At 40.9% G+C, this 60,948-nt stretch overlaps 1 protein-coding gene across 1 annotated transcript; it reads right to left on the bottom strand.

The window, feature by feature from the left end:
• Window positions 1–1,494: 1,494 nt before the first annotated feature.
• STMN2 (stathmin 2) lies at window positions 1,495–41,428 on the bottom strand. Its single transcript, XM_074577321.1, has 5 exons — window positions 41,091–41,428; window positions 14,679–14,774; window positions 13,874–14,046; window positions 5,748–5,939; window positions 1,495–2,840 (listed from the first exon to the last, which is right to left on the bottom strand). The coding sequence occupies exons 1-5, from the start codon at window positions 41,107–41,109 to the stop codon at window positions 2,781–2,783; spliced, it is 540 nt and encodes a 179-aa protein (XP_074433422.1). The 5' UTR covers window positions 41,110–41,428; the 3' UTR covers window positions 1,495–2,780.
• Between the last annotated feature and the right edge of the window lie 19,520 nt (window positions 41,429–60,948).

The following is a 60,948-nucleotide window of genomic DNA, read 5'->3' as shown; positions in this document are numbered from 1 at the left end:
TTTGCTATTACAGACTAAATATGCAGTGTATTTGCAAACAGGCTTACAGACCTTAATAAAATGAACTCTAGACCCACAACTGTTAAAAGATCCAAGTGGACAGTAGCAGAGCATGGGCTCTCACACAGGTCTACAGGGCCCACACTGTCTTGTTCTTCACTCATTTCCCTCATGCAGTCTTGGTACCTGTGGAGAAGCATTTCCCAGGCAATGCGCAGGTCTGTGCTGGGGTGAACACGTGCCAGGAACCATCCCAACTAGTACTTTGGATGTGGACACCCTCGTTTGTGGGGGAAGGAGTTTAGCTCCATGGAGGCAAGGCTGGCTGCCCAGCTTGGCCTCAGCATCAGAGCTTTGCCTTTGGCCTGTTCTCTGAGCAAGTGTAGCCAGCAGGACAAACAGGAAAAGGGCTTGAAGCACGACCAGAGCTTGTTAAGTCAACGGACAGGGAAAACTGTGAATGACTTGCCATTGGGGAATGAAACCAAAATCCACGAGCCCTCAAACCAAGATCCTGGACCTTAAATTGAAATATAAACTTGACTGAATGACATTTTTTACTGGGGCTAAAACCAATATACAAACTTTGAAGGCTTGGCAATATTGAAGCTCATGACATCCAGATTCAAAGTTTGCTATTTGGCTCCTCTGCCAGGTGATTTTGCCAGAAAGACAAGTAATTTAGACAAGGAAACACAGCTGCCATAACAAGCTGAAGTGCTCCTCTCATTCTGTGGTACAGAGCTCATTGCACACAGAGCTGAGCTTGCAGCCTTGTGTCTGGATCAGCTTCTGCTGCTTTTTGACTGCGGGCCAAGTCTTCCAGGGACATAAATTGGCTCTGAAATAAAATAGGCTGTGTGGGTCAGAAACTGATTGCTGTAGATCTCGAGCTTTTGGCCCATCTCTCCAGAAGAGCAAGTAAATGATGCCACTTTCAAGACTTTAAAGGAGAAAACTAATCCTAGAGGTAATTTTTGATCACCTGTCCACTTCTAAATGAAGTCCGATCCAATTTTATCTCTCAGCTCTACAGCTCATCAGCTTCCCTAGCGATTTTGTGTTTTTCAATAAACCCTGTAAATGAATCGCTTTTACACTGAAAATCAGCGTGTTAACAGCCAGAATCTTGCTGCAGCTATTCATTTATGTACCCGGAGTTATATTATTCACTTTTCTTTCCCCACATTCCTTTTTTTGAGTCAGTATTAAGGGATACATGTGCTTATGTGTGTAGCTAGTTCTCCTTTTTAATAAACTCAGTGCCAAAGGTCACATTTATAGGCTCTGTTTAGATGGTAATCTTTAAAAGAAACCAGTCTTAACGCTGGGAAACACATAGCAGGGGTTAGTCCTGTATTAGCAGAGAAATAGGCTTGAGTTATTAATAGGTCTTATTTAAGTCTTATTTCCATGCTTTTAGGCCTACATTAGGTTTTCACCTCACATGGGCTCATGTCACAGAAGTAATGGAGCGAGAGAAGAGACAAGCCCTTTTTCAGTTCACAGAACCCCAATTCTTTATTAATCACAGCTTGCTCACAATGACATACAGGAAAATAGCACTAATGAAGAGTAGAATATGCAGGCAGCAACCTCCAGGGGGTAGGGACAACTTCAAAACTGCAGCTATTTTGGGGACGATGTGTTAGGTTTGGTGATACTGTACTTGGCACAAGCACCCTGTCTAGTCATTCCTCCTGCTTCAGGCCTCTTAGTCCTAGATGTCTGTCACTAGGTAGGGTTGGCTAACACTGAAGAGTAAATGACGAATGGAAGTCAGCAGTGTCAACAAAAAAAGGTAACAACTGGCTCATGGGTTCCAGGTGAAATACTTGGTAGCCTCTTGTACTATTACACATGTAATGTGGTCGCATCAGATTAGTATCATAGATCATGGCATCTACAGATAAAGCCACTTGATGCTTTTAGTTGCTCCATCAATAAATTTTGAAGTGGAGAATTAAGCTCACTTTACAATTAGCGTTTGTATGGCTGTTTGGCATCATCCATAATAATTTGTCATAGCTTGATGGTTACGATGAGCCTCTTAAATTTGCCTCAAACTGATCCCACTTGCTTTCATTCTGTTGCACTGCTGTATTTGTTGCCTCACCTCAAAAAAACAGAAGCAACAAGTACTGCGTGTGGCAATTTAACCACAATTACATAGCACACTACAGATTCCTGTAGTGTGAGTTGCATTCGGAGAAACTACATTTTAAGAGCCTTTAGTCTTGGACAGCTGAACGAGAAGTCACGGTACCTGTGATTGAGTCACTGTTTCAACAAAGCTTATTGATGGCAAAGCGGTCTAAGTTATTAGGCAATGACTGGTCTCTAGCACCATAGAACTACTACTGACCTCGTGGTGGGTTGGAATGAAAGTCGCAGGGGATGGAGTTAGACGTGAGGTGCTTCAAATGAACAGACCCAGCAAATTCAACCGAGTGGAAATAGACAACATCGGAAGCCTGTTACAGGACATGTAAGATTATGAAATAACTTGCATAATGCAATACTTGTATTTTTTAACAAAAATGTAAGTATTTACAAAATAAGATCCAAGTTTTTTAAACATCAAGCAAATCATTCTGCAAAGAGACCGCATTGTTTTTGTTTTTAGTTTTGTTTCTTTTTTAAAGTTTTTTATTGAGTTCTTGATTTTTTTTTTTAAACCATGTCATACATTTCCCATACTGATATCGCATGATCCATAATAATATAGGCAGGGGGAGTTTACTAATGGTGGGGATGGGTCACATCCACCATTGCTGTTTTCAGCCAGACAGTTCCACCTGGAGCTCCTTGTTTCTACGGACCTCTGCAGCATGCCTCTCCTGGAAAACATCAAGAAGGACAAAATCAAACCTCTCTCATTCCGCCTGCCCAGGGAGCCTCCCAATGACAACCCATTTAGGTTGTGCATTTGATGCTTGTGCAAAATTTGTTTCACAGCACAACCGTCTTTAAAGGATGCAACTCAGGAGAGGTGCACCACCACCAGACCAGCCTGAGGCACGTTCAATGCTTACATTCTACTTATGCTCAGTAAGTAGACCGGAGCTCAGTCTTTTATCTGATATGGCCTTGCAATTCTCAGCACCGCACAGAGTTTCAATTTAAAGACCCACACAGAGAGGCGTTACTTGCAGCATAAAATGTGCCACTTGCTCACATTTGCTCTTTGAATTCCTAGATGTTAAACTAAATATAGGGAAGGATGAGTTGGCTTGAATTAATTGCTTGCACACTGTATGCAGAAGAAGTGTTAGTTACTGTGTTATCTGTAGCATTTAGGAACCATAAATAAAGGTCCAAAAATTTAGTTCCACCAAGGTGGGTCAATCTGAACATCTCAAACATCCCCTTAGATGGAATGATGAAGCTAGCTGTCCTCTCCATTCTTTCTCTGGGATGCAGTTACCAAAAGTCAATGCTAGACCCTTCTGTCTGCATTCAGCCATGCTCTCTTCCCTTTTACAAAAGCATTCATAATTGATTTAGGCTTATTTGAGCTATTGTATATTCAGATACTTCTGTGGAAATGGGCCTGTGGTCAGGAACAACAGCTGTCAAATGAATTTAGGAATGTTCTACTTGGGGTGTTTATAAAACTACTATTCTTGGCAACTTCTGGGTTTTAGTTTTTTTGGTGCATGCCTTTCTCCTTTCAACTGTAAAACTATCAGAGTTTTACCTCTTGTGTTTAGTCATTAAAAACAACCCCAGACAACCAAATGGCAAGCACAAGGTGACTACCAAAGCAAACAACCATCCCTAGCTGACTTCAGTTTAAAGCACTCCCTAAGTATTTCCATGCATTAGAAGGTCTTTAATGGTCAAAAATTCACTGAAGTCAACAGTTATCCTTTTATTGTCTGAGTTGGACTAGGGATCCAACTCAGGAACCATATGGCCAACTCTATGGATCTAAGGCCAAGACAGCTTATTGCATTTACTAACTCTGTAAATCACAGTTTCTTCTAAGATCCATAATTCTGAATGCTAGATTTTATATGGGACTTGTTCCTCACCCCTGTTAACTGCAGTATACAGTATTTATCTTTGACTGTAGGAACTTCTAGACACCAAAACCTTGGAGTGTTCATGGTTCTGTGTAACTTTTGAAGATTTGGACACAGATATCTCACTTCTTCTTTTCCTGCATATTCAGGGTTCACTTTTGTGTTGGAAAAACTGTATAGTCATACAATTTTTATTTACTGGTCTGTACAAATATTCCCAAATGAGTTATTGTCATCTTTGTTCAGAAGCCTTCTTTGGATTCCATGTACATATGCCATCATATTGCTGTGGGAACAGGGCTTAACAGTCTGTTAACATTAACACAGGACAGAGAGATGCTTCAGCTGTCCTTCCCATTTCCTTGTGGACCTGAAGGATGGCTAATTGGCTTTTCCCTTTGTTTTCATAAGCTTTGCAATATATGTCTGTGAACTAATCTAATGCAAAAATGTCAAGTTATCCGGGTATAGCTCTTAAGCTCAAGAATTATCCCATTTGCATAGTGACTTGTAACATCATCCTTTGGTTTCTGTTGTTTCTTTCATGCTCTCCCAGGCTTTTGTCTCCATCAAAGAAGCAGAGGTTCTTATGGGGAAGACCTCACTGAAAACCTCTGAGAGCTATTTTATTTCTGTTAGTCAATTTACTAATATATTAGAAAGTTCATCATTGGGAGAAACAAGTGATCACTCATGGAGAACTAATTAATTTTTTCTTAACACTTCTAAATCTTTATTTGCATGCTTCCCTCTCTTGTGTGGAAGGGTTGTTTTGGAGAAGGGCACACTTGATCCCGCATGGTGGGGTTTGTGATTTACCTGTTTCTTCTGGCTGTACAAAAGATCTCCAGAAGAAAATTTACTCTCTTTTAGTTGCAATTCTTGTGGAAGAACAGGGCCCTTTTGATGTACAGGAAATATTTTATTTCCATATTTTTTCACCTTTCTCCTCTGAGAAACCAAGAACTACAAACACAGGACAACTGATTTGACCAATGACTTCTCTTAAAAGCTAAAATTCAAACACAAGCGACCTTTCATTTGTTCACAGCATTTCTTAAAAGCTAGAAAATCAGCCTTTCTCTGGAGACAGTCCAGCAAAGGGCCATATGAGGATTAAGGAACTGGAGCATCTCTCAGTCTCTCCAATGAGGCAAAGCTGAGAGAGCTGGGACTGCTCTGCCTGGAGAAGAGAAGGCTCAGGGGGATCTCATCAAAGTCTATAAATTCCTGAATAGAGGGTGCAAAAAACCAAGCTCTTTTCAGTGGTGCCCAGTGACAGGACCAGAGGCAATGGACAAAAACTGAAACATGGCACATTCCCTCTGAACATCAGGAAACACTTTTTTCACTGTGAGGGTGACCGAGCACTGGCACAGGTTGCCCAGGGAGGTTGTGGATTCTCCTTCCTTGGAGATATTCAAAAGCCACCTGGTCATGGTCCTGGGGATCCTACTCTGGGTGACCCTGCTTAAGCAGGCGGTTGTACCAGATGACCTACAGACGCCTCTTCCAACCTTAGCTATGCTGTGATTGTGTGATTATAGAGGTTCAGTCTTTTTTGAAAGTGAGTGGTGGTTTAGATAGGCATCAGGGGCTCTGACTTAAAAATTGCTCAAGTGTAGCACCTGAGATAAGAGCTACCCAAAACATCTCTTCAAAATACTGGTTAGATTTTCCTCTCTAGTCTAAGGTGAGAGGAGTGATGGTGTGGTTTACCTTTTCTTGGAGACGTTCAATAAGAGCAGCTAAATTAGCTTCACGGTTTTCTTTGATCTGTTCCATTTTCAGTATCAGCTTTTCCTCTGCCATTTTGCTGAAGTTGTTGTTCTCCTCCAAAGCCTTTTGAAGCACTTCTCGCTCATGTTCTCTCTTCTCTGCCAGATGTTTCAGCACCTGGGCCTCCTGGGACTGGAAACAGAGAGACGTGGTTGAAATGAAGTACTCATATGGAGAAAAAAAACCCCATAGGGCAACAGTTTACTGAGTTCAGAAACTGTGTAAAGTTTGTTGCTTTGTTATTACATGCACAGTTTGGAAAGATCACGTCTGTATAAACCAGATTAGCTTCAATATCAGGGATTTAGAGGCACTGGCTGAATATGGAGCACAAGCCTCAGGCAGCAGCAAAGAAGTGTCTGAAGCACTTCTGTTAGCAAGAAATGCTGTCATGTGTTACTCTCCTGGGTTGTCTGGGTTACTGCAGTGGTTGCTCAACCTCTGACAGCTGCAGTCTTTTAACTATGAGCATGTTATTTGTAGAGATATGGGATTGGAGCTGAAGGCATATATAGTGTTAAAAAGGAGGTTGCTGACACAGGAGATGTGCATTTTTCACCTATGTTGGACTAGCCATTAATGTGCTTGGATAGTTAACAGCAGGCTTTGAAGTTTGCTGTTATGAAAGACAGACAGAATCAATTCAGACAATGTTATTTCCCCATGATACTTTTGTGTGGCTCATCTCACTGATTAGGAAGATAAAAAAGGGTTTTATTCTATAGAAAATAGCAAAAAAGTTATTTAAGTTCAAAATTCAAATTTTGCAAGGCAGATGAAAATTGCAGATAGGAATTAAGTGGATGCAGCCTATGCACAATACTGTGTTATTCTGCTTTGTAAACTCACTGCGCATAAGCATAAGCTTTGTTATTTATTTTAAATCAAACTACTAACACAAAACCACTAATCCTAGGAGGGAAGCCAAAGAACTTGCAGCATTGGGCCCATCCTCCAGACAAGTCTAGTTGAAAAGACAATATGTTTCAGAGGGGTTATTTGGAAAAGATAAACAACATTGTATGCTTTTGGATAAACTAAATTAGAGGGAGCACAAGAAGCAAACAGAAAACAGGGAATGAAATATGGCTCTGGGAAGCTAAATGTGTATTTCAGTGCAGACCGCAATGCACTGTTGCCATTATTATCTGCAAAAATGAATTAGTTTAAGGCCTAAATTAAGGGCTTTAACCAATAATTACAACTAGTGGTAATGAATCCTATTAAATTCTATCGTGTGGCTTTAAATGGAGTGAAAAAGGCTGCAGTTCTTTCACATGAGTGAGATCCAACTAGGAGGAGAAAACAAATATTTTAACAGAGGTAAGATACACATAAAGCCAAATGCGCTGACGAGGTAAATTAAGCAGATTCTAGAAAAGGCTGCAAAAACGAGGCGGAACATCTTGCAGCAAGACACTGGACTAAAACATACCTGTCTTTGCGAGGCTGCAATGGCTTGCTTGAGATCAGAGGAAAAAGCTACTTTCATCCATCTTGGCCACTTAATGTATTTGCTTTGACCTGTGGCCCGGTTGCTGTTAAGGGCTCATTTCTCAAACTCTGATCCCTGGAGCACTTGCTGATGGGAAGGGTCTAATTAAACGGTTGTTACCTTACAAAGTCTCCTCCTGGCTCTTACCTCCATTATAGCATATGCCTAACAGATAGTAATAGAGCAAGTGTTTTTCAGGTCTTTCACTCAGAGAAAATAACTGTTGTGCAGGCCAAAAGATGGTGCAAATGGGAAGAAAAAGTCCACAGACAGGTGCAACCAAAAGCAGAAGGGGTTCCACTGGTGGAGAATGGAAGGAGAATGAGCCAATGGGAAAAAGAGCTGGGCAACGAAGGAGTTCTGTAGACTAATTGAAAAATCATAAAAGCCCCGTAAGTTTAACAAAAACATCAATAATTTTAATAATCATATAATAAAAATAGGTTATTTTGAAACAAAGTATATGATTTCAGATACTTAGCATTTAACCTTTCTTTAAGTGTAGACTATTTAAAAATGTAAAAAATTTACTTTGAAAGATTTGGTACAATGTAAAACTGAAATAATTGAACATCTTCATCTTGCTTTACCATTTTTGGACCAACTTGAGTGGCTCAGTTTGACCAGTGCTTGTAAAGTTATTCTGCATTTTCAGTTTAATTTACTATTCAATGGCAACCTGTCATCTACTTTTGGAAAAGTTATCATCATTAAATTTTGGGTGGTGATATTAATTTTGTGAACCCTGTTGTTAAGTCATCTAAAAGTAACTTTGATAATCTAAACCTATATTTCCATTCCTGTTGTAAGTTTCAATAGAAAAGATACTATGATACTAATTGTAATGTCCTTTCCCTAACATTTCATGGTGTTTCAATATGTGTATATAATGTGTTATAAAATCAAGAATTTTCAGATTTGGAAAACAGACATTTCCAAGGGCAAATCCAGGCTCCATGGAGATGCTATAATAAAAAGTAACATTTGGACTAAGCGGCATTTTTTAAAAGAATATTGGCTTTCAATGGGGGGCAGCAAAATGCCTTTGAGACTTTGGGGCTCTTGCCCATTTTTCAGGTTTTGTTTTCTTCCATTCAAACCCTTTGCCTTCTGGAACTACTTCTTATTATCATAAATCCAGGAGAACAGTGAAATATTAGAGTTCCACATCAAAGTACACACAGTTCTGGAGGCTATGCTGGCAGACAACACATTCAAAAGTAATTTGTCCACCAATGGATGATAATGAAGAAGATCCTTACACTCTAATTCAGTATTTACTGGATGCAAATTGCGTTGACACCAGTAAGAGTCTAAATGAAAGCTAATCCAGGCTTCAGGAACTGACTGCACACTCCTACTGCCATTTTCCTTTAAGATATGCCTCAAACGGCATTCTTTTTCCTCCCTCAAAATGTTCAAGGTACCCAGGACTGGTTCAAAATAAAGGGACCTCCCTCCCTGCCACAGAACATCCACGGGGTACAGTCTCCTGTAGACTGACATCCCTCTTCTAATGCTGTGTTAACCCAGCTGGGAGTCTGCCTGTTTCCCTGGTGTTCAGAACATTTTTGAAATTGCCTTACAACAATTTTGGAAGGCAGTTGGTATGTTTTTGTACTGGATTGTCAAACGGTTTTCTGTTTCCAACACATTTGGCAAAAGAACTTGGCTACCCTGTCTGTTCAAAGTCTACTACACATCCAGAAATGACTAAATGAATGACCCCAGATACCTAGTGGGGCTGGAATTAATAGACTCCCTTTGTTGTTTGTGCTGGCTTTTAACTGCTGTGTTTGGACTCCTGTGGTCTTGATACAGGATTCCAATATACGTAGGAAGTTTTTATTCCAAGTTTATTTTCAATATTGTATTGTTTGAAGTGATAGAAAGGATATTCTCAAATCCTCGATATTCTAATCTAATCTAAATGATCCTCGATGTTCTAAAACACTTGTAAGTGGCTTACAATAAATGCTTCTTCTACAGCTGTTGTGAGAAAATGAGTAAAAGAGTCTGGAAACGGAATGAAAGACAAAGAAGGTCAACGAGGAAATTAAAGTATGGAACGGTGGAGAAAGGTAAAAACAATACGCAAGGGGGAATATCCAGAAGACTTCTTAAATATAACAAGGCATAATCAATGCAGCTATAGCTGCAGTCTTTAGGGCTAGGTGTGGAGGAACAAAATTGTTGCAAAACATGCTAGAAATGTACTTCTGTGCCAAAAAGATGGGTAATGCAGGCAAGCTCCTATGATATTCATGTCATATTTCTCATCATGTACACCTCCAGTTTTCAGAGATGAGTGCTTCGAAAGGAAATCCACATCTCATAGCTAGCTGACCAGAGACAGATGCAGACAAGTAAGCACTCACTTTAAGAGCAAAATTATTTGTGGCAACAGGCTTTGGAGATGCATATTTTTAATTATTACTCACCAGAAGAAACTCCTACTCATCTGAGTAAGAGGTGCTTCATTTTCTCACTATCTCACTAAAATTGATCTATCTTTCTTTGACATGTACATCCAAATATTGAAGCTATTTGTGCAGAGATAAAATTAAGGAATTACTTTTAAGGAAGAAATTGGTGCACACAACTACTTTTAAACTGGGAATTTCAGCTTGAATCCGTTCATCCAATGTTCTTAGAGCACAGTGAGCCTTGCCCAGACTAGGCTGCACGGGGGGCTTACCTTGTGACATTTCATAGTAATGGTATTAAAAACTCATGTAGCTATAAGTCTATATCCAAGACCATGAAAGTTAAAAAATATGACTTTGTGGCACTAAGCACTAGGGAGGAGCCTGATTCAATTTCATCCCAATACAAAGCCATTAAGAGGATTTAATTACATACAATTTCTCTCCCATAATCCGAAGTCTAGTAGAAATGTGTGTCCCTTTAGTGCTTCATTTTTATGCCAGTAAGTTGAACATGGGCAGTAAAGATATATAATTCGACATATGGCTCTTAAAGTCTGTATATCAAGTGTAATAATAGCTGGACGTTCAAGGCCAATGGGTAAAAATTGATAAATGTTAAAGATGATGTAAGAAATAAACTTATGCTCCATACAATGTCACTGTGCTCTAATTTCTTCAGTGGGAAGGATGAAAAGATCTTTCTGATTATCCACCAAGGTGGGAAAATATAGCACACATAAGCCAAAAAAATAATGGGATAATAATGACATGCTGTAAAGAGGATTCTATAAATGGAAAGGACAAATCTGTAACTAGCCCAAATGGGTCTCGCTGCATGGTGCAAAAGGAAAAAATGCCTCAGGTGAAATTCTCATTTTGATTTGAGAGTATGAGGTCACAGTGACTGTGAAGTGAGGTAGAGAAAAAGGGGGAGAAAAGGAAAGGGTCCTGTGAAAGCTTGCAAGGGAATAAGCAAGAACGCTAAACAGGAAACAGAGTAAGTAGGAGCCTGCTGAACTGCACGTATTGCTGTAGATGTTCTCATGAGTTTGAAAATGAACACTGCCTAATTAACAGAGCAGAACCTAATTCCTAAGCAGTGTGAAATCAATTAGTATTTTTTTCCAAAAAGGCAATTCTCATCCATTAGTTATACTTGATTTTAATTAGAACTGTGCTGGAAGGACACGATCTAGAATGGTAATGCCTGATAGCTGTTGTACATAGATTGAAAAGTACGACAACAACTGCCATGCTGGGTGTCAGAAAAAGTCTGCCTGGGTTGTCTAGCAGCAGAAAGTGGAAGATGCTTAGGGAAAGTGCAGATGACTATATATACATACATATATATATATATAAAAATATATAAATACACACACATATAGCTTCCTAGCTTTAAGCAGTCACCAGGTTACACATTTTCAGAGCCAGAGGTTACACCCATATAATCATTTTCTACAAGGTAGTGCTCTGTCAATTTTTCTATTATCTTTTGGAAATAAATAATATTTTAATAATCTCTAAATAGTCTGTGATAACAAATACAACTTGATTAAACAATGCACGAAAAGGTGATTCCCTCTCTCTGTTTTGAAATTGCTGTCTGATGATTTCATTGAGTGTTTCTTCCCCTTTGGATTGCGTGAAACAGAATATAATTGCTCCTATTCATCTTCTCATTACCATTCATGACTTTGTAGACTTCTATCTTATCTTCCATCTGTTGCCTCTTTCCAAGCTTAAACGTGGACTATTTAATTTATCTTCTTATGGAAGACGTTCTGTTCCTCTGATTACTTTTTTATCCTCCTCTGCAATATACTCTTTTTCAGGCCAAAAATGAAGGCAATAGTTGAGATACGGGAGCACCAGGGATTTTAACAGTGAGGTAACGAAGTTTTCTGCCCTGTTCTTTGTTCCTTTCCCAGCAATTTCTGCTGCAATGCTAATGTGGAGGATCTTGTCTATTAAAATAACTCAGTCGTATGTTCATTCAAAATTAATATAGTACCAAAGGGAAGAAATGGCAGGTGTCTGTATTGCTATCACTGATTACCAGTTTATTGCGTAATGAGTTTTTCTGTAGAAATAAATTAACAGTTATGAAATCAATGAAATGAAATCGCTGGGACGTTCAATTTCTATTTCCCACTAAGTATATGCATAATATCAGGCTTCTTAATTGCTGCCATTGCATTCTGTGTCCATATCTTTACTTGAGTACTTGTACTCGGTACAGAGGCACTTCACAGATGAGTCTTTGGGGCGTATCATCATTTGGGTGGGTGAAAGCTCATACTTCTGGGCAGGTGCTAGTGCAAATGCATACTCCTTTCACATACAGTCATGTTTTTTACTGAAATGAATACTCTGGCAGAAGTATTTCTTTGAAAGAAACAGTAGTGTGAATGCATGTGCATTAGAAGCAGTCTTGTGTTAGCAAGGCAGAAGAAACGGCAAATGTGGCAACACTAAATAATTCCCTAAAATTACCGTTCCCTAAAATAATTGTTCAAATTAGTGAGGTCCAGAATAGTGAGGTTTTACTGCAAATCAAAACTGAGGGCCAGGTTTTAAGGATCTATCAGTAATACAGATCTACTGAATTCAATGGCCTTGCATCTCAGCATACACCGATGTAATCACTCCATTGGGTTTCTTGGAAGCGACCCTGACCTGGTCTGACAGGAGTGAAAGGAGAATAGAGCTGCTTTTGTTGGAGCTGCTCCATGTGCTGTCTCTGTCATATTTGCTGTCCCTGGACTTCTGTATACATTATTGTCCATATCTAGAAACACTTTTAGTAACAAATATATTGTTTAAGAGATAAATAAAAGGCTTAGAGACATCTAAGTTTGTTTCACTTTCAGATATGCTCTACCAGGGACTCCATGAGCAGGCGGAAGGGGTTTCTAACTCCAATTTAGCTTGTGCAGGCAGATTGGCCTCATAAGAACATTGTTTGCCTGGCTGACAGACACAGAAAGTCCTTCTAAGGCTCCTGAGGCTTCCCTGGCTTCTCTTTCTCTCCTTTTATTCCATAGCAAAAGGAAACACGGATTAACAGAACAATGTGTTACCACATCTTGAGTTTTCTGTGGCCATTGCAGCCAGCCATGACTTTTCTGCAATGGTGCAACACAGCATCAACACTGGGCCCATCCAGAACACTGCTAATTTTCAGACTGGCAACTCAGTCTGGAATTGGCTTTGCCTGTCATCCTCTGACTTATCTGATCTGGAATTTGGCTTTTTATCTTCTGAAAAAAAAAAAAAAGGCAATCTGAGCTAGCTCTGACTTAGAGCAAAGAAAGACCTCTTCAACGCATCAGCCATGATGAAAGCCAAATAAAGGGTTAATGTGGACTTCCTGCTGCATGCGCCCTGCATTTGTGCTCACCTTTATGAAGAAGGTGTAACAACCCTTCCAAACCCTATGTGACAAACTTTTGATTATGAAACAGGGTTTTACCATTATGGATAAGGTCATAAAGAAGGGAAGGCTTAGTCTGTAGATAACCCTACAAGGCCAGCTTCCAGCACTATTGAGAGTATCTGCTAGAAATGCCTCTCCTTACTATCTGTGCTATGCTAGTATCTTCATCGAAGTGTGTGGTGAATGATCCAGAAGTCTGTTTATTCAGGGCTGACATGGCTCCATACTGCATAAATATGACATTTTAGCTGCCTGAGACAGACCTTGTGAGTAATCTCCATTGGCACTACAAGGAGTCAAGATCTGGGAATCCAGACAACAGCTGTTTGAATTGCACATCCACCTCTTAAACTTAGACACCAGAAGAATTGCACTAATTTTCAGCAACTATTACAGATGCTCTGAATGAACCAGTTACACTCGCACAGTAAGCATACGTATTTGAACGCACTTGGACCTCCTGTCCAAAGCTATCTGCATTTTGTGCCGCGTGCTTCCCAAGCATCAAAACCAGTGAGGTTTGTTTGCAAGCTGCAGACAGAAAATAAACTCATTTGTTTCTTTAAACATGTTAATAATTTTTGTCCATGCAGTACACTGTTAGTCAGTGATGGCAATGGAAAACATACCAATGGACAGGAAACTTGGCTGTTATTCTGTAACCTACGTTAGGTCTAATTACTAGCATTTTTTTAAAGAAAGATACCTTTCTCCTCTCCTCTGCAGCCTCCAGCTTTTTCTGGATCTCCTCAAGAGAGAGTTCTTTCTTCTTTGGAGAAGCTAAAGTTCGTGGTGCTTCCGAGATGGGAGATGGCGGCTTTAGGATCAGTTCAAAGGCCTGGCCCGAGGCACGTTTGTTGATTTGTTTCACTTCCATGTCTGCACAATAAAGTGAGAAATGGTAAGCCCTTCAATACCTCAGCGGTATTGAGGAGAGGAGCAGCACAGCCCTTAGTAGGACCAGAAGTACAGACAAAAGATTTAGCATCTGTGCCTTGGGCATTTTAATTGCAATGGCAGATTATGGGCTGAAAACTGTTCTCAGAAGCACATTCCATTTTGTCTGTAATAGCTTAATTATGCCTTAATCTCACAGAGATAAAAATGTACATCAGTTTTGGAAGCTTATTGGGGTTCTGTGTCTTTTCACACCCCCTGCGAGCAGTGCCCAGGCTGATAAATTTTTTAAGCATGCTTTCATCTTTTCTTAGTTTCCTTGGGAATTATGTCTGCTGTGAAGAGCTGTAGTTTTCAAATGGGTAGTAGGAAAAATACAGCTCAGTATGAGAGGGCTAGCTTTAAGAGTTTAGTTAGCTGCTATTAGGAACAATATCCAGCATCATGGGTAATACACAATCAATAGAAGGTAATAGCCAAAATCAGCAAATTCATTGTTAAATCAGCAAAATATCCACTGAATGACATTATGGACCGGGACGGTAAACTGAGTCATTTCCCAGCATTAGCACATTATCTGACCTGCGGGATGATTTCCAGTGAAAGTCACTTACCATCATATTTATAGATGTTCATGTTGCGAGGTTCAGGGTAAAAACAGGAGCAGATCAGAGAGAGCATGGAAAGCTCCTTCATCTTTTCCTTGTAAGCTGAAACGAGAGACATTGTTAGCATGCTTCACTTCCCCAGCTCCTCCTTAGTGAATCTCTGACTGAGGTCACTGGCTGGGGACTAGCAAATCTGCTCTGTCACCCACCTGGCAGATTTCTCTAGAATATTTACTTTCAACTATTTCTTCTGAACATTGAGCCTTTATCAAATCGCACAAGAGATGCTCAGTACTGCAGAGACTGCGTCTGGCCTCATACATGACCTCAGCCTTGGGTGTAATGCAGACAGCCCTTTCTGGTTTATAGAAAGTCAATCTAGCTACCAGGAAATGTATTTAGCATTGGAAGAGTGCCATGACTCCACTCTCTCCTGGCAGGTGGAGAGAAATGAAGCTCTTACAAATTCTCTGACGTATCCAAATGCAATTGAGAACAGCTCTGAAATGCTGCCCGTGTGTTGCCATAGGCAGATGCTAAAGACATTATCTGTTACAAATGAAAATGTCATCCAGATAATTAAAAATAAAACCAGAAATGAGGATACATTTATCAAGTCCTTTGCATAATGTCCTTAATATGCGTAACTACTTCAAACAAAGCTTTTCCTTCCTCACTTACTCTCCAAAATACATTGCTTCCATACTCAGGTCTAGTGTATATCAGCTGATGCAATAAATACCCTTGTAATTTACCTTTATGGTGTTCCCTTTACTGACTTTGTAATGCCTATAGGCTCCAGTCATGGACTGAAGAGAAGTTAGTCTAGAAATGGTGATACCAGTACCTAACCATTATACAATGTTCTGCATTCACCCTTTCTAATTGCTGTCATCCGTAAGTGTGAAAATAGACTTGTCGTTTGGCAGGTCAATGACAGAGCTCAGGCTAGACCCAGTTCCTGAGTCCCTGGGCAGTACCTTAGCCACTGCCCACACTGCAGAAAGTATACATGTTGAGGGGGAAGGTTGCTTCAGAATTTGTCTTGGCACACACAAATCCCTGCTACTATCAAAATCACATCTACAGAGGCAGACACACTTTTGCTGCTAGCACGTGAAAACATGGCTTAAAATATAACTGTGGCTGAAAGTGTTGTACTTAACAGATTAGAACAAATTAATCCTTGATGATACTAAAGGAAAATCAGACAGCCCTTTGATCCTCAAATTGTGGATACATATGAAATTGTGATTCAACCTTTCTCGTGGATGCTCTTGTGCTTTTTTAATTTGTTTTTCCTACTCAGAAAGGCCCTTGAGATTGATGAGGGCTTGTGAGCCTTTGGGCGCTGCTCAAAATGGTGGTATTCGAATGATCCATCAACTCAGGAATGGATTTCTAATTGTCAGTGGATGAGCAATCTAATTAAGTTTTGCATGGGAGCCTCTAATAATGAACACTAAATAACCCACCCAAAGGACATACAGCTTTTCGGAAACCATTGCTGAAAGCCAGTATTTCAGGTCAAGAGCGTACTGAAGTTTTTTTCTTTGAACTGAGGTTGTCAAGGGAGCTTGTACTTGACAAGTTTTTTGGCTTGAAATATAAGTACCAATTTGCAAGGAGTAACTAAAAAATCCTCTGAAGAGACAAATCATGTCCAACTGTCTGTTAGGTTGATGGTTGGACTAGATGATCTAAAACGTCCCTTCCAACCTAGGCAATTCTATGATTCTATGGTTCTATAATGATATTTTCATTTAAGCCTCCATCCAACAAAGCATCTAACTTGCATGCGTAATTCTAAGAGCACAGGTGTGGTTGACCAGACTGTCCTTTGAGGAGGGCTTGCCCAGCCAGCTGCCTGCACCACCAAAATTCCATCCTTTTCAGCAGGGAGGTTGTGGAGTGGGTGCACAGCAGACCCCGCAGGCTGCCTGGGAGGCTGCTAAACATGTAGAAAATGGATGCTGGATTGAGTGTTACAAGATATGAAGCTGAAAGCTCAACATTCTTGTACAAAGTCTGCTAAATCACTGCTACAATGTATACCTTGAAATAGCTTTTTAGAAAGAGACATGCAAACCAGCGTCCTAGGAATCCTGCCTTTTGGGGCCTTTATTATTGTTTTTTATCTTTGACTGACATTAAATATGTCTTGTTTTCTATCAGCATTTAAAACAATTAGAAAAAGGTGTTTGTTCTCCCAGCTTGTCATCTGCAAAACATGGCTGGAGAAAGATAAGAACGTGCTCAGCTCTCCTTCCTTTCAGCACAATAACTGCACTGAAAGAACGCTGGTGAAATGATTGTCTTATTTCATTCTGGCCACTGACAGAATTAGGATGACTTTCCATGCTTTACAAGCATTGCATTTTCTTTTTTCATGGTACTGATTTAGTCTCCATTTGTCCTAGAAAGTCCTTCAACCACAGTTGGAACTTGGCTTGAATACTCACAGCAAGTTCTGGAGGTTGCTGCAACCTTGGGAAACAAACAACACGTGGATGATGCAGGAGAGCATGGGAAGGAGTCCTGCTCTGCCTCGGGTGGCCATTGGGGGAGTGTGCAATGCATCCCATTCCTGACGTGTTGACAAGTACCTCTTTTTCTCTTGGAGACCAAAGGGCTGAGGGCCTCAAAGGAACTGAAGGACCTCCTCAGCACTACGACTTGTTCCCCTTGACCAGGCAAAGAACAGCTTATTTGGCAGCACTGAGTAGCAGGAGACCTGCTTTGGTCAGCTGTCCTTTCCTTAACTGCCATACATTTAAAAAAAAAAAAAAAGTAGTAACGTTAGTCCAGTTAGTGGCCTGATTATAGTGGCTGGCCCATGTCACGCATGTTGAACAGGGAGATAACTGTGCTTTCCTAAATCCCGAGGAGTTAGTGTTTTAGCCATGGAAGCCTGTTCTCTCCAAAAGAAACATTTTTCTATTTAAAGACAGCACAAACAGGCCAGAGAGCCAACAGCACAACACTTACGCAACCTACACAGGACCTCTTGTGTTAACTGAAATAGGCACAAAAATTATCTGTCTTATAGTGGAGCTTTTAAAAAACCTTGAAGACAAGCAGTGATTGCAACAAAGTTTATTTTCCAAATGTGTTTCAACTGACTTGCTAATTATATAGCTCCTTGTGCAGTCATGTAGGGTACATACCATTCCATTAACTGGGCAAGTTAAACGAAGGAAAGTAAATGATGGTAATCGTAATACTACAAAAGCTTTGATAGGGAAATTGCTACGAAAGAACAGTGTTGACAAAAGACGGCAACAGAATCTTCTTAGTTAAATGCAGCAAGATTTAAATGTTTAGATGCATTAAAACCTTCAGAGTTAGGCAAGAGCAGAACACTGATTTTTGCTAAAACTAGAAGTGAATATCCTAATATTTACAGGTCATCTTAATTTCTGAAGCTGTGTGATTATTTCAGAACCTCTTTTTTTTTTTTTAAATAAATCCTCATACTCAGAGTTGCAGAGAAAGCCTTAGAAATATTATCTAATGCCCCCAAAACCTTTGACTGCTTCAGAGAAGAAGAAACTCAGCTTTGAAACTCAAGAACGCATGATTTCTTTTTTCTGAATGAGTCACAAATGCACCTAAACACCATTGTTTTAAGCCAGTCTCACCATTTTCTCAAACTTCAGGCATTACTTTTAGCGGCTATGTTTAGGAACTGTGAAACCACTCCCTGTGTTGGGTGAATATTTCCATGCTCTTTCTTTGTGAGCTCTTTCCTTTCTGGTCCAGATAGGATCTCCTGGAGGCTTTCATGGGCACCAGTGGGCTTCATGGGCAAGCAGGGAAGCACAGCAGGACTGGATTTCTGGAGGGAAACAATTCCAAGGACTCTATGCCCATGCTGTATATATTTTGTGAGTCTTTTCTTTATGCTAGCTTGGTCCCATGATCTGACCAACCATCAGTGCCTGGAGCATATTAGATGTACTACTAACACACATCTTCCATTTTCATAACCTACCAAGTAAACCAGTTTGTGCACTCTGAGATTGCTCTGCAATGTGAACCAAAGCATGGTCAGCTGGGGCGTTTTGGCGATTCTCTTTGAAAGTGCTTTCCTGATCTCAAATAGTATGCTTTTTCAGATACATCCCACATTCCTCCACTAACTTAAGAAAATGAGTCCACCGCCAGTCCTGCAGCTCACTTGTTCATTGAGTGAAGCTAATAAGGAAGAGTGCTATGGCTGCCTTTAGAAGTCACCATTTATTTGTTGCTGGGAAAAATAGGAAGATTACAGAAAACACTGGTAAACCCACCCTGTCTGTTCTCATCTGTTATTCAACAGCTATAAGGAATTTTTGACAGTTTACACTGTAAAATGAAAATCTGTCCTGACTGATGGGCCATGGGCAATTTGGGTCACATTTTGTTCCTTGGCAAAGTACAGCTAGGACAGATTGCTGTGTCACAGCAGAGACCGTTATTCATAAGCAAGACTATTTTTATCACATGAAAGCAGAGAGATAAGTGTAAATGTTACTTATAATTAACATCTGATGAAGGCAAATCTGTTGATGCCTTTTGCCTTGCTGAATCCAGTCTGCATATAATAAAGCATTACTGATTTTTGACACTTCAAGTCCCACTAGCCAAATAGTTCTTGAAGTTCTGCACACCTGGAGGGAAACAGAACCTGGCACGTTGCCCATGATCAAAATGTGCAACGTATAACATGGCTCAGCCCGTGTTCCCTTGCCAGGTGTCTGCGAGACAGACAGTTTTCTGAGACTGAACAGAAATCCTGCTTTGTTTTCTGCTTTGGAAGAGACTGCAGGAGTGAGAAGTAAGATTAGGTGAAGCATGAAACCCAAGGTACAGAAGACCTACCACAGCCATCCTTTACATCGATTTCTCATGGATGTTATTGACAAAGCAGTTTGTTACAAATTTCACTTTGTTAATGTTCCCTCTCAGGTGCTACAGTTTTTGGTTCGTCAAGACAATGCTTTAAATCATGAAACACCATGTCATTTTGTGAACACCCACAGGCACATTCTGTTGGCCAGTAATTTTTTTTTATAATCCATTTTAGTAGTGTGCTGCATGCTTTCCTGTCAAATGAAATGGTGTTATATGATCATAAATGTAATTGTTTCCCCATAGCTGGTGGGGTATTTGAAAAAAGCTGCATGGTAAGTGCTTGTAAAGTAGAGAAATAGAATTGGGACTAGTACATGGGATTCAGGGAAGTAAAACTCAAGGTGGGGCACGGGTCACAGATATTCTACATGTCATTTAGTTTTTGGCTCTCCTCTGAGATGTAAGTCCAGGATTCACTTTAATTAATGCTGGTTATCTAATATTTAAGACATCTAGTTTGCAGCAGTCATGAAAGCTTTCTTTTTGGTCAATGGAGAGATAAGCACCATCGGAGAGTGATTGGTCCCATTCCAAGGGAGATGTCTAAGATAAATTCAATAGGTTGTCTTAAGACCAATGAATGTCCCTCCGTTGTCAGAAAACATGGGGATGTTTATAGGCTTATGGATTTACCAGTGATGGAGGGAATGAAAACAAAAGCCTGTGCAGTGAATGTATCTTAACCACCCCTTATGCCCGGTCAGGAGTGACATCTCATTTTGGTGGTTCACACAGGTGGGGCTTATTTTGTGACTGTCTCTCTGGATGCAAAACACTGCTCAACAGAATATTTGGAGCAAGTCCATCTTGCAACCTTATATACACGTGCGCTTTACCACTTTCCACAACAAAAATAAGGTTGCTTTAAATTGTACTAACAGCTCATGGGCTCAAAGCAAGGGCACTTCAGATGAGCTGGACAGAACTGCTTCTTTAATGCCCTATAGTGCTCACCTATTTCACTGCTGGGAAAGGTGGCACAGGACCCCCACTCACCTGGGGCCATCCTTTGGTGACCAAGTCTTTAAAATTGCTCTCTTCACATGCTGCAATGCAGTTTAATATAAAGATGAGTATGGAGTTTTGGTCATGTCTCCTACCCCTGAATTTTGTGATATTTCTGTATCTAGGCCATAGAGGGAGCAGGTACTATGAAAAGGAAACAAGAAACAGACAACGAGGAAAAATTGTGAATTATTGAGTTTCCTCTGTCAACAGTGACTCTAGCATTGCTTACCATATGTCCAGAAAATGAGAAAGAACAAACTTGAACAGATCTAATCTGCTTTTGTGGCAACTGCGAATTTTAAAAAGTAGCTTTAGGCCTTAATTTCTGTAACCTTCATGACCATTCCAAAGTCACTAAAGCTACCTAGGTTTTGGCAGAATTATTAGCAATTTTATTCTCTTCAACAACAGATCTGTTTAACAAACAGCTTTAAAGTGATTTGGGATGGAATCAAGCATTAGGGAGCACTCTAACATCAGTTTTTCAAAACACAAAAAAAGATGCAAGCGACAGCTCTGACCCTTCAGTTTCCTACTAAGACTGTGTCAAATTGTACCAATGAACCCTGTCCTCTAGTGCAAGCCCTTGCGTGCCACTTCTACAGCATAGTTCAAGTGACAGCACAGAATCTGCCTGGAAAACCCACCCCAAGGAATACACAAGCAGCTGTTTGTTTATGCAAGACCATCCAATAATGATTTTCTTGCATCTATGGTGTGTAGATGCAAACACACGCAAACGTGCAGATTAGAAGGTGGCATAAGTCTGACTGAAAATTGCCCCTAAATTTACAGCTTAATCACTGATGATGACTACAGATTTTTGGACTAAAATGGATTACTCCAGATGCCATGTCTATGATTTTTACTTCATATGTGTAATTGGATTCAAATGTCTTTGTTCACTTTATTTTCTGATGTCAGAGTGTTAAGAAGTGAAGTTACTATTTTGTACTATTTCAGTTTATGTAATTTTCACTGCTGAAGCAATGAGAAATTCCATTTACTGAACCCTGGCTATTATGGTCATCTGTGACATGAGTTAATGGGACTACTTCATCAGGCTAATGCAACATTGTCATAATAATGGAAGGGCTTTTTTTTTAATTTGGAAAAAAAAATATCTTGTCATGGTAACTCAAAACAAACAGTGATGCAGATGCTTTGCCATAGTCACTATTAGAGAGCCTTGGGCCAGATTGTGCTGTCTGTTTACAGAAATGCGAACAAACACACACACACATTTCCTTCCAGTGTGGAAGGAATACAGACCTGTGCCTGTCCAGAGCCTGTCAGTGCACTCAGGGCCCTGATAGCCTCATGACATTGCACGCTGGTGGAAACATGGAAAGAGCAGAAGCCAGACAAGGAAGCTGTGGGTAATCCTCTCCTCCTTCTCCAGCTCTGCAGAAACTAGTCTGTAGCAGTGGCAGAGCCAGGCGCTAGACTCTCCTCTGAGACAACCCTTTGGAGAGCCAGTGCATCACATCAGCGTGAGGAAGCTCTTGGTAGCTGCGTTCCAGCAGTCCTTCAGGACTGAGGAGAAGGCAACAGAGCCCAATGCTAATACGGAGGTCTGCAGCCCTCCTGAAATCCATTTGAACTTCAGGGAACTTCAGCCAGGATGAAAACAAAAGTTCCAGAGATTATTTTTTCACAGTGGGAGAAGACCTCCTTCTTTAAGGTCTGCCTTGCCTTTGCAATTTTTTCAAGGCATCTCCCCCCCCATATTTCCCTCCTTACCCCTACACCCCATCTCACTTCCCTCAGTTTTCTTCTCATGCAGCTCTTTATGTAGGAAAGAATGTGAGCAACTAAAACTGACTTTGAAGACAATGGAGAGGATGAACGCAACGGCCACAGTATTCCTAAGACAGCTTTATTTCCTGCTGGTTAACTGAAACCAGCTATTTAAATTTTTGCTGTGAGAAGTTCTACTCCTGTTCTTCAGATGCTTTGGCAGGATGCTGATGTTTAAGAAGCTGAACTTGTATCAACCTTCACAAGAGGCCATCACAGCCATAGACAGTTCCTGATACGCTATTATCACCTAAATGTGAAAGTCATGTAGGCATCAATATGTGAGCTGGAAGGTAAAAGAAAAGGGGAATAGGCAGCAGCAGCTGCAGCAGGAGGAAAAAACCCTCCTTCCTTGGCTTACCTTACTTGCTTGAGAACTGTTGTTGGTTTTGTTACATACCTGCACATGGGGAAATCACTCTCTTTTGACTGGTATTGTAGCAAGCTTTGCTCTGTCGTGTCTTATAGAAAAATCCTCAATTTTACTTTTAGTTTAGGACTACTGATAGAGTAGTAGTAATGATTCTGCATGTATCATTCTGGGTCTGATCCTATCATTAATTTTCTTGTTCTCAAGAAAAATCTCTATCCCCTGAGCTATCACCCAGAGTCTTATATGAATGATTTAAGGATCAAAATCTTAAGGCCTGGAACTTTTGAATGGGTGGATTTATTTTCCATGATTTAATGCTCACTGTGTGTAATGTATTTCCTTTGCATCGTATGCCTGAAGGGTTGTCACATACTCTTTTGCCAGCACACAGAGCTGTAAAACTCTTACTTCTGAGACAGCTTATGTATAAAATGGCTTAAAACCCCAGATATTTCACTCAAAATTTTCCACTAACATGGCTTTGAAGATCCCCCTGGTAAGCAGCACTGAACCAGAATCTGAGGCTAAAAGTGGTGTTTTCAGGAATGCTAATGTTCATGTGCAAAGGTCAGAAAAGCAGAAGGCTTTTTAGAGACTCTCCTCAACACACCCACCCCAGCCCTGCCGTACACAGGTTGTCTTGTCTCAGCATTTCTGAGACTGGGGCTACCACTTGTACTAGCCTGCCATAACAGACACCTAGTAGTGTTTGCTTCAGGACGTTCATGCAGCAAGACAACTCCCAGATTTATGATCTTTCCATCAGAAGTGACCTATGAGCCTCCTGAGCCATGCTGTTTCCTGGGTGCAAAGCTGTGATGCTTGGCTTGGTCCTGTGGCCACACTGGTGGCTGCAGCACCAGCGAAGGACTTGTAAAGGAGATGGTACTTCTTCTGTGTCCTTGTAACTGTTAACAAGTGAGGTGTGGAGTGGACTGGGTTACGGCTTGGAAGGACAGAAGTTGCAGAGCCTGCAGGAGCCTGAACGTGCAGGAGCCCTGTCACGTAGGTAAAAGACACCACAATGGCAGTGTGCCTACATCTTTCTGCTTAGAATCATAGAATGGTTTGTGTTGGAAGCGACCTTATAGATCATCTAGTTCCAACCCTCCTGCCACGGTCAGGGACACCTTCCACTAGACTAGGTTACTCAAAGCCCCATCCAACCTGGCCTTGAACATTTACAGGGATGGGGCATCTAGAGCTTCTCTGGGCAACCTGTTCCCTCACAGCAAAGAATTTGTTCCTAATATCTAATCTAAATCTACCCTCTTTCAGTCTAAAACTGTTACCCCTTGTCCTATCGCTACAGTCCCTCATAAAGACTTCCTCCCCATCTTTCTTGTAGGTCCTCTTTAAGTACTGGAAGGCTGCTATAGGGTCTCCCTGGAGCCTCCTCTTCTCCAGGCTGAACAACCCCAACTCCCTCAGCCTGTCTTCATAGGACAGGTGCTTCAGTCCTCTGATCATTTTTGTAGCCCTCCTCTGGACTCAATCCAGAGGTCCTAGGACTTAGGTCCATGTCCTTATGTTGGGGGCCCCAGAGCAGGAAGCTGTACTCCAGGTAGGGTCTCACCAGGGCAGAGTAGGGGGCCAGAATCACCTCCCTCAACCTGCTGGCCACACTGCTTGCTGGTGATCCAGGCACTGGGTGGGAAGTGCAACTTCTGGTCCTTGTGCTGAGCACACTCATTTCCCTTGGAGCACCCAGCAGTCAGGGACTAGGCTATTGGAGATGGCTGCTGTGTCCCAGCACGCTCTTAAGGTCACCTCGTTTATTGTACTGCAGGACCATGTGGAGGCCCAGCTGAGATCTGCACTACTTTCTGTACAAACATGTCGGATGCGAACACCCTGTGCCAAAGAGCTCATGGTGTAAGTGAGAAAGACAGGCAAGGGATGCCAGGGGAGAAATGACCCAGAGGTGAAAAAAAACTGCCTCAGGTCACAGGCCCGCTCTGTAGGAAAGCTTCGTGGAGAACACAGGTCTCCTGATTTCTGGATGAGTGACACCTCCATTGGCACAGGCTGTCTCTCTGAGAGTGTTGCAGACAATTTGGGTGCTGGCTGGTGAAAAAGCCCCTTGAGTGAGGATGCAAATCAAGGATGATGAAATAGAACAGCAATGGTATAGTTATGTAGCTTACTATGATCAAACAGCATCTTTCCAAGGTATGAATCGTGCTGCCAGTTCTGTTTCAGCACAGTAAGACTGGGTTACTAGAGCAGGGTGTGACAGACAGACTGCCAGCACTTCTTTTATTTTTCTGAATCCCGCCCTCAGCCATGTGTGTTTGGAATGGTGGCATTTATTCAGTTTTTCCTGATGATCTCTTCAGAGGCTTCCACTGACTTAATTTTGCATCACCCTGATCCCTTTATGTAGGCTCGACAAACTCTTCCTGGTCTTGCATCACCCGGCCCTGCATCACCCACTGACATTGGATGTCATTTTATTCCATGGCGGCTGTGTATTATCATGCTTAGAGAGTATTGACATAATTCTGGCATACTGTTAGTTTTCACAATTGATAAATGAGTTCTGCTACTGTTTCTTTTCATCTGGACACAGTAGATCCTTTCTGGGCTTGTACTGATATTTCTTCAATTATGTTATGAAATCCCTCCTCCTCATGTTTGGACTGACTTTACAGTCAAATTATTTTAAGAGCCATACTGACTTCTCAACAGAGCACATTTTAGGAATTACCCACACGTTCTGAAAGCAAGCCATTGATACAGCAAAGGAATGGCCCTAAACGCTTCAGCGAAGAAGGCAATTAAGAAAGAATGGGTAAAGAATCTAACTTTTTCTGTTTTCATCACTCAAGGAGTGTCAGCTGTTCTGGAGTATCTCAATCAAGGGAACAGAGCTGCACTGCTACCAGCTTCCATGAACAGAAAGTCTGGTCCTTGCCACTTTTCTGGGATCAGATATACGTGTGGTTTTAATAGAACTGTAAGTCAGATATAAAATGTGGCTTTTTTTTTTATAATTCATATAGGGGTTGTAACCACAACCCTCATTAATACACATCCTGTACAACTCCAAAGTGTATATATCTTTGATGTCTTCCAATATTTTAAAAATTGTGCTTTGAACTGATGAAAGCCAAAATATTAGTAAGTCATAACTTAAGACTCGAAAAACAATAAGCGAATTTAATTGCAAGGTGCATTTTTTTTTTTGCTTTAGGCAAAGGAAATGCTGAGGGCAATCATCTAAGTAGACATTTATGTTTATATTATGTGGGATAACTGCAATTAAAATTTGCAGTAGGGTTGGACTCTTGATCTTTATCTTCCAGTAATTAAATGTATTCCTTGCTTACTGAGTCATCTCGCTGCTTGTGGAACCTATTGTAATTATTTTCACACCATAATTATCAGGAGAATCCATTTTAGAGACAATGTGCTGCTGTGAGGGCTGTGGAAGGTACCTCTCAAACTAATCATTTCATATAGCCTAGAAAACCCATTTTACAGGGTCTGAATAGGAAACACGTAGACCAATTTATTATTTAGTTTATATATATGTGTCTATACATGAAAATGTATAAAGTTTTTTTAATGTAAGTTTATTGGTTGATTTTGAGCAATCAATATGTATTTAATGTACTTAATCCAACGCCAAATATGTGTAACTGCATCTTTATGCTACACAATCATTCTTACTGGCTGCCATGATTACCGAATAAATGTCAAAATGCAAAAGACAATGACAGGAGACAGTTTGAAAAATCCAATTTTCTTCTGGGTTTTGAATGGAATTTTAATTCTGTGGGACATTTTAAAATAAGGATGTCTCATCAGTTTGAATAAAGGCATTAGTTTGCTTTCTGTACACAATTGCAAATGATGTGTGTAAGTAGATTACTTAAAAATGAAGGGTTCCTATCCTTGCAATAATACAAACAATGGCATATACATTATAATTGTGTTAATTAACGATGTTATTTTAAATTTGAATGCCAGAACAAAATAAGCTCTCAGTAAATGACTGTTAAGTTTCCGTATAAAAATGTTTAATTAGAGTATGCCTGTCAACGTAACTCGTATTTGTGGTGGATTGTGTTTAAACCCAAGGAGGTGTGACAATGGAAACTGTCTTGCAGATGCCCTGATACTCTGGTTCATATGCTGGTGTTTTACATCATATGTCTTAATTCCCTTTTTTCATAACAAAGACTATAGAAATTTAAATGCTTTTATAAAAATTTTAAGAGTCTACACAACTGGGTATATGTGGGATTACAAAATATTCCAAAGGACTGAATTTTTAGTTTTAGAGAAATTTAGTCCCTAATTTAAGAAAGTCTGCCTATGTAGGAAGCCTGTCAAGGGTGTGTTTATCCCTGGAGAAATCCTTTGGTTCAAACATAATGTCTTTAGGTTTTGAAGGACTTTGAAAGCACTGCACAGAGGAAGCAAAAATGACAGCAACTCCCTGATCAACCATGTTTATATGAGGCAGATTCTGTAAAACTCATCTTTTCATTTGGTGTTATCTCCTAACAAGCAGGCAGCAGAATGACTAGGAAAAGTATCTTTTGGCAGGTCCACAAATCTAGAAACTTGGGCTACTTCTAGACATTTCAGTGGTCAACATGTTCACTGTGAAAATCTATTTTCACAGCATTTAAAGACATAAGAAAATTTTCTGCTAGTTTTCTACACAGTCATAAAGAGAGTACAAATGCCCAAGTGAGATTTCAGATGATGTTTCAGTGTGTGGCTGCATAAGCCCATAAGTGTCAATGCTGAAAGACGAAGTCTAAGCAACAAAATAGGAACAGATACTGGGGCAGGGACTGGTTTTTTTAAAATAAATTTACAGAAATAAATTGAGCATATGTAGGTTGGCCCTGAAAGTCTCACAAGGAAGGGTTTTTTGCTATTTCTTCCACCTTTCTTTTAATGGGGTCAGGTTGGGGAAATGGAGAGAAGAAGCAGGCCAGAAGCAGAGATGTGTGTGACTAAACAGGAGGGAAGGCTGGATTCACCAGTGACTGAAGGTATTTGGTGCTGTGGAGCTGCACTTGAGGTACTGCATCCAGTTTTTGGGCCCCCCAATTTAATAGGGACATGGAGGAACATGTGAGGGTTAACAAGCAGGTGAAGGACCTGAAGCATGTAGCCTGTGAAGGGTGGTGGAGGGGGCCAGGTTTCTTTCTTTGGGCATGATATGCTAGCTGCTTACAACTGCTTGAAGGAAAGATCAATGAAATGACAGACTCAAACTCTTCCAGTTAAATAAGAAGGAACAACAGCCACAAATCACAGCTTGGTAAGTTGTGAGATCATCCATTAAGGAGTTGGCTATGCAAAGTGGTGATTGTCTTTCTTCAAGAAGGAGGACAGGCTAGATAACCTTTAGATGTCCCTCCAACCAGTTTCTTCATAGTTCAATTGAGTGAGCTCAATTTCATGTGTGCTGTTGTGGGAGGGAGGGCCTGCTAGCAACATACAACCCCAGCTCCACTCCTCTTTGCTATACCCACCTTTTAGTGCTTGCTCTCCCCAGAAAAATGCATCTCATCTCACTGGAGCTCTGCACTATTTCTATCATTCAGGATTTGTGCATTAGCTGCAGACTCTTGGTGAGCTCATCCCCAGCACACTGTAGAACCAAACCCCTCGTGCTCCCTTCCTGGCTCTTTCCCCAGTCACTTACTCACTCACTGCCCTCCATCCTACCTCCTTGCTTGACAAAAAACCTCATGGTTTCCTTTTGCCACGTTCTGAGAACACCTTGTCTTGAGAGACCCCAGCTGTCCAGCTGTTGGACTTCAGATGTGGCCGTCACCATAGACCACTTCCCCAGTCATCTTACATCTTTTGAAATGCAACTATTCCAAGTAACTTTTCAGATTTGGTAAAAACTCTCTCAGCATTTAAGCTTGCTTGCAAAGCAAGCAATAAGCCATACAGAATAGACACAGGCAATAAAAAAGATACATAAAAGTAAATAAGGAGAATTATTGTCACTATCCTTTTAAATTCTGGCTTTGCCCCACTGGGAAGATTTTGTATCTAAATGATCATTTCATTCTTGGAACGGTTGCAAATAAAATAACAGTCTGGTCATCAGTGAGTATTACTTTATGCAGCACAACAAATCTGGACTCTCTGCAAGTTTTGTTATTGAGCAAAACCATAAAATTGTGTTGGAAATAGAGCATGTGGATATAAACGTTCCTATTTTAACCAGAAATTGGCACAATTGAAAACATTTATATAGGTCAAATTTAAGATCTAATCCAGATCATAAAATAAATCTGAGAGATTTATTTAATTGGATATTCTTTGGAGTTTTTTTAGTAAAACTGATTTGGGCAGTGACAACAATCAATGGAGTGGCTTGTGTGAAGTGATGGATGAAATTTTCAATAACTTTGACTCCTGCTAGGTGACAAGCATTTTCCAGTTTGTCACATCCTTTCTTAGCCTGAGGAAAAATGCATGCAAAACGTGTATGCTAAAATAAAGTTTCAGCTTGAGCACGCCCTGAACTGTGGCCATTTATCAGTGGTCCTCCAGAAGCCCACGTAGAAGATATGGCCCATGTCCTGCGTCATTCTACTGTCATGAACTTACCCTAACTCCCAGTAAAATTAATTACAATAGTTTGAAGTTTTTGTCACTCCTGATCTTGAGTTAACTAATACTGTTTTATTAGCAATCAGATCATTCATGGATGAAATCGCAGCCTTGTTTTAAGTCAGTCGGAAAGTCCTCTTTGACTTCGGTGCATTTAAGTTTTATCTAATAGATGCTTTCTGGGGGGCTTTCTATTTTCTGAACTATTCATCACATGTCTGTTATTCTGTGGCTTTCAGATTTTTCTGTATGATCTTTAACTAAACTATCTATGCAGCTATTATTACTAATTATCTGATTTATACTTCTACTATTGTATCCTGCCATGTCTTTATGCATATATTCAAACATTTGATTGCCTCCATTAAGAAAATAACGATACCACTCAACAGCATATTGCTAAAATTTATCACAGTTAGGCATAGATTATAAATATTATTAAGTACTTTAATAAGAAGATGTGTAAAATGAATGAGAAAAAAAGAAAAATAAAAAATGACAGCCTCTTCTTTGAAACCATGATGATTGTTCAAAGAAATTAGTATATTATTCAGAATTGATTAAATTGGCTGAGATAGAACAATTGCTGGTACGATATTTTTGTTACAGTTGACACTACAATAAAACTATAACAAGAACCACTGGTCAGAGAAAGTGACCTGTGTTTTAAATAGCTTTACTCAGATTTGCATAAAAGAAATGCATTTATTTTTGAAGATGTAAATTTGATGCATAGATGTCTAAGCTATAACAATTTATATGGACTTTCAGTAATGTGACTGCTTACAATTAAGTCTTTCATGATCCACTTCTGTTTTTCATCTTTCTCTTCTCCTTCCCTCTATTATACTGTTTTTTGATTTATTGATTTTTTTTCCCGTTCTGAAATATTACTGAAGATTTCTAGAATTCGTTTGCTCTGTCAGTCTATTTATCTCTCTGTAGCTGTTTATCTCTCTGTCTCTCTGCCTCTCTTTTTCTGCAGTATTCGCCTCCACTTACACAGAGAGGATCCTGAAGAAATCGGAGGCACTGCTCTGCTATTAAATTAACCACATGAGGAGTCAATCCCTGCAAAGAAGCTCCATTGATTTCGGTGGGGCTCTGGTGTGAGGGTGCTTGAATCATTTAGGATAAAAAAGGGTCTTACAATAGCTAGATTTCCAGGGCGCTGTGCACCAGCATAACCCAGCATCACAAGTTTGTCATTAAAGGCAAATCAAATTGTGTTGTTCAGCCTGTCCTTTATAACAGACTTATGGAACTTCCAGGCCTGGCTTGGTCACATCTTCAGTGTGTTATAAAAGTAACAGGAGCTGGAGATACCCAAATGACAACTTATAATGGCCTGTTTTTTCTCTTTTGTTATATAATCAAATTCTTTTTCTCATATAAAAAAGTCTCTTTTCCTGTATAATCAAATTCTCCTTTATTAGCATAGCTGGCTTTCATACGACTCTTCAAAATAATGGAGATGTTTACTTCCTAAGCTGCCGCTTCATCAGATTTAAAGGAAAAAAAGGGGGCTCATCAGACATAAACCAACATGGGTCTACTACCATAGGTTTGCACTGCTTTAGGATCTAATTCCAGCAAGACTGGTGTTCCTGGCCTTTGCAGACCTTAGCCACTGAAATGTGTGACCCATACGCCACCATGAGCCATCGCTATTTGCCATCTGGTGTCACTTTTTTTTTACTTGCACTGCATTAGAAAATATGGGAGTCCTTCCGCTGAGTATTACTTTGTTAAATTACAACAATTTGGCCTACAGTTTTCTTGGCTGGAGGGCTGCCTCTTGCTGCATTTTCGAGAAGCTTTTAGCAAAAATCATTTCACTATTTCTGGGAAGATGACTAGGGAAAAATACACAGCTTGCACGTGGTAAACTAAATGAGCACTTGTTGTATTTGTTTGAAAGGCTCTAGCACTTCGTGCCAGGAAATCATTCCTCATATGAAAAATCTGCCCAGGCCTGGCTGTGGAGTAAGTCATTGAAACATCTGATTTCAGGCTTCAACCATGGCTGGGACACACATGTTCAACCTTTACAACTAATTTCTCTGAAGGCACTTTGTATTGGACATGACTGGCTCCACATGGGCTGATAGTGATGCTTCATGCACTGCTCCTCCTAGTCACTGTGGACCAGAGGAGCGCTGGAAATTCGAAAGAGAAAACTCTGATTAGGATGGCAGATTGTTCACAAGAAAGTTCAGAGTCATATGAAATAGAAATAAAAGGATCATAGAATCATAGAATACCAGGTTGGAAGGGACCTCAAGGATCATCTGGTCAACCTTTCTTGGCAAAATCGCGGTCTAGACAAGATGGCCCAGCACCCTGTCCAGCTGAATCTTAAAAGTGTCCAGTGATGGGAATCCACCACTCCCCTGAGGAGATTATTCCGATGGCTGATTGTTCTCATTGTGGAAAATTTTCCTCTAGTGTCCAATCGGAATCTCCCCAGGAGTAACTTGTACCCGTTACCCCTTGTGTTTTCCATGTGACTCCTTGGAAAAAGGGAGTCTCCATCTTCTTTGTAGCTACCCTTTAAGAACCATAACACGGTGTACTTTACAGTACTGTTCACATCTTTCGTGCAGAAGAGATCAGGATGCCATGCTCTAGAATAGCATTGGCAAGCTATGCATACCAATAATTACAATTTTGCAGAGCACTTGAAAGTACTTCTCTCATATTTAATTCTGTTTTTCAGACCTTGCACACTAGAAGGTGAAATTCTTTACACTGTTAACCTAATGCACTATGATTCTCTAAGTAAGGTTTTTCTCTTAATGTTTCACTGCAAAAAATGTGAATGTACTTCAAAAGCGAATAACCTGAATCCTCAATGCAGATTAAAATAAATATCTTACTATTACTTTTCCTAAGAAGTCCTTATTGATATTCTACTTAGAAAATAATGATGTTTAGAGGTAGAACATCGTTTCCCCAGCAAGAAGCTTTTTGCCTTGAGAACAAGTATTTTGTTGACAAATATTCAACATTTTGGTTTTCCAACCACCATGAGTATGAGCTTCTTTCCTATCTACAACATATAATAGCGAAAGCTCCATGACTGCAGTCTTGAGAGCGTCAAAAACTATCTAAAACACATAGAAAAGATATTAGCTTAGAAATAGTCTTTTGTGTTACATCTACGTAATAAATTGAATAAAAGCCGGTACCTGGAGACAAAGACTGTATATCCAAGTGACTATAAATACGACTGATGAGTGACATCAATTGGTCTTTCTTTTCAAAGGAATGATGTAAGAAACAAATATATCAAAATAGTTAAATGTGGTATTTAGTAAAGGCTAATAAAATGGGTTACAGAAGGGAATTTCACTTCCAAAAAATGTCTTTGAAAAATTATAGAGCTTGATTCATGCATTCATTTTAATTTAAAAGATTTCCTAGGAGTGTGCAAACATTTCTTACAGCTCCATCCAGGTAACTGGAGGATCTGCAGTACAAATATACTAGCAAACCAAAAAATTTAATTTTTGCTACATTTTTATATATAAATGTAGGTAAAAATTTTTGTGCATCTTTGACCTGGCTTTGATTTATTCAGTCTTTTGAAATGGAAAAAATAATAACCATAATAATACTAGACACTTCAGGGAGCCCTGCCAATGAAATCCCATTAGGACCCGTCCTAGTGGAAACCCGAGGATGAATTTTAAGATGTGTCTATCAGAAATCTTAGGCAAAAAGGACAATTTGTGTTTTCAACAACTTTAGGAAAGATCAAAAATATTATCAAGATCAAAAGTTATAGTTACATAGTCGCTTAATGACTAGTGAAAATATTTAAATTTAATGTAAAACCCTGAAACATTAAGAAGTGCCTTAGCTAGCTTCAGGTAAAGTATATCTCAGCTTAAGTTAAATTCTCAATTTGTAGATTTCTACGCCAATCCATAGTATAAAATATATGTATCATTATTTTTTCTTTACCTATGAAATTCCCTAAGGATTATAAAAAGTACCTGGATAGCACAGAATGCTAATACAGACTTAGAAGGTAAATTGTTCTGTTTCCTAATCTGATCGGTATGGATTTTTGCAACTTCTATAACGTTAGAGCATTGTTACACATTTCAATGCAGTATGGGACATAACTTCTTATCCCAAATCTGAGGTAAGTATAAGATATTATCCCCATCTTAATGAAGAGAAAGTCAGGTCATAAAATGATTAAGGGACAAATCCAGTAAAGGAGCTAGATGCCTAAAATGATATTTAAGAAAAATTCAGGCTTATAAAGCCAAAATGCGATTCTGCAAATTCCTACACAGTTGCAGGGATGTCATGAAAATCCATAAATACCACAATTTGTGTTCTTCAAATTGGTGCTGCATTGTATGTAGGTTGCTACTTTCTTTTCTACAAGCAAGGATGTCTCAGACTTGAAATGTTTAATCCCCTAATATTGGGAATTGCGTGTTCTTCCAAAACAGTCCTGTCCTCTGAAGAAATTAGTGTAGCCTATTTTCAGAGAGTATGTTTCACAAAGAGATAGGACAGGGTCCTCCATAAATGCAGGGACAGCTGAGGAGAAACATTGCTGGGTGTCTCACTCCTGCCCTTTGGTACAACTGTGAGCACCTTGGACTGGGAACTGCCAGACTTGGGTTCAATGTCTTTCAGAAATGAGGGATTCAAGCTGAAGGGTCCTAATTGCAACCCAATAAAACTTGAATTTTATTTTCTGTTCCCACAGCTGTTTCTATTTTTTGTCCAGTGGCTGTATCATGCAAAATCCAGCGATGGTCCTATAAACCAGAGCTTCCCAGTTAGTAGGTGGAGGTCATGGTTCCTCTTGTGTGTTCTCCTGTCCTCTCTCCAGCATGATGCCATTCCTATGGAAGGGAGGGAAGGGGCCACAGCTTGGTGGCTCTGCTGTTGTCCAGGGAGGGAAGACATGCAGGGACAAGGGCCACCACATCCCAGTGCCACACTTGGAGACCAAACACCAAATGTTTGGCTGAGTGGGAGGACCTCATGCATTGCCACCTCTTCTTCCTCCCACCATGATGGCGAAGACCAAATAAGGGCTTCTCTGTGGCTGCGGGTAAAATGCCCAAGGGACAGTTGAAGTCTTACCATTCCCCCCTGTATTTCCCTCTGGTCATAGAGTGATGAGTACACCTACTCTGGGAAGACCTTAGCAACGGCCGGAAGAACTGACCTTTCCCGATGTGTTGTGGAGGTACAGTCACACCTGCATTCCACCACAGGTGCCTTAGAGCTTTACTAACTCTATCTTCAGTCACCTCCTTAAACTAACCCACCTCCTTGGCTCAAAACTGGTGAAAAAAACCCCCACCAAACCCCACCAATCCTTTTCCGTGATTGTGTACGTGAATGATCATGATTTCTCCACACAATAACTGCTACAACAGTGATGTTTTGTGTGTTAGAATGAATGCATAAATTATAATTTATTTATTAACTTCTTGGATTAGACAGCTACACCTACAAAAAATAACATTGCTAAATGTATTCAGCAAAGCCTAATGTTTCGTGTAGACGCTGTGCATCAGTTTAACAGCACATCCTGGCACAAAGAGCTTAAATTCATTTCATTTGTTAAATTATGTATTAGCAGACAGGAAAAAGAAAAACATAGTAAGTGGAAGAGAAAATCAAATAATTACTGAGCAGCTTTGTATGCTGGTATTACTCGGATGCAAGATGTCTTTAATATTTTGTTCCCAGGGGCCAACATTTCTGCATTCATCCATTTTATGGACCGAGGATGCAGGTCTCTGCAGACTGAGGTCTCCAGAGCAATTTTTTTCTGTTTTTGTAAAGTGCTGAGAACTAGAGCAATAGATACTGCCTGCACGGTAGTCATGGGTGCCCAGCACCTTTCAGGACTGAGATAATGTGCCCCAGGTAGAATTGTCGGCTGATGTTCACATGGGAACACACATTTCCAAGTGGAATCAACAGTATTTTCAAACTGAATGAAAATCAACACCACCTCAGACTGTATCCATGGAATTCATAGCGTGAGGATTGCGTGTAGCCTAGAAAGAATTGTGAATAGCAGCCATTCCTCCAAATTAGCTACGGATTTTTGTGTCCCCATGGGCTAAGGATCAGCTGGTTTTGCTGAGGCCAGTGGCTGAACTCCACTGGCTCCAGTGAGGCAAGACTCATTTGCAAAGTTGGTTCATCTATCACCCATTTTATGGATACTGCTGAAGAAGACATGTTCTCTACAAGCCACATGATAACAGCAACAGTTTTAATTTATAAAGGTGACTTGTGTGGAGAACTAATGTTGGATTTTTTAAGGTAGTTACTGCAGAGGTAAGCAAGCACTGCTGGTTCATGATGTGATATTTTCTCCTCCTTAAAGCATTGGGCAGAACTGCGGAGGGTGCCAGAATAAAGGGCTTTGAAGTCTGATAACATAATTTGAAAGGTAAATGTACTCAATCTATATACAGCCTGGGGGGAGCACACTCTGTGAGAAGACTTGTTGGAGGACTTCGCTGCCAGCTGCGTGGTTGCCCACAGGTCACTGGGCAAGGAGCCACCCTCAGTCCCTTACATTCAAGTGGTGGCTTTCTTGCCATACAATCTTTAGCAAAGCTTTTAGTGAGGTAATTTTCCAACTGTATCAATTATTTGGAGTGACGCCATTTTAGGATGCCTACTTAAGACACCTAGGGCTTGATGTTCTTCAGGAGTGCTGAACATGTCTTGTTCCTTTTGACTGTGAACTAATAAGGTAGTTAAATTATACCTACATGAAAATGCTGCACAGGTCAAGTATTGCCCAGACCTCCCTGTCACGGGAACCCTCTGATCTCTGTGTTTCAGACTACATAATAATGCCTCCTCCTCACAGAAGGCTCTTAGGAGAACTAATTAGTTAATTTTCTACAGTCTTCGAAGGCTAAAATGCTATCTAAATATATTGCTGGATATGAGTGTCCCATCTCTCTTCTGTAAAGAGTGTTTTTTTTTAATTAATGCTATTAATTTGAAAATGGAGAATTCTTTTCAAAAGAAATGAGTATAAATGTCACCTGAGAAAAATCTAACCATGAGGTTAGATTGCACATATATTTATAGTAAAAAAATAGTTGTGCAAAGTGTGATCTAGAGAAATGTACTACTGTAGAACAAATACCAGAGAAATAAAAAAAAATAATTTCCAGGCTTAATTAATTAATGAAAGGAAATTCAAATTGGCAAAAACTAAGTGAATGAATTATAGGAATACATCATTAAATAGGGAAGCCTTTAGTCTAAATAGAGGTTATATTTGGACAAAGAGGTGATGGAGGTGGAGGTGAGAGAACATTTTGGAAGTGTTCAAGCTGCTGAATTTTATTTTTATTTCCTCAGCATGTTATGGGATCTCTTCCATAAGATGACAGAAGAGATGACGCTCCATCCTCCTGCTTGTACACTTCACAGGGTAAGTAAAGAACTGCTTTGAGGCAATATAAATTCTTAGCCATATGGGCTGTTTTTAAAATTATTACTGCCTCAGTTCTCAATAGCAGAAAGAGTAATCCACTCTTTAAAAACAGGAAAAGAATGTGAATAGGTGTTAACCTTCAGTTCTCTAGTGAATTGTACTTGCCAGCAACTCTATATTAGCTTAGTAATCAAAATTCTCAGAAAAATAAATTAATTGAAAGGTTTCTTCTGCTAGATCTTGACAAAATCTGGAAAAATGGTGTCTCACTCAAATCACATTTCTGCTAACATTATGAGACAAAAACTCTTTTCTGAATCTTGTCTACATATGTTCTCATCTTAAAGTAATTTCCTATTTGTCTATTCAGATAAGTAGTTTTCTGACTGTTGAAAATAATTCACTGCTGACTTGTGTTCATTTATTTATAGAAGGGGAAGAATCGTATTTATTTATAAAAGAGAAAGGTTAAAACCTTCTGCTAAAAACTGCATAATATGGAAAGGAGAGTGTTCAGTCCAAATTCCGGCTGGTGCTTAGCCATATGTTGTTTAACTTGAAGCTTGTCGCTGCCATTGATGTCCAGATGACCACTCATGTGCAATTGTTGAGGATCAAGCAATTGTTTAAGTGCACTGGCAGATCAGAGGCAGAATGCTTACCCCTTTGCAGTAAAAAAAACCAAACTAGTTATTAAAATAATTGAACCAGTTAAACTCAACAACCATACACTTATTTATCGCTTCATATGTATGTTTATATACCAGATAAAACAATAATGTAGTATTCATTTAATAGACAAACTTAGGAGTGACACTGCATCCATCAAGCTAAGTATTGAGGTCTGAGCTTGTAACTAAAATGCAAATGACAAAATAGAAGAACAACTCTGAAGTACTTTTACAACAGTTTAATCAGTCTTACTGAGATATGCAAAGGAGGCATCGTGGGGCTGCCTGAATTCCCGTATCCTCATAATCCCACCCATTTATCACCTCACAGAATTCCTGACTACCTCAAAAAGAGCCCGAATTAAAAGACTTCCTTAAAGCATTATTAACACATATCCCATTTATTTCTGTTAAACAACTTCCTATAAAATAAACAAGAACCATAACCGTGACTGAGATTTTCTATGTGGTAATTGTCTGAAGATGTTTTCATAATAAATATTCCTTAAATTAAACACTGCAAGGAAACGATGAAATAACGGTTTCAGACACCTTTTTTAGTTCCAGGGGCATCACTAACTGCTTCACCCTCACACTGCCATGTACATACGCTAAGAAAGTTTATCCAACCAGGTTACATGGCCTATCAGGTCTGTAGTGACCCCACCTGCAGGAGCTGCCCATTTATGTTACACACATCCCATATGGTAGGGAGCATAACGTATGAATGAATCCGTCCATACAATCCAGACTTCATTTGGAAGATGGCGTCAAGGGGAGGACGCAATATAAAAGTCCCCAGAATTTCTGTACAGTCATACAGTCATGTTAGATGAAATTTTAAAATAAGACACCCTTAAATATAAGTTAACTAACTAACTAACTAGATTTGTGCATGTGTGCCTGGTATGCATCATTCATATACTATGTAAACTAAACAGAAGGAAGAACTTAATGGGCGTTCAGGTTGTACTGAGCTCCAGAAGTTCTTGCAGCTGTTGAAATTCCTACATAAGCCAAAGGAGCTTTCCTTGAAAACCTTTTATTTAACAGAGCCTAAGAGAAAATGAGGCTTAATTTTGCTTTCTATGGCAGAATATAAACACAGGCTTATCAAGGTATTTAGCATCTGCCTAACCTGAGTTATGTGAAGAGTTCTGCCCAAAGCCAGCAGGACTATTGACATGCTCAAACTCAGACACCTACTTAAGTGCCTTGCTGGACCAGGGCCAGAAACATAATAACGGGCCAGCTTAAGCTGATTAGAAATGTTCTGTTGGCTCCAGTGGCAGCAGGATCTAGCCTTTATTGCCACTTTGCAAAACACAGTGCTCAACGGGGGAAAAAAAAATCAGGCACTCTGTAATTCTCTCAGTGGTCTATTGGGTAAAGCTAGAGTACAAAACAAATGTAGCTTATTTAGCAGTAACTGGAAATGTGTATGACTGAGGACGTATGACTAATATACTGTCTAGATCCTTATTTTCTCTACAAAAAACTACAGCAAGGAAGAATAAGATTCAAAGCAGTGGTGAAGAGAATCTTTAACCTTTCTGAGTTTAAAGAGGGAAAATGCTTTTAATAAAATTTCTTTCATTTTTTTTGTAATTGAATGCTGTTCTAATTAGTATTTTTAGAAACCTGGGCAGTTACATTGCTTTTTATTGCCTGTATATGTAGCTTGTTAACCAGGTATTAATAGGCAAACTGGCGTGGCATAGTCAATCCATCTCTGGGCAAAGCTAATGATTCCAGGCATCTCTCTTGCTGCAGGAACCTTTATGTTTGTGTGCTGCGAGATCATTAATCAACGGCTGAAGAGTCCTTTCTTCCCTAGTAACAGAATTCCTAACAGGGCCTTCTGCAGTGATAAGTCTCCGACCGACTACAAATTATCAATACTGATTACCAGATTGCTGCAGTGGGGAGGGGACGGCGTGCTCGGCACTGCAGGGCTGGCCAGACTCCCACAGCCGTTGTCTCCCTCCTTTATTTGCACCTACAGCTGTCTCATGCCTTGTTCCCAGTGGTGCCACAGCCAGGTTTAAATTGCTGTCAATCCCCACCATTCCTCGGGAGCAGAACATCAGCATTCAGATAAAGAAATGTATAATACATCAGTTACAGCCAGCACCAGGAGGATTCGATATAACTTTGTGCTACATGATTAAAAGTGATAGCAGAGCCTGCACAGAATGGGAATTTGAATGGGATTTGCTTCTTGGGGAAGGGTAATAATCGCATTGGAGCGCTTCATCCTCATTTTGTGGGATTTGTGTGTGCATGACTTTAATGATGAGTGATTGTGAAAAACTTGAATTTGAATGCATCAAGCGCAGGTCCTGCCTCATCCCCCCCCACCCCAAAAAAAGAAAAATCAAGGAGTAATAGGGTCTGGATGCTTCCAGCAGCCAGTTGTTTCCCATCTCTCGCTCCCACACCCTCCACTGCGATTTTCCGCTCCTCCACCCACTCCAGCAGCCTCCCTCGAACAAAGGGGCCGCAGCCGGGCTGCTGCCTTGCGCCCCCGCCGCCGGGACAGGCGGGGGGGTGTCTGTGGCCAGAAGGGACCCGAGGACAAAGTGCTCCCCGAGACCCGCAGGATCCCCGGGGCCAGGATACGGCGGGGAGCGCCCCGCCCGCTCCCCGGGGCCCAGCGGTGGGGCGGGGGGCGGCGCAGGGTGCGGCTCCTGGCCAGGGATGGCGGGCGGGGGAAGGGAGCCGGGGCGGGTGGGAGGATGCTTTGCTTGCAGCTGAAAAACGCAAGATAACAACCCCCTGGGAAAGAAAACCAGGGTGGGAACGCTAGAAAATACCAGCTATCCATGATGCAGTGACCTACTTCAGCCCCCCCACCTCCGCCGCCTCCCTTCCCGGTCTCCCCCCATCACCCCCCCGACAGACTGCAGGTGCGGGCAGCGCCGGGGCAGCAGGCAAGAGGCGGCTCCTTCTTCCTCGCCCCCCCGCAGCCCCCGCGCCGGGCTGGGCGCGGCCGGCCCGCAGTGCGCGTCGCCGCAGGTGCCCGCCCAGCTGCAGCACCCCCCCCGCCCCGGCACCACGGCCCCCCGCCCGGCCCGGTGTCTCCCCCCCAACCAAGGGCCGCCGCCCGCAGCCCCCCCGACCCCGCCGGGCTCGGTGCCGCTCGGTGGTGCCGTTCCTTTTCCCTCTTCTCCTCCCCACGCGGTTCGTTTCGGAAGCAGAGGGGAGCGCTGGCCCCGGCCGAGGAGGGGTATCGGGGCGGTGGGAGGCATATTTATAGCGGGGATAACTTTCCGGTTCTTTTTTTTTAATCTTTTTTTTTTTTTTTAAATGCCATAATATATATATATTCATCTTTAAAATAATGAAAGCCGTTTCAAAATCAGGCTGTGCTCATGTGCTGACCTCCCCCATCAGTAAATCCTTAATCTGATCTCAGGTTAGGACTGTAAAAGAGCCCCAGGATCACACACCCCCTCCCTTTTTTTCTGATCAAAGAAATTAAAAATATGGTTAGCGTTGTCTTGATTTTTTCTAAACTTCAGGGGCACTGAGAAGAGCACCCAGTGTAGGTAGCAGTCCTAGGAAATAGTGGCCATTGTACTGGCTGAAGAAAAAGAGATGCGTTTTCTTACCCATTGCTGTTTTAGCCATGGTGGGATGTGCAGGCTCTCAGAGGTGGTGAAGGCAAAGGGGTCCAGCTACAGCAGTGGAGAGAGGGAGAGAAGACTGAATAAGGCACTGAGTCAGCAGAGTGGGGCTGTGCAAGAGAAGGAGCAAGAGGCAGGAGCCCATGAATAATTATCACTCCTCTACCCAAGCAGATTGGCTCTAGAGGTCCCCTGACATGACTCCTGCAGAGCCAGAATCTCTGGGCATTAAATATTGATCCACCAATGGTGCTGGAGTACAAAGTGCCAGAATGCAGTTTGAAATGGAAATCAGTCCTTGAATGCCTCTCCCCCCTCGGTCTGGCTTTAATAGTACATTCCATGTCAAATGCTTTATGTCTTACATGAAAAAAGCCTATTGGTGTTGAAGGCTCTGCTGTTGCTACCTGTAAAACATGCACAAATTCATTTTAACACATCTTATTCCAAAGACATGACAAAAAAGAAAGGATCAATGCAAGAGGTTTTCTAAACCATTTCAGCAAAACAGATGCTCAGATTATTTTTACCTCTGCATCCTATTTCCTACAAATGTATACAGATTCCATATACAGTTGTTTTATGCTGAATGTTCCTGCATTTCAGTATTTATTTTAATATCCCCTGACTTAATCCTGGACAACTCAAACTCTGCTAAAACTTGGGGAATGGCAGCTGCACGTGTTCACACTCTCAAAGGGTTCTGCAAAGCCAAAACCAGGATAAATGTGAAAATAAGTCAAAAACCACTTCTCTGATGTACTGTAACAAGAGCCACTGGAAAGCTGTGAGCTTGATTCACATGATAAAGTGTGCAGAATGGGACCTGATATGGTTATTACATGAAAGGGGATAGACACATTCTAAGGATTCTCTACATTAATTTTAAGGATTCTCTACCCCAAGCAAGAGGAAAGCCAGTGACATGACTGACAGCCGCTGAACAATTGTGGGTGGCTAATTGAAATTTTGGCTAGAAACATGGCAGTGATGGGACCTATTTGTACACCCCCTAGGGCGGGAAGTAGTTGCTGGCTTAGAGGAGACAGTATTCAAGATAGTGATACAAAGAGGAGGACACTCAATCTTTACCTTCTTATCCTCACACTGTCCACCTGGAGATCATTTGCCTCTGCCAGGGCAAAACCAGTCTTTTTGTCAAAAGCTTGCATTGATAACAGACTCCCACACTGCTTGCAGACAGACAAAACATATGGCAAATTTTCAGCTTGGAATTTGGAGGGCACCACTTGTGGAGTTCTTTCATGGTGTATATGGGTGGATGAGAAGAGTAGGAGAGAGTGGGCAGAAATCTGCAGGGTGGAGGTGTGTTCTCCCAGAGCAGGCAGGGCATTGGCACTGTTCTCCTTCCTTCAGTAGTGCCATTTGCAGCTGCACAGACTGTGCAGTGTGCCAGCACTAACCACGATGAACTTCCTTTGTGTCTGCTTCCCTAGAACAGGTAATGCAGGATTATGCTTTTTGAGCTTCCTTGAGGTCAGTAAGCAGCATCTTTGAGTAAAGCAGGGCCCAGAGTCTGAGGGTAGCTTTCTCTTTTGAGTCACTATTGATGATTTCTGAATTGCAGGAACTAGGCTTTTTCTTTAAATGAGAACAGTCAAGACTGGAAGTGAGTTAGGGGAAGGAAACATCCCCAAATTGTACAGCATGCACAGAGAGAGGCATGTGATTCACCAGTGTGTGAGCTGTGGCACAGCAGATGCTGTGATGGCTCCTTGCTGAGGACGCTTTGGCTCAGTGGTGAGAGGGGGATGAGGCAGGTTTGCTGGGATGCAGGGGGTGTTCTGTCTTTCTGTAAGGCCCTGCCCTCACCAAGAGCAGGAATACGTCTCCAGGGGCCCTGAGGCCTTTTCATAGAACCATAGAATGGTTAGAGTTGGAAGGGACCTTAAAGATCATCTAGTTGCAACTGCCCTGCCACATGCAGGGACATGTCTCACTAGGCCAGGCTGCTCAAAACCTCATCCAGCCTCTCCTTGAACACTTCCAGGGGTGGGGGCAACCACAACTTCTCTGGGCAACCTGTTCCAGTGCCTCACCACCCTCGGAGTAAAGAATTTATGTTGGGGTGATACAGCTGTGTGGTTGTGTGTTGGGGGGAGGGTGAGCAGGAGACGGAGATCTAATTGTACTGGGATGTCTGTGGAGGGGGGAGCTTATTCCTGAAAGGAAAATGGTGAGAAACGACTGACTGATGTGCGCATAGGGGCGGAGGGAAGGAGGCGCCTTAGAGGGCTGGGGAGCCTCGCCCTAACCGAGAGACACCCCCTGGGCCCCCAGTAGGCAGGGGTGTCCCTCCGTACCGTGATGGGGGCCGGCCCGGCGGGGCAGGCGGCGGGGAGGGCAGAGGGCGACCGGGAGCTCTCCGTGGTGCTGGACGCGGGAGGAGGACTGCCGTGCGCTCTCCATGGTGCTGGAGGAGGAGGCTCTCCCCTGGGCAGCGCCCGCCCGCTGCGTCTCGGCCAGGGCGGGCAGGTGGGGTGGGGGGCGGACAGGCGAGGAGGGGGCGGGCAAGAAGAGGGGCTGGGAGCAGCAGGGAGGAAGGGAGGGATGGGGAGCCCCCCCCGCCGGCCCTGTGGTCCCTCACCGGAGCGGGTGAGGTGCCACGGTGTCGGCCCCGCCCGGGCCGGTCGCTCCCCACCGCCCTGCCGCCTTCCACCGAGGAAGCGACTGGGTTGGGCTTGGCTCTGCGGGGCTCAGCTGCCCGGGGGCGGCGGGGACAACCGGTGCTGCGCTGTCATAATGCATCTTGGCTCGGCTCGGCTCCCCATCCCCCACCGCGGCACCCGGCACGCCCAGCAGGCAGCAAACCCGCCCTGGCATCTGTCTTTTTTAATTTAATTTCATTTTTCCTCGCCTTCGAGCTTAACCAGCAGCAACGGGCGGCAGGCAGAGTGGGAGGGTTCCCGCCGGCGGTGGGTTCCCACAGCCCTTGCAAGGAGGGAGCTCACTTTTGGCTCTCCGTTAGCCACCGCCGCAGCGACCGCAGCTTTTCCCCGCTCCCTTTGCCGCCTCAGCCGCTGCCACCCGGCGGTGCGGGAGCGGCTCCTCTGCCCGCCCCCCTGGTGCCCGGGGCCGGGGCCCGGACCCGAACCCTCCGCCGCCCCTTCCGAGGGAGCCGGCGCGGTGCGGCCGTGGGTTGTCAGGCCGTGGGCGGGGGGGGGACAGTTCTGTTCTCCCCCAGGAAGGACGTATCGAGCTCCTGGGGCGGGGATTGCTGAGAAAGCGGTGCAAGAAATTGCATGGCAATCACTGTCATGTCAAAACCTTGGCATATACAGGAGCAGTTATTAGACACTCCATATATCATTTCTGATCCACTGCCACCTTTTGATGTTGTGTTTCACATCAATTTTAGAGAAGCATGAATTAAGCTTCAGCATGTCCTAGCAAGGCTAGGACTTGTATTTTTTCACAGGCTGGGCCTTCTTTTGATTGACATTAAAATGCATTTGCAGACAGCCTACCTCCAGGTCTGTGGATGTACAGGCTGTAAGGATGTGCTGCTGAGCAAAGAACTCCTGAACTGCTTCTAAATAGCAGTGGACTTTCATCCCACTTTTGTTGGACATTTCTTCTGTGGTCTTGGCCAGATGATTGAAAAGGTTTTGTTCTTTTTTTCCCATTTGTTATTTTCTTCATTTGTTAGAAAGGATCTTACTTTTTACTGCCTTGCAGACAAGAGAGAAGGGGAGGTGATACTGGAAAGATAAATGTTTATGCAGCACTTTGGAGACTATTGTTGCTAGGTAAATGAACTACATTGGCACTGAAATAATACAAATGGCAGAGACGGGAGTAAGTCATGAATCTCTTACTCTTTGCCTGTGCTTTGCGTCTCTGCTGCACTGGCTGGGAGACTGTGCATCCTTTTTAACTGCCTTAAATAGCTTGAGAAATTCAGATTTTTCTTATTGACTTTTGGGAGACTTGTTTACACTTAGCTTTTGTCATTAGGAAAAGTAATGGACCTTATTTAGAGAAGCTGATTTTTTTCTTTGGTCACTCCTAAATCTTCTTTAGGCCTCCCGGAGCAATTTCTCTTTGTGTCTATGCAATTTTAGAAAACTAATTAGTAATTAGTTCATGATTAGCTTGTCTTCATCCCTATTGCTTCCAACCCGTTACCCAAACCTATGGTAAAAGATATTATTCAGACTGTATGATGAAGTCCTCAAAAGTCAGAGAAGAATAGTGTCTGTGCAACTTTAATTACTCCTTCTCAAGCATATGTATCACGATAAAGTTTTTAATGCTATTTTTTTCCACCAGATTCTCCCTACATGCATAACAAGATGGATGGTATTCCCTTGGTGAGCACTACTTGATATTTTATTTTCATTCTCTTCTCATAAAACGGAACCTTGACATAGTCCTCTGTGCCCTTGAAAGCATGGGAACAATAAAGATTTTCTTGCAGGAATGTTTGCCAGAATATTTTCATAACATGGGCGAAAAAATCTTTTGTCTATCCTTATTCTTCACAGCAGGCTAAGTACAGGTTAGAAAATGTTCGCATAGTTTGAGTTTTAGTAAGCAAACAAAAGCTGCGTATTTTAATGTGAAATTTATAGAGAGAAGACTACAAACACATGCATGTGTGATTTTGTAATTTTTGTAATGTTTTTGCTTTTTTTGTAACTTTTTTCTGAAATTTTCTACAGGACGCTATAAATATACCAAGCAGATGAGAAGATTAGCTGTGTACTGAAAGCACAGGGAGAAAGAAAGAGCACTGATACATATATGTAACTGTGCCTTATGTCTGAAGCATGGTCACCTTTTTCTTCTTGAATTATGTTTTTCTTATCCTTTAATTTTCCTACCTAACATTTGAGTTACAAAGCAGGAACGTGCTGTTACGTTTCTATCAGCATTTCTCTGCTTCTGAAATTGTGCTTTTTTGCTAGGTATAGGCTATCTAAAAATCATCTTGTTAAAGCATGATAGTGTCTTGATAAGCCAGCTGCAAACAACGTCACCATTAGTGATTGCAGTTGCCGCTCATTCCACATCCACGTTGGAATAGTGCAGCTTTAGTGCTTGCCTGGTTTCATGCAGGCTTTTATACTTGCACGGCTGCACATGGTGTTCCTTTCAGCAGCATTCATGATCACAGCAGGGAAGCTGAATGATGGTATTATTGTACTTGTGGATATTTTTTTCCTAGAAATCTGTAAGCAATGGCTTAATGCTAACACAGGGATTGTGCATAATGAGATCTCCCTCACCACCCTTGTCCATGAGACGTGAACTAGAGCTGTGCACACTCCGGCATGATGGGAGTGACTACGTTGCATCTAGACTTTGTCCTGTGTTGCAAATACATAACACACCGTAGGCCTGGTGGGGATAGATGGGGGAAATTGAGTCAGAAACCAGTTGTGTGATTCTCAATGAGGACAGCATGTTCATGAAATCATGAGGACTGTTGTCTGGGATCAGGCGAAGGGGCCATCTTTTTTTTGTGTGTGTATGGTTGGACTCGATGATTTCAAAGGTCCTTTCCAACCATGGAGATTCTATGATTCTATGATTCTATACCCAGTAGCCTGTAAATTGTATATCCTCCCTTTCTAAGGCCCCACCAGATAACAGGATTTTCTTCTGAGTGACGTTCTTGCCTTGGGTGAACCTGTCATCAGCAGCTCTTAGAGGAGGCAACTTAAAGGGGAATCCTGGTGTCTGTGGATCAATTTCAGTTTTCAAATCCTGACCCATCTCCGGGTAGGCCACCACTGGGCACCTCCCCAGGTCCTTGCATACGTTCGGAGCGCTTACAGAAGTGTTGTTAGAGATGATAAGCTTGATGTGTCCCGTGAATCCCTATTTTCTTTGACTCTCCCTTGCCTTCTTGTTTCCACTTCCATATTCCCTTGCATTTGTTTTCTCTAATTTCTTTCTTCATTGTTCACTGTTCACAGGTGAAGTCTTCGGGGTATTTTTAGGGGAGAGCTGACACCTCTCTCTGAAATGGAAAACCAAGTAGGAACAGCAGCCATAAACACAGGCCTAGGAAGAGCAGCAGAGGCCAAGCATATATGATAGAACTCCTGTTATTCTCCCAGTGTATACAGTTTGAGACCTTCCTGTGGTTTCTACACATTTAGTAACCCTCTAGTAGTCCAGCCTCTCCTTATTATCACTGGCTGTTGGTGAATGCTGGGGAAGACTAAGAGTAGGAGAAGCACGTGCCGTACTCTCCCGGGGATCGTTCCATCCACTGACTGCTCTCAGGAGATGCCTGAGCCTGATACAGTTTTCCTACACAGTAACCTTTTGTGGATCTTTCTTTCTTCTACAACGTCCACGATGTCCTGTGGCAGTTGCTGTGTAAAGAGGCATTTTCTTTTGCTTATTTTAAGCATGTGTCCTACCAAGACCTACTATGTTTATCTCTAGTTGTGGGATGCTAAGTACACTTTAAATCCTAGAATCATAGGGTTCTTCACTCTTTGAAGTAATGGAAGGAAGAATACCAGATCCAGTTCTCTTTTAAAATGGGAGAAGACAAGGAGATGATGCAGAAGGAGCTAGATTAGACAGATGGCGGAAAATGCCATCCGCTGCACCTCAGAGGTTCACAATGAAATTTTCGTAGAAAAACAAAAATGCCAATATTCAGCAGATCTAAATCACAAGTCATTTCAAGACCAAGAGGTGTAGTTAGAAAGTGTCTTCCAAATATCTTGTTGAAATGAGGTATATACTGGCACATTTCTGATTTGGTTTGCTGACTGCAGTTTTCTGAACAGCAAAATGCCTTGTGTAACAAGAAATAGACAAGAAAAGTATGCTGCAAAACACCTAATTCACTTTTCTTTGCCTCCCTTACTGTTTGCTGTGACGTACACGATTATTTTAACTTTTTTTTTTGCTGTTTTTGCTCTTCTTTGGATTGACTATTTTTATTGTGACTGTTTGCTGGATATCAGCTGCTTCATCATGGCTTTTGTCTCACACCCCTTGGAGAAGACCAACAGACCGTTTGATGCTCCAAGTATATTCTAGACCATTTTTCTCTATGTGGTCAGGCATATTCATAGATATGTGCCTTTTAGGACAATAAGTGCTATGCTATAACTGGGTCTCAAACAAGGATCCAGTTCCTGATATCAGGCTCATCATCTATTCTTTTTGCAACTAAAATTTATTTTTACTTACTCAGTGATTTATCACAGTAAAGAAAACAGACGATGATAAAGGAAAAATGTGCTGAGAATAGATAAAATAGTCTTTGAAGATATTAGTTGCATTTGGGTGAAATTCACACTTAGAGGAAAACGATAGCAGAAAACCACTTTGAGAATGAAGTGTAGGAGAACGTTCTTATTTCTAGTCTTGCTCTTAGCCCATTAAAAAATTTAAAGAAAATTTAATTCAACAAATGGTTTTGCTCACAGCTTTGCCAGACTTCATCTTCATCTGACGTTTTCAGTGTTGCATGCCCATTGATTGTTGTTTGTGTTTGAAAAAAGTCAGTAGAGATGTCTTAGCTTGTTTTGAGGATAAACTTTATACAATATGACAATGTTTTGTTCATTCTGGTGATCTTTTCTTGGAAATGCAGTAACATGCCCTATTCTGCAATAGATAATTGAAATCTGCCAGGCAATTGTTTTGGTAGCGGAGAGGTGGACTGTCTTTTCACTGTAAAAATCCACTTAAACTTGGCAACTTATTAATGCTTTAGAAAAAAAGTGCTTTATACTGCTTTTGGAGACACTTGCTAACAGCTAAAATCTCTGAAGTTTCTCTCCTCACTGAACACACTTTACTTTTTAAACAGCATCTGTCTCATCTTTTGTAACTGAGAGCTGGTCAGGCAAAGAGGAAATGGAACGGACCAAATGGACTAATCATGAAGAACACAAAGACAGAATAACAACTGGAGTGACAAGGGAAAGCTGGTACTGGCTGGACAAAGAAACTGCAATGAAGAAGCCTTTGGGAGCACAGGTAATTAGGGTCACAGAAGCAGACTGGGGAAAGAGTAGGGTTGTGAGACAGGGCCTGGCATTTGTTTGCTGAAGAGATGAAGGACAGGGATTTGTGGCATAATGTGGGGAAGTGGTTGCTTGGCAACCTTATTTCAGTCCCCTTATGATACATGCGTGATCACATATTGTTTTTATGCAGGATTTCTGGCTCAAGCGTTGTGCAGGATGGACCTGCTCTAGGGATGTACTAGGGCTGTGCAGGAGAGACGAGTGATGCCTGCATGACTCCTGCCTCATTTATTGCTTAAGCTGGGAAGTCATTAATGAATGAAGAAAGGGAGGGGAAAGGAAGGTCACGTGACTGAAATACTGCACTGTTGCACTGGACTTTTCCTACCTAGTGCTAATATAGCCACTTAAACCAGTTCTGTGATCTCTGCATGTGGAACCTTTAATAGTCTAATAGCTTCTAATTATCTAATTTTTAATGACCACCCTTAGAATCCTAAATCCAATTTGCTCAGCAGTCACACCTGTGACTCATGCAGCAACCTCTGTGCTCGAAATACTTTTGAGATACTGTGTTAAATACTTTTAAATTACATCTATGATGCCTCAGATGGGACATCAAAAATCAGTGAATACCTCTGCCCTTAATCTTTCTGTGCATCCACACCCTATATTTTAGACAGCAGTACTACCTTTTCTTTGCCACTGTGGATTTTTGTGAAGCTAAATTAATTTGCATTTGTGCAGCACTCAGATATTGAAATGATGAGCACCATGAGAAGCCCTGGAGGAAATTAATAATTTTACTGTTATAACACAGTTGAATAATGGGCAGTAAACAAAGCATGGGCCACACGGTGAGTTATGAGGTGAAAGCAAAATATTGATTAGCTGTTTGGTGAATGAAGCAGTGGTCCTGTGCAAAAACAGTGGTGAAAGACTGTGTCAAAATACATAGATATAAGATATGATTATCACCCTTGTACAGGAGAGATTTCCAAGAGGGGGATTAAACAACATACTGATGCCCCATGTGCCCTTTTCTGTCTCTAGGGCAGGGTTGTTTGTTTGGCTGGTATGGAGTTTCGGGTTTGTGATGAGTACTTTAATGCTTATGCTCCTATTTGAAGTGTGTAGGGTTCATGAGTGCACTTTGTGCTGAGAATAGAAGGTGATGGAGTTTTTTCGAGGTTCTTGTCTCTTGTGAGAATTTGATCCACACTATGCCCCACATAGTCACTGCCTCCGAGTGGTATGGTTGAGTACTAAGGGTACTAACTAAGGGTAAATAGTGCTTTGGTAGAGATTTAATTAGTGCCATGGAAGATAGCAGCAATGCATTAACAGCTTATGCCTGGTTGGAGATCAGCTAAACATCTTTAATGCTATTGTTTGCAAGGGAATAAGAGTTCATGCAGGTAGGGAGCTACTCTCTCAGTAACCCACAATAAAAATCATTCAAAGAGAATAAAGAATTGTTTCCTTTTGTATTGATCTTTCGTTTTGATTATCGATACACATAAAGTGGGTTTTGGTAGTGTCTGCTTGTAGGTACTCTAGGTATGGGGCTCAATAGGCACCTGTTTTTTGGATCACATAAAATTTCTCTCCAAGTTTCTTGGTTTATCGCTGAACTTACCAAAGCCCATGTACCACCTGAGTTCCAGCTCTGTGACATGGGTGGTGGTTCTGCTGACTGTTCTGTCCCTTTTTGCCTTTTCTTGTTTTTATTTTTATATGCAACTCTACAAAGCCCGTATGGTGCCATGTCATGAAGTGCCCCCTCAGTTTTGACCTGTAGCATAATTAAAGCAGACCTCTGTGTTTGCCACATGGAGAAGGTGGTAAAAAAAACAGTGCTACCAGCAGCCTGTACTATTTATGCTTTTTGCTTTGCATAGCTGTTTCTTTTTCACATCTGGAGTTTGAATGTAATCACTATGTCCAGGAGGAATGCATCTTTTCCAGTAAATCTTCAGACAAAGAAGTAAAAAGGAGTCTTATTAAACCACAGAACTAGAAAAGACCGCGAGCAATTATTCATATGAGCTAATTCAATAGCCAATTAAAGCACTAACTCACTTTTATCTTTTCTAGGGTTGAAAAATTCCTGTCCGACTTTTGATTTCCTGTTCAGTCAAATGCTGTTAGATTCAAGTCATGTAAAGGCTCTAACTTTATCCAGAAAATTAAAACAAAAAAGAGCAAAAGCAGCCTTCCTTTGCCAATGACTCCCCGGTATGGAGCCATTGTAATAATCAAACATGGAAAATCATATTAGATTAAAACTTCCATTTTGGCAGCTGAATGGGACTGGCTAGGACTGCATTTTCATACTGTTTTTTTTAAACTGAAATTAAAATTGTTCAGAAGTTCTCTGAAGTGTGGGGTTTTGGAGTGTACTATTCATATTCCTCCAGAGAAGCTGCTAGATCGAGAAGCCTGGAGGGGTCATAGGGTTGGCAACTTACAGATTACAGCTTCACTCAACACAAGAAAGCTTTTTTTTATCTGAAGGGTGAAAAGGAGAGATGAAGGGAAGTTCCTGTGGAACAAATGAGGTTGTAAAATGAAGAGTGAAGCACTCCCTTTCTAGAGAAGATTCAAGTTGGAATCTACACTGGCAGATGTATATGTACTGCTATTGCTAGCCACAGTTACATTCTATGGACTACTATAGGATATCAGCTTCCAAAGGCTATTAGCTTTTAGAATTAAGTCAGTTTTAGAAATAGAAATATTTCATTACCCAAAATTTCAGAATTTAGAATACCACATTTATATGATAGCTTGCAGTAGAAAATCCATCTGTTAACCTAAAACTTTTTGTTGTCCTTGGTATTCTAACACATCTCTAAAGTATAAGTAACATTTTAGTGCTGACCAAAGATCACAAACCCCAAAAAACGAAGACTGTAAACTCATCTCCTTTTGAGGCTGTTGCATTAAAATATTGCAGTGTATATGTATCATGAGATCATGCAACATGAGGAGAGTGCTACAAATGTAGCAATGGATGACAACTTTAAGATCCTGGATTTATAGATTGAACAGTTAGGCAAGGATCAAAATCCATTCTTTCAAGATGTGGATCTTCTGAAGTTGCTTGTTAGATGCCTGGTTAGCAGTGAAATTCTGCCAACAGGATTCATTGAGCCAGAAAACTTTGATGTTCTTTAGGTGAAATCCTTGCTCCGCTGACCTTTCTACCTTTGCAGATGGACAGAACAGAATAGTAAATCATAAAGTTGATTTCTTTCATGTATGGAACAAATATGCAGTTAGTCTTACATTCTAACAACCATTTGGCAAAATGACTCATATTTTCGTAAAAATTTTCTATAAAGCTATCTAGTCTTCACATGAAGGCACTGAGAGATGAAAAATACATTAATGTCTGTAAAAAAAAAAGATGTCTAGTTTTTAATTTGAATTTCTCTGACTTCTGAGTCCAACTTCTAGTTTTCTTTGAGTCTTTTTCTGTTTTAGTTTCCAGTCTCTTCTCCAGTCCTTTTCCTGAAAAACCAAGATGATCTGGCCCCTCATATTTCTTGCAGTAAGGCATTATCTTAAGGCCTGAGCTTTATGGCCCTTCTTATTCCATTTCTGTCCTCCTTTTTTAACACCTTAAAAAAGAAAGGTAGTAGACATGAACATATTATTCTAAAATGATCTCTTCAAGTGGTAAAAACTGCCTCTCTGCTTTTGCTCATTTCTTTTCTTCTAACCTGTTCAAAAATTGTATTAGCCATTTTTTTCCATAATGTAGGTTCTTAAGAGTTCATGCCTTTTCCCTGATGAGACGTACAGATCCCTTTCAGACTTTGCTTTCCAGGTTGTCGTTCTCTGTTATGATGTTAGACTACCTATTTCTGGATCTATACCTTTGTATTGGAAAATATCAAAATGCAAATGTGTATTATTTGCAAAATATAACAAATCTATTTTTCCAGATCTGTGAGACAGGTTCCATTGTGTTGCGGTGACCATCTACATTACTGTAGTAATGATTTAAAGTCAACTGATACAAGAAACCAACCAAGTATTCTTTTATATCTGATTTTTAACAGTGTTTTTTCATTAAATATCACATCCTGCAGTTTTGATGTCTCATAAGTAGCTTTATATTCATATGTAGGTAAGCATAAGATACCTGAAGTTAAAGAGAAACATTCCCTGACTTCACTAGGACAATCAGTAAGCTCCTCAGTAGACCACTCCGTGAACATGAAAATGTTTGAATGTGGAGATGCTTGCAAAGAACTGGGGCATAGTGTCATCCTGCTAAGTGCTATGTTTAATTCAGTGAAACATTTCATTAATTAAACGTATTGAAGGTGCAGTAAATGCTCCAATCAATAGAGTGTCATCAGTTCATAAATTTTTAAGTCTGGAAAGGGCTATTACTTTCTCTGACTCATTCTGCAAATAATTATTTATGAAGTCACAAATTTTATTAGTATTTTCGTATCTACTAGCATCAGTTTAATAATTCCATTTAGATTACTGACAAATGCTGCTTCACATCTGATTTAAAGTAGATCCTTTTTTGTGAATCTGTCTAGAAAGTACCTCTTTGGATAAAGATGCTCTGCTTGCGATTGTTTTCTTCAGTCTGCCTGGTTAATCAGCCTTTAGACATTTAATGTGGTTGCATTTATTTAGGGCCTTTCCAAAAATCAGAACATCAAATTAGTTGAAGCATATATTCATATGCTATATGAATATAACAAATTGATTTCCCTTGTGAGCTTTTTTGTGATATTGCTCAAGTTTTAATTCCTAAGACTAAGTAAATACAAATTTTTTTGTTGGGATTTCTAAGTATTAATATGGATCAATGAAGTATGCCTGTATTGCCAAAACAGTTCTGATTCCAGTCACTGGGTTTTACTTGCAATCATTCCTCAGTAATAGATTTTACAAATGGAAGAAATTCAATTGTCTGAAAGGACGATAAGAGTCCTGAGCAGCCAAAGAATGCAGCATCCATCACTTCTGAGAAACCACGTATCTCTATTGCTAAAAAGGAGTAATTTTGAAAGTAAATAAGGCACATTTTGGAAAGCTAAAATTTTCAATTCAGTAATGCATTTAAATTGGTGTTATTAAACATCAATTATAGCAGCAGTGGTTCTAAAGTGAGAATCTTCATCTAAAAGTTTGCAAAGTTCGGTAGGTTTGAACTAATATAGTACAGCCCATGCCCTTTTTTATCTCAGTTGTCATCTATCTCACCATTGTGGCAGCAGGGTAATAGTTTTTCTAGTGGTTTTAGGGGCTAAGATTTTGCTTTGAATAGCCCCTGGAGAAGAAAGGACTGTAGCGAAAAATTAATTTTTTAACATTAAGGTGTCATAGTTATTTGAAAATTTCAGTTGTGGTGAAGAACGGAATTGCTATGACAGCAATAGAGCAAGCAATTTTTTTTCTTTTTCCTGGTGTGTCAGGGTTAACAAGATTTTGTCCCAATTTTATAGTTATGGAAACTGAGGTCAGGTGGTAATGTGACCTTTGAGAGGCCACAGCCTGACAGTCAGCATGTTTCACTGAGAAATTTGCTTTCTTTACTCAGGAATCTGGGTGCTTGACTAAACCTTCATAGATCAAAAATCCTCTCATATAGTAACTGTCAGTCTTCTAGTATGAATTTATTTCATCCAAAGGAACCTAGTTTGCATGCTCCAGTCAATGTCCATTGATAAATGGATTCCTGATAGGAATGTGGAGATGTCTTACTTCTCTGCAGAGAACTGGAATATTGCATCTAGTTCATATTCATATTTTAAAAACTGCTCAAAGATTGAACATGCAAAGGAAAGAACTACTGAAATGATTCATGAGCTGTAAGAAACACCTCAGCCCATGAGAAATAAAGAAATTGGCATGTTAGTGAATTAAAAACAAGACTCAGAGGTGACCTCATTAAAATGCGTGAGCATTTTCACAATAAGAAAATTCTGAGTTCTACAGAAGCAATGGCTGGAAGCTGTCACCAGCCAAATTCAAATTATAAATTCTGTGCCCGTTTTTAACAGAAGGAGTGATTAATCATTGAAATACATGATGAAGAGAAGAGATGGATTCCCCATCTCTCATTTTCAAATTAAGACGGGATGTCATTCTCAAGATATATTTAAGTCAAACACAAAGTTATTGAGCTCAGTACAAAGGTGATCGCCTGTGATAAGTAGATCAGATTAGGTGATCACAAATGGCACTTCTGGATTTAAGCACTGTGACTCCATACGATCATTTCTCTGCCATAAGCTGGGTGAGCAGCTGGTGTTCTTTGTGTGGGTCTTAAATGTCACCCCTTTAAAATGCAGGTTGCCCAGCCCTTACACTATCATTATTCAGGTGTGTGGAGTATGCTCTAGAACAATTTCTTTGTAATAAATCTAAAAAAAATAGACCAATTCAATGACCAGACAAGCTACTGAAGACTGTTGACTTTAATATATCTTGGATCGGGGGACACAATTTTGTCTATTAACACAGTGTAAAAACTTTCATAGCAACTCAAATCAAATGTCTGTGCACCCTCTAACTTGTTTCTGATACAAGGTGGGATGTTAACAGTGTCAGAAAAGGGGATGTATAGAGGGATGTGGCGCAGTTCAAGATGGAAGGCACCTCAGGAGGTCTCTGGTCCAACCTGCTGCCCGCAAGGTCAGACTATGAGGAAAGACCAGGTTGCTCAGGGCATCCCAGCTTTTGGCAATCACTGGTTGAGAGGTTTCTTAAGCAGCACCTGGGATGCTGTGTTCAATGCCCTGTCCCACAAATTTGTCAAGGGCTATTTATGTGTTGAGTGTCCTTAGATCTGATGATAACAAGGTCCACAATTGTACACTGTACAAAAAGCCCTGCTTCACTTTATCTTACACCAGCTCTTTAACCACAGCTTATCCCATGAGAAATAACAAATAATCATTTTCCTTCTCCCATAGTCTACATTTTACTAAAGATCTATCACAGTCCCCTTCTTTTACCCTGGTAATAAAATGCAAATATATCTTTGTGCTCTTCCCACTTTAATACATGAGATTAAAATGTGATGTTGATGACATTAAAAATAATGGCGCAAACACACGTTCCTAAAGGTCTTAGTTATAATGAGTTTTGGCTTCACTCAATAAAAAATCTTCTACAAAGCAGAGCCTATTCAAGACTGCGTAAGCTGTAGAAAATCAATTTTCCATGGCTGCTTTGGCCTTGTGAAAAAGCTAGTGGTTTTTATAGTGAACCAAGCCTTTTGTTTTATGATTTGTTCTGCTTATAAATTGTGAGGATTGAGCTACTAATTTACAAAGGACAAACAAATCTTGTGTGACAGTTTAATCACCTAATTAATATCTTAAGTCAGAAGTTTTACTGTATTTTTTTGCATTTGTGGAATTTTGCACATTAACACCTGAGCAGGAACATGTAGTAAAATGTATGATGAATTTATCAAATGTCAAAACCCATGACACAGCTTAAAACTATAATTTTTACAATGAAAGGATATTTGAATAATTGTCACGTAAAACTGCAGCCCTGCGGAGGCTAATGGAAAACTACATTTCAGTATAGTTCCTGAGGATTGCTCCCAATGCATTAATTAGGAAAGTTACCACGAGCTTTATCGGGATGAGATTGGGTCCAATTTCTTGGAATAACAATCTGATTCTATTATGCACAGTCATGTGCCATAAATCCTCTGCACGTTAGGGTGCCAACTTTCAAGCCAAAGTATTGTATACCATGAATAAGCTTGGGTTCAGTCCTGCAGTACCAAGGGTCAAGGCCTGAGCAAAGAGCATGTATTATTTGCTTAGCATGAGTGAAGCCGCGTTTCTGCACTCTGCAGAAGAACTGGAAACACACGCAGACCCAACAGGAGTCCATGAGGGAGTGGTAAGAGGCAGCAGGGGCTGGGGAAGAGAGACCTGGCTACATCGCAGTTCATTCACTGCACTTGATGAGCACAGTTGCCAGCTCTCAAGGACTGGATTTGATCCCCGTAGGAGGTGGAGGTAGCAGCCTCCTTGGCCAAGGCTTGAAGAGCTGATCTCAGAAGAATTTTGGCACTAGCATCCCAAAAAGCTGACTGCTGAACATCCCAAGGTGGATGCCAGGCTCAGCTTTCACAGGTCTCCTGTGTTTGCATCCCTCATCTTACCGAACTGGAAACAATTAGTTGTCATGCTTAGCAGCTCCACTGGTTTCTCATCAGAATTTTTTAAAGTCAGTGTGTCGACTCCCTGAATGACGTAATTATAAAGACATATGTGATGGTTCTGATCAATTGCAGTTAGCAGACATATTTCCATAGGTTTACCCTGGATTTATACCAATGATTACACTTTTACAGTTGTATTTATTTTTAGGTTAGAGCCTTGTGATACCAATGTTGTGAACTACTTAAAGTGATGTCTGAAAAGGAAAGCTTGCCTAACATTGGCTTTTATTATTAACTTGTCAGCTTTCCTGAAAGCTTCACTCAAGTTTAGGAAACTGGGGTTCATGCCTGAAGGTCTTTGCTTCAAAGCAAACCCAAATTAAATTCAGTACTTCCCCCTCGGTATGACTTTGAAATCTGGAGTTCACTTGAAACCTCCTGCAGATACTTTGGAAATTCTGTAGTGTGGAAGCAACAGGAGTGACACACATTCAAGTAAAAATAATGGGAGCCATCCAGGATCCTCCTAGCCTTGGGTGGGGGTATTGCATGCTTCGGAAGAATTAGGAGGAATCTATTTTTCAAAATCAGGCATTCAGGAGCCAATCCCACTCCTGTTACAGCAATGGTGCGGCCTGCTCCTCTGTGATTCATTCTGGAGCGTGTCTCAGAGCAGCATTTGTGCATGAGTGTGAGAGAGAAATAGGAAAAAAAGGCTGAAAATGTCTGCTTTTGCACTTTTATATCCCTAGACCTGTATTGCATCATTCTCTTTATGGGATAAAAACAGATTACACTTTTATATACACATATAACCTTAACAGTGAAGGAAAATACAAACATTTGGTTCAGTTAGTGTTTTGTCTCAGGTGGTTTTGAACTTAAGATGGGAAACAATGATGTGTGTTTATACAATAATTTTCCAGGTTTTCTCCCCGAGATTTTCAGTAAATGTGTTCATCCCATTCACATAGCAATGATTGCTGTAGCGCTGTCAGAGATCGTAGAAGTAATTGTGGGTCTGTTACCATGGTGTGTCCTCTTTCAGATGCTGGAGTAATAAGCACAATTCAAGTGAACTATTATGTAAATGTCCTTGAGGAAACATGAAGTGTTGAAAACATCAACAGCTGTAAGGACAGGACCCACTTATTAAAAAAATAAGGTCGACTAATCCATTGAGCTCCCTGAGGAGGAAGAAAAATGTCTTCAGGGTAGTTTTACATGAGGAACAAAAGTTTGATAATAGGACCTTCATTTTAGAAGACCTTCATTTTAGAAGGTGTAAAAAAAGGTAGAGACTGGAAACTGAAAGATGATTTCAGGCTGTAAGTATGGTTTACATTTTTACCCATGGAGGTTACTAATCATCTGAATTATTTCTCAAAGGTTGTCATGGTTTTACTGTCACTGGCACCATTACAAGACAATGTTTTCTAAGAGATATGTTCTTATCCAAACAGAAATTAATACAGGAGACATCTATAGTTATAGAGAAGATCGTGTTACTTTATCTCAGTACTCTTGGCTTACTTGGCAGTTGCTGAATCGCTCATAGTTTTTGACTACAAAAGGCACAATGACATTATGTGCATTGGCTTGGTCACTTTAAGTGTGTCATGGTCACTTTAAGCACTGTCATAACATAGGAATACTTGACTTAGTTAAAATGAGTCATGTAGAAAATGGCATTTTTTATGTGTTGCTTGGATCCATGATAATTATTTTTTCCTGCGTAGCACTTTGTTGTGCTAGGGTTGTCTGTCTCTGCCCTTTCGTCTATTTGCTTGTCCACTAGTGGTACCTGTCTCTGAGGTCACTGCAGCCCCAGGTCGGGTGGCTGGGGATAAGGAGGGCAAGGTGATCCCAGTGTGTGGTGGGGGACCTCTTTCTCATCGTGCTGCTGTGATGAGGAGGCACACCACTCTGCAGCCTTCTCCAGGTCCCCACAACAGGTCCCTAGCCAGTGCATCTGGGACTGTGATTTGGATAGCCCAATGCTGGGACAGAAGTCAGGAGATGAAGATGTGAGGTCCTCTTGCCTCCTCTCTTCCTCCTCGACCAGTCCGTGCCTGTGAAGGTTCTGTACTATTGCTGAAATTTGGCAGAAACCCTTGAGCTGAACCGTAGCAGAACCGTGTCTTTTAAGACACTGGGTTACATATAAAAATAACTGTAACTTTAATAATTTCCAACACATTATCTGAATCCAATTCAGTGGACGCTTGGTGAGTGCTGATGAAGCGTACTGTGTCCTGTCTAGGAGAAAGACCTGCAACAGGGTGCATCAAAATCCCCTTTTTGGAAGGATCCAAAGAAGGATTCTTTTTATTTTTTTAGTTTAAAAAGCAGGGTGGAAAGCTATGATCTGTCATCTCTGTTCCCATTGTTCAAATTGGGAGAGTAATAACACAGAAATCCTAAGAGTCCTTGAATTTTATTTTTTTTTTTGCAAGGCATATGCCATTAAAAATGTATTATTGTATTCCAGGTTAGATTTGCAAGTTCTAGCAAAGAGCTGGGTATTTGTTTATTTAAACGTATTTATTTGTCATGCTGAAAAGACCATACTTAGCAGTTTTTACTTTAAATATAGAAACATTAAGTCTTCTAGATAGATATAAAGGAAATATTTCTGCACAATGAAGATGGGAAACATTGGAATAGTTACCTAGGAAAGTTGGTTAGTTGCCATCCTTGGAGACACTTGAAACTTTTTTGGATGCAGCCTTGAGCAACCTCATTAAACTGGAAGCTGGCCCTACTCTGTGAGATCTGCCTAGATGACCTAAATTCCTTCCAACCTAAATTATTGCATGATTCTTTAAGAAACTTATAGAACAGAGATACTTCCTGTTTTAGAGTTACAGAATTATGACTACGTTTCTTCCTAATAATTCTGCTTAGCGATTTATTTTTTTTTCAATGTCTGCATCATGGAGTGCATAAATAAAGGAAAAGCCCTGTAAAAACTTCTGTGGGTTTCCATCATACAGTTTTATGAGAAGTAATCACAGGAGCCACAATAAAAAGAACTGCTGACTGATGACCACAACGCTGGTGCGGCATGCCATACGTGTGTGTCCACAGTGGGAAGCTCTATGAGAGGGAACATGTCATTCCTTACCTTGCTGGTATGTATCCCTACTCGTTGGATAAAGATTTTGCCACCCAGCCAAAGCGTTTTCTGCTTTCCTTATCTCAGATACGTCCTTCAATTCTAGTTACTAGTAAACGCTCTAGTTACAAAGTACAATATTACATACCAAATGTAGGGGCATACATTTTTTCCATGCACAGGAGAAATGGTAAGGTTTCAATGCTCGTGTGTTCGACCTTCAGCTAAAAAGATAACATAATAACAGTGATTGAATGTTCAGCCTATTTAAATTAGTGGCAGCAATGAGAGACGTGCATTAGTCCACAATTGGCTTGATGGTACCCAGCAGAATATTCTTCCCTTACAGGTTCTTTTTCATCTGACATGATTGCTTTCCCTTTCTATTCTGCGGGGACTCACCTCCAGACCTGCTGGGTTTAGAATTAGTCCCATTGGTCTATTATTTTTCCTTTCAGCAATGACAGCCGCTTTAAACCAAGCCCCTTTTATTGAGATTTTAAAGGTTTTCTGTGGCTTTCACTGAAGGCTGACAATTACTAGACCATCAGTAAATTAGCCCTGTTGCTCTTCAAGTCAGGATGCCAT

This window comes from Larus michahellis, chromosome 2 (genome assembly GCF_964199755.1).
Source record: "Larus michahellis chromosome 2, bLarMic1.1, whole genome shotgun sequence".
NCBI lineage: Eukaryota > Metazoa > Chordata > Aves > Charadriiformes > Laridae > Larus > Larus michahellis.
The sequence above is the reverse complement of the archived record's forward strand: the minus strand, read 5'-3'. Positions and strand labels throughout refer to the sequence as shown.

Excerpts from the sequence above, each read along its gene's own strand:
- STMN2 (XM_074577321.1), bottom strand. Across the intron at positions 14,047-14,678 it reads GAACATCTATAAATATGATG|ACATGGAAGTGAAACAAATC; the intron begins GTAAGTGACTTT and ends TTTATTGTGCAG. Across the intron at positions 2,841-5,747 it reads TTGAACGTCTCCAAGAAAAG|GAGAGGCATGCTGCAGAGGT; the intron begins GTAAACCACACC and ends GATGTTTTCCAG.